The sequence below is a fragment of the Neomonachus schauinslandi genome, chromosome 9, assembly GCF_002201575.2.
Source record: "Neomonachus schauinslandi chromosome 9, ASM220157v2, whole genome shotgun sequence".
NCBI classification, from domain to species: domain Eukaryota; kingdom Metazoa; phylum Chordata; class Mammalia; order Carnivora; family Phocidae; genus Neomonachus; species Neomonachus schauinslandi.
The window spans coordinates 41,413,937-41,486,025 of NC_058411.1; the positions used below are offsets into that span (position 1 = coordinate 41,413,937).

The 72,089-nt window shown below is 38.2% G+C and overlaps 1 protein-coding gene across 1 annotated transcript; it reads right to left on the reverse strand.

The window, feature by feature from the left end:
- Nucleotides 1–7,375: 7,375 nt before the first annotated feature.
- On the reverse strand, nt 7,376–27,338 carry NAA30 (N-alpha-acetyltransferase 30, NatC catalytic subunit). The gene is made up of 5 exons (XM_021701394.2): nt 27,230–27,338; nt 26,188–26,959; nt 21,267–21,390; nt 19,420–19,475; nt 7,376–10,823 (listed from the first exon to the last, which is right to left on the reverse strand). Exons 2-5 carry the CDS (start codon nt 26,956–26,958, stop codon nt 10,686–10,688), a joined length of 1,089 nt encoding a protein of 362 aa, XP_021557069.1. The 5' UTR covers nt 26,959; nt 27,230–27,338; the 3' UTR covers nt 7,376–10,685.
- Nucleotides 27,339–72,089: the final 44,751 nt, after the last annotated feature.

A 72,089-nucleotide genomic window follows, 5' to 3' on the forward strand; every position in this document is an offset into this window, starting at 1 on the left:
CCTTTCAAGGTAGATGTAATGATTTTTGCTGACATTCATTTGGAAAAAAATAATACCCTTACAATATTTTAAAATGTCTTTTTGTACAAAGTAAAATCATTCTGTATTAAGACTCAGAACCCTCTACTTCAGTCCACAAAAATCTCTAATATTCTCTCCCCTTCTTCTGCCTATGTAGATAACCAGACTGTTGGCCCTAGCTGGTTGGATCCCTTTTGCTTCCATCTATTTTTCTATATATAAAAATGACCCTGTTTCTTGGCCTTGATTCTCCTCGCTGTCAGTAGGCTGCTTTGCCCGAAAAGGTATGTTCCTGTTCTTGGCCTTGCCAGCAAGTGGAGTGGATAGCTGATTTGACAAGGTTCTTGGGGTGGGGGAGACAGAAGTAGCAATAACAGGTGGCCAAAGAATGGGAAAATTTAGGTTACAGGTTAGACAAACTTGAACATGTACACTGTCAGTTTTAAAAGCACTGTTAGTTTTTAAAGCACTTGTTATTCCTCATAACTGAAGTTATGTACAGATAACTTTAAAACAAAACACATGTCCAACTGCATCAGGTTTACGAAAAGTTATTTCATTTGGGATAAAATACATGAATCAGATATCTCAATTTCCATAAAACTTCCTTGTTCAAATTCCTAGGTCTAATTTACGATTCAGGGTTAATTGTATTTGGATTTATGTGTCTGAGGATTTGAATGTCTGACATGATAAAAAAAAATCTTTATCTTCACAATACAGTAGGCCTTTCTCTTTTAAAAAGCGCAGGAAAATAATTCAGAAAGAAAAATATCTGGGATCTTACTCAGTCTCCAGAGTTTTTGCCTTGTCAACATCTCTGCAATCCTAATAACGGGGTGATCACCTCTGCAAATCACACAGAGCAGGTTGGCCTGTGAACCTCTCAAGAGCCATTCGACTGGTTCTGTCTTCTTAGTGCCCAGCATGATGCCTGGCCCAGCGCAGGTGCTTGGGAATTGTTTAATAGATAACGGAATAGAGCTATTGCCTCCTGGCAGAATGTCATCTCTCATGACCTTATGCCGCAAAGGTAAAGAACGTCAGCAGAGGATGTATACTTCCCATGAAGAATGTAGGAAGGGGAGAGAAAGGGAGGGAGGGAAATACATAAAGATTAACTGGCTAGCCAGTTAACACCTTGATGCCTCTGATGATTTTAAGTCTGAAAACTTTCTGTTATGCACCTTAAAAAGTAATCTGCATCAATTAATACATTTATGTAATAAACATTTATTTTATGCCTAATATGTTCCAGGCACTGCTCTGGGCAGTGAAAACATACAGCCATGAACAAATTCCCTGCTGTCATGGGAGTCCCATTCCAGTGGAACCGACATCACCCACCTGAAAGGCAAATATTGATAACCCCGTTTTTATGAGTAGGGAGATGACAAAGTTCTTCTTTCATCCTAGGCTCGACATTCGTGACCTGACCAGTGTTATCAAGTAGCACTGGTTTTGCCTATGAGCATCCTACTGTGTTTGAAGGCAGCTTCGTAGGCAAACCCAGTCACTTCACATTTTATAACCACCAGTGGATACTCTAATTCAAGCAAGTTTTTACCACCAGGAAAACGGTCTCTTTAAAAAATATATTCACGGGCGCCTGGGTGGCTCAGTTGGTTAAGCGACTGCCTTCGGCTCAGGTCATGATCCCGGAGTCCCGGGATCGAGTCCCGCATCGGGCTTCCTGCTCAGCAGGGAGTCTGCTTCTCCCTCTAACCCTACCCCCTCTTGGGCTCTCTCTCTCACTCTCTCTCTCAAATACTTTAAAATATATATATATATTCACACGTACATACGTAAACACACACATACATATATACACAAAAATGTCTTAATGTTTGCTCTAACATAGGCTTAGCACTATAAAGAGAATATTAGTATGACTCCGATTTTGCAAGCTGTTTTTAACTATTTTTACATACTTTAATTAGACTTCAAACTTGATTAATAATCAAGGTAGTTTTCCTATGAACTTCATTCTTTCCCTTAAAAAAAAAGTGTTTCCATGGGCTTATTTGAAATTTGACAAGTAAAAGTTTACTGGAAATATGGCAAGAGAGTTACAGGCTAAAGCACAACATTTGGAAAATTTAAAATTAAATATAAGTATTCATTTCAACCTTCACAGAATGGAACAATGCATAAGGAAACTTTGTTTTAAAAAAGAAACCAGGGGCGCCTGGGTGGCTCAGTCGTTAAGCGATTGCCTTCAGCTCAGGTCCTGACCCCAGGGTCCTGGGATCGAGCCTCGCATCGGGCTCCCTGCTTCACGGGAAGCCTGCTTCTCCCTCTCCCACTCGCCCTGCTTGTGTTCCCTCTCTCCCTGTGTCGCTCTCTGTCAAACAAATAAAATCTTTAAAAAAAAAAAAAAGAAACCAGTATCAGTCCTCTTGAAAGATACCATAGACCTAATTATTAGAAGCCAATTAGACATTAAGAATCACTTGGTCCTAAATCCTTCCATGGATTTTACAAATTGGACCTATTAAACAGTTTAAGAGAGCATTGAAAGCTTATGCCGAATCCAACAGCTGAATTTAAATAATTTAGTAGAATTCATTAAAGTTCTAATTTTATCCACCAGAATTAAACATACTGGACTCTGTCCTCTTTGGGTTTCATCAAACACTGAGTGTGGTAGGAAGAAAACGAGATAGAGGAGACTCAGGAGGCCTGGGTTCGGGTCTCATCACTGCTGTGTGACCTCAGACAGAGGTGTCATTTAAGCACTTTGAGTATCGGTTTTATCTTTCCAACTCAAAAGACCTTTTGAAAGATTGAAAGTCGGTGAAACTGCTTTGAAAACTGTAAGAAGGCAGCCTCCTGATATCCAACTTACTACCGCTATCACTCTGCCGCCCTCGAAGCACTGGAGAAAGAACATGAATCATAGGTCTCTCCACCTCAAGCTGAGGGGGTCACACCCCAGCAGCTCCAAGTATCCCGTATCAGGCCAGACCACAATGATCCTCTCCTCAGTAGGTTGTGCAAACACGTCCAGGTGTTCTGTGTCTCCAGTTAGGTGCTCTTTTAAACAAAAAGAAAATTGGACTCACTGGTTTGAGATGAGAGCCACAATTGTGTATGTAATTCACACTCTATATGCATTTAGTGTAAGCTACGGTACAAAGAAAGAGTCTCCTGATTTGATGCATTTCTGGCCATGTAGTTTGACTTCCTTATAAATTCTGATAATGACTGTGATGAATTTATCCTGAATTATTCCTCTACTGATCCCTTCTGACCACAGTATTGGGGTGTTTGATTATAAGGTGATCCTTATGCTTTCCCCACTTCATCTTCTTCCAAAAGAAAAAACAACAAAGACCCTGCATTCACTTGCTGAGCCATCTCCATTAAAATTTTCTGCCCATTTTACCACCCATTTTCTTTCCTGCTCACCCAAGTGTCTTTTCTGCCATGGTTTGTTGATTTTATTTCAAAAGCCTAACCCCTTCTCCTAAGAGTCATTCCTTTGTCACTGTTGGCAATTTCACCAGATTTATCAATTCCATTTTCCCCCCAATAAACATCTGCGTCTTACTATGCCCACAGGAAAACACTAGGTAATGGGGATGCAAGACACAGCCCCTGCTTTCAACTTTACTCTGCTTTCCCACTTTCCCCCCCTTAATCATTTGTCTGTACCTCCAAATTTACCTACTTAAGGGTCTATTTTCCTTGTTAACAGAAATTTTTCATCCTCTTTGCAAAAGTGGCCTCCTCTGTATTCATTATATTTACCCTCCACTTTTTACACATCTCAATACTACTATTAAAAACAATTTCCTAGAAATTGGAGCATTAATACTGGTTATATGATGATTAAGGATTACTGTGTGTGTGTAATGGTATTATGGTTTTATTTAAAATGAGACCTTACCATTTGAGATAAGTACTGAAATATTTGTAGATAAGATGCAATCTCTGGGATTTGTTTCGAAAAAAATGTGAGAAGGGATGGTGGGGAATGGATAGGGCCAGATTGGCCATGGGTGTTGGACCTAGTTAAGTACACAAAAAGATCATTATAGTCTTCTACTATTTTAATATTCTCTACAATAAAAAGGCAAAAAGTTTTTTTTCTTCACTTGCTACAGTTTGGGCTACTAAGATCTAATATAATATTTAGATGACTTTCACTGTTTAAATGGTTCTACAAAACCCAATGCCAAAATACAAAATTACTATATACTAATATGGCATGTATATTAACAATAGATATACCAATATTAAATGCCAATAATAAATTATCATTTATTTTTTACTGTGCAGTAAGCTACTAGGAATTAAGGTAACTTATATAAATCATCTCATTTTTTCTTCAGAATATGCCTTTCAGGTAGTAATCACTAAAGGCTCAGAGAGGTTAAGAAACTTGCCCCATAAGGATGGAAATAAACACTTTAAATAAATGTTCATTATCAGTTCCAAATATGAATAATTATTCCCACAGTAACTCAAACACAGTGTTCACATTCATATTGATGTAATTCATTTCCAAATTATCATAAGCTATTAAGTCGACTTGGCCAAAGACAAGGTTGAAATCAGTTTACATTTACCTAGTTAATACTTGATGGACTTAACAAATTTTATTTGCATTCACAGTAGAATCAAGTATAATGCTAGCTGACTATGCAGTCACTGTTTACAGCCACAGTTGGAGGGAGGGAGATAGCAAAGTTTAAAGGCAGCAGGTTTAGCCCCCTTAAAAATAAGATCAATAGCCGTGTGCAATCATGGGAAATTTGGCCCTAAAGATAACAGCGATCAATCCCCTACATGTTAGGCCATTGAATCCTGAGTTCACATACACACACACAATTTAGCAATTATATCTTATATTGGCTTTAAAAAGGTTCATGCAATTGTGGACTGAATGCAGCACAGTTCCTTAAAACTGTCATTACTTCCTTAATGGAACTAATGCATTCCTAAAAACATGTATTTTCACCAATTATTACCACTAGCTTTAACTAAAAAATTGAAGATATTGTTTTTTCTGGAAAGTATCTAAATCCCAGGAAATAAAACTTAAGAATGCCTGTATAAGGGGCAAAAAAAAAAAAATTTTTTTTTCAGTTCGTGCAACCTGCTGGCTTTTAAAAAAGTGTTTCTTTGGCATGAAAGGAAAACATAGGAGACATACAAATCTTTGCAGCTGTAAATTAACAAATGAGGGTACATGCTTCCTGAACACAGATCTCACTAAATAAGATTATGTTTACTAAAAAAAGAAAGAAAACAAAACAAAAAACAACACCTCAGTCAAGGGGACCAGAAAAGGCTATAAAATGTTTCAAAGAAGTTTCAAATCGATTCACTGTTTAACAAATCCAGTAACAACGGTCTTTATACAATTTCTTTAAAAGCCAGGTCCTTCCCCTAGCATATGGTAAATTTTTATTTACAAAAACGTACATACAGATTCTCAGGAAATTGAGGTATTAGAAAACTGAGATATATTTTATACAGCAAAGAGGTAGTAATGAAAATCCATTAACTAAAAATGAGCTTATTTCTTAGCATTATAAAAACCTTACATTATAACCCCTGCATTGTTCACATTTTTTTTAGTATTAGATTTTGGCACTTTGGTGGTCTTTGTTATCCCTAGGTCTTTTCATATGACGATCAGACACTGATTGCTATCAAACAAACATATGCTTTGAGCTCTTTCCCCAGCAGTGGGAACAAACTGTACCAAGCCTGGCACTCCCCTTGGCCAGGTGTTTTTCAACCTCACTCCTGCCCTTTTGATGAGTTACACCAACTACATGACCAGCTAGAATCAAGAGTGACACACGACATGGCCAGAGAACACAGCAAAATCTTGTTCTCTCAGAAACAAAAACACTCGCCTTTGCTTCAGCATGAATGATCTTCCAGAATTAAAGTACAAACACGATATACTTCTATGTTCCAGTTTGAACACTGGTAAAATGAGAAATGACCAATCTCATTTAGAGATGAAATGACTTCAAATTCATCTACAATGAGATTATTAGGTTTAACTATGTAAAATATTTTAACACTAAAAAGACATGACAGTCTCATCAGAAACTAATTATTGCCACTTGAATCTGTGCATCTCTGCAACCCAGAAAATTTCCAAATAAAAACTTTAAGGGCTGCTTTTCTCAGAAGGGCTACATCACAATGGGGGTGGGAGAGAGGTGGTGTCAAATAACTGTATGGATGCAACAGACAATCAACATAAACAGTGCAGCTGTTCCCTTGCTCAGAGATTTTTAATCCTGATGCTTCCATTTCATACTTCAATAACTTGGTAGTCTTAAAAATCCTACTGAAAAAATACTTTCCTTAGTTACTACTGCTTAAATATTATCTAAAGCTATGCTGTCCAATACAGTAGCCACTAACCACGTGACTACTTAAATTTCAATTAATTAAAATTAAAAATTCAGTTCTTCAATCATACTAGCTGTTGCTTCAAGGGCTCACTAGCTATATGTGACTAGTGGCTACCATACTGGAGAGCACAAAGAACATTTTTATTATTGTAAAAAGGGCCATTGGACAGCACTGATCTGAAAAAAAGTGCAGTGTGCTATATGCTCATGAGATTTTTCACTCTTTTAAAAGTTGTTTAAAAGTTATCACTCACTATATCGCTGGGCTACACATCAATAGTGATCTCTGTTCATAGGTGTCAAAGGATGCTATCAACTTTCCGATCATTATTTAGACAATTTATGAGGTATTCAGGAGTTCCATATAAGATTCAAGTAAAACATGAACTCAGCCATTTTTACTAACTATAAAAGAACAAAGTGAATACTGCATGGATGATGAAAGTAATTTAGTACTCACATTTAAAACATCTCTTTCTTCCACTAACATCCATAAATCTTTAAATATAAAAGCATACATAACTATCATTTAAAGCTTCTTACAAGAATGAGGCAAAAAGCCCAGATACCGCTCTATTTTACTTTGGTGTCTTAACAAGGGGGGAGAAACATTACTTAAGTACAAACAAAAAAGGTAGTAAATTAAAATAAAAACAGTCTTAGGAATAAATTGCTATGGGACAAGGACAAAAAACCAAGTTTTGGTTTTATACATGCAAAAATGCTCTCATTTGTATTGATAGCTGATATCTGAGTTGACTAACTTTGAATACTTTTAGGAAAATCAAATTCATGCTGTTATTTTTAAATTTACTTTGTCAGAACACAAAGTAGATAACAATTATATATCACTTCTCCCAAATAATTCTTGGATGGGAGGCAGGAAGTGGAGAACTGAATGGATTGCTTGGTTTTTTTTCTTAGGTAAAAGCAGAACAACTCAATCATAAAATGCACACAGCTGTATCTAAAAGAAAAATGCAAACACAACTTAACCAACTTTATTTGACTGCATCTTATTTAGACATCTTGCACATTTCAAATCCCATTAAATCTCTCTCTCCAAAAGGATATGGGACAATAGAAGAAAATTATGCAGCAATATCCAGTCATCAAACAGCAGTCCAATATTTTGAGATACACGTGATACTTTATAGATACTCAACTCATATCTGACGTCAATATAATTTATGGTTATGTTTTTACAAACCTGAAAGCCCTGTAACATTATAGCACTCATTTTAGTGATGTCATGGTGCACTGAAAAGTAACTCTGATGCACTACCGATTTGCTTTTATCTATGCTCCCGGAAAGTGATGAACTTCATGATTTTTAGACACCATAATAAATATACACATCCAGTCTTATACATGTCAGCCAATACCATAACACAGGGCAAGGTAAAATTAAAACATGTGACAAACAAAGTCCTTTACATAGATTTGTCAAGCAAGTAGGGAGGGTAATTTGGGGAAGAGGCAGAAAATATCAAAACCAATTTTTTAATAGTAATTTTTTCTTTTTTCTTTTTTTATTTTGTTGGCTTTGACTTCAAAAACTACTGTCTGGTTTCTGATCTGTGGACTTCTCTAGAGTAGTTTCATCCTAAAGTAAGGGAAATTACAATCAGCCCACATATCAAAAATGATAGTATACCCGTTAGCTTCTTCAATACTAACATATATAGCTTCATGGTAGCATGTATAAAAATGTTCAGCAGTACCAACTGCCAAACCAGTGTCAGTGGATAGTACAGTCAGTCTTAAAGAGGCAGCACCCCGTTAAAAGAAAGTTGCACCAATTTTGCTCAGTTTTAGCCAAGTGAACTCACTCTATCAATTTTAACTGGGACTGTTTTAAGATCATATAAGAAAAATGAAAGCCCACTATCAAAAAGTAAATTAATGTACGATGCTACTTCAACTGGAATGGAGACTTAGTTTCGATGCTGGGTTATCAAGCTAGATATTAAAATTTTAGTCTACTTAAGTAAACAATTTTTGCATAACCAATGAAAGACATAAGGGAGACATTTATATTCAACATACACCAATTGAACAATACAGCAACCATCTGACTTTTTAGCCACATGTTATGGTCATGTTTACAAACACCCAGTCAGTTCAGCAAAACCTGGTCAATTCTGGGGCAAAAGGTCAGTTAGAAATGGTTTCATTGACAACGTGCCAAAAACATAATGGTTGAAATGAAAATCCAGCATGTATCTACTTTGGAACTGTCCCCATCAGTGAGTCAAGCAACTGTATGTTCATCAACTATCATTACTCATGAATCAGCAAGTCAAATATAAAGTGGTGAGATAAAATTTGATAACTGTTTTAGCTCAGTTCCCTCCATATTAAAAATAACAGAAGCATCACTATGATTGGCATTCCTCTAAATGCTAGAGCCCAAATGACATTTGAGCAAAGACATACTCAAAATCATCAGCTGGAAAGCTGAGTATTGTGTGATCATCACATTTTTAATGTAATCAGTACTCTGCCGATTAAACTTTCAAGAGCAACATAAAATGGAAAGAAAAAGTTGTCTTTAAAAATAAGGAACTATAAATGATCCCACCAGCAGGAAGATTTTATTTTCACCAAATCTGTGCACCATTATTTTAAAAGTACTTAATACCATGTTCACTTTCAAGACACTACACTGAGCAAGGAGCAGCTTTCCTTTTAAAAAAAAAAAAAAAAAGGCAAAAAACTTTCCTGAAAGGGGGCTTTTACCAACTGTTAATGGAGGTAGGGTTTTAAAAAATACAGTAATTATAGCCATAAAATAAAATTCAAACCAAATCCTAGAGCAGAAGTAAAGCATATCCAAATTAAAGAAAAAACAACATAGAATCCTACAAAACATTTTTCACAGAGCATCAATTTTTTTTTTTTTTATGGGTACCTAGGTTTTCCAGTTAAATTATCCATCACGGGTTTCCTGACTCAATTGAAAGCAATTAACTTTAAAATTTGTTACACTGCACAGATTGGCCAAAATACAATGTAACTGAACATGGTAATAACTATTAAGAAAACCCACAGAACTCCTTCCAAAAATTTTTTACAATTTTCCCTTTTGTTTTTTTGAGGACTAAGCAAAGCTTCCCCAAGAATTTGCTCAAATAAGTGAAAAGAAAATCAGTTTAAAATGGATACAATGCACCTTGAAATTTATTTCCAAGACCAAGAGCCAAAAGTGAAGCATTTTAAGAAACAGAAGCAATGTGAAATCCAAATCAAGTGGGAAAAGTTCCAACTGCTTTGTAAAAGCTGTCCTTCACAGCTTAGCGATAATTTTGATTAAATAAAATCATACCAATTTACATTAATTTTCTATTCTTTTCCAAAAATTCCCTCACTCTCAAAAAAAAAAAAAGTGCATCCAAAAACCCAGCAATTCCCGGCTCCATCAACTTTTCTCATCCCTTTTGAGTCATTTCTCAAAGATTTTCCAAGTAGATTCAACTTCTTACTGTAAGGAAAAAAGGGACTTTACAGTAAACCACTCTGTCACTCACCTGGAAAAAAGTATCCAAATTATAAAAATCTGAAATAATTTATTATCAAATTTAGAATTTAAATAAAAACAAAAGTTTGCTTGCAAAGACCTTAAAGAAAAGGAAAAGATAGCATGCATTCAAAAACTAGAGATGAAGACAAATATATTTATCTACACAGGCACTGGCAGACGCAATTTAATTGTTATCTTTACTCATTGTAAGACACACTCAACCCTACATAACATTTTTTTCATTCACTAATCACTGAGGTACCAATATTCAAGAATGGAAAAATTTAATATTGAAAAAATAAAACCTAAAATTGAAGCTTTTCCCCCACCCCCTTCAGAAAACTATGGCAGGTTTCATGTGAAATGTTAGTATAACTTGGAGATTTTTACAATCTACATTGGCTTTTTTAAGGAACAAAAATCATGTTCCACTTACTGGTTCTGTGACAAAATGATCACTGTGTAAATGACATTGTCAGCAGACTTTGCAAATGAACAAACAAATCTTGGCTATCAACTGGCACATCTTGCTGGTACCAAAAGAACTCTTTTAAGTTTAAAACAATCTCTTTTAATTCGGAACAAATGCGCCATGCCAAAGTGCAACAAATATTGTGCGACACTCAATGAGACACTGACAGATAAGAGCTGCATGGAAATTACTAAATCCACCTGCAAAGCAATTTTGTACAAATTGCATTGCATGCAAAGGTCGATTCTGCGTGGTTGGAAAGTTGTTCCTTGATGTCAGTTTCTCAACGCAGCCACAATTTAAGTCGCAGTGCATCAACTCCATTTAAATAGTATCTGAACAGCCTCTTATCTCGAACAAAACCAAGATTTTCATAAAGTTTCAAAGCAGACTTATTCGTTATTTCTGTTTCCAAAACAACCTTCGAAAAGAGGAGAAAACTAAGTTACAATTTTATATATTTGAAATTAATTTTATAATTTCATAATTTGACAAATCACATATAAACATTTCAAATATTTAAGAAAGACATACCGTATTCTGTTTTAAAATTGATGGTGAAACAATAAATGTTAATGATGTACAGAAAGAACCCAGAAAAATGGTCACTGAAATTGTGATAGTAATTTTCTCTTGGGGCAAGGGGAGGTAGGAATGTGAACATTTTCTGTTCTATTGATTTTTTGTGATGTTTTGAAAGTTTTAGCAATGAGAATACATGTTTTATACTAAAACAAAGATGAATTGTTTCCCTGTGGAGAAAAATAGTGTGACAAAAAGACGAAGAAAAGAAAAAAATCAACAATAAAAACTTTGAAGAAAATTGACCAGTACTTGAAACTATTCAAATTGACCTCCAACTCCTATATTTTCATTAATTTGTCATCATTTATCCTGGCAACAATTACCATATTGTCTACAGCCTACACCAGAATCTGCAAATTATAGCTCTTGGGCCAAATGTGCCTATTGCCTGCTTCTGTAAATAAAGTTTTACTGGAACACAACCATGCCCATTTGTTTACATGCTGTCTAGGACTGCTTTCTCAACACAAGGAGCAGAGTTGAACAGCTGCACCAGAGATCTATAGTCTGCAAAGTCTAAAATATTTACTCATCTGACCCTTTGCTGATTTTAGACCAAAGGTACCCAAACATCAGTTAACTGGAGGGTTTGTTAAAACAGATTGCTGAGACCCCTCCTCCAGAGTTTCTGAGTAGATTTGGGATGGAGCCCAAGAATCTGTATTTTTAAAAAATTGCTAGTTGATGTTGATGCTGCTAGTTGGGAGACTACAGTCTGAGAACAAATGACTACATATTATGGACATCAACACTTAACAGAAGAACACAAAGTACTGACTTCTGAGTCTTTTTTAATATTACTGAACCAATGGCCCTGACAATGAATAAATGATACTTTTTGGTATTGTGTGATTTCTTTTTTTTTTTCTTTTTTTTTAAAGATTTTATTTTATTTATTTGACAGAGAGAGACACAGTGAGAGAGGGAACACAAGCAGGGGGAGTGGGAGAGGGAGAAGCAGGCCTCCCGCGGAGCAGGGAGCCTGATGCGGGGCTCGATCCCAGGACTCCGGGATCATGACCTGAGCCGAAGGCAGACGCTCAATGACTGAGCCACCCAGGCGCCCCAGTGATTTCCTTTTTTTAATTTGTTTCTACCTTCCTCTACCAAAACATCCTCTATCCCATCCTCACACCTTTTAGATACACAGCTCTATTTGCCTTTCTATTGATTCTCAACCTACCTCATTGAGAATTACCGACACAGTGAGCCACAGTTACTGCTGGGATGTCATAACCCTCAGGTGTTTGAAGTGGGACAGAAAAAGCAAAGCATAATTAAAGTCCCAAGTAAAGCCTATGAGTCTCTTTGTTCTTTCTCAAGCTATCAAAATACCTGACAAGAATTCAAACGGATGTAAATAATAGGAAAAAGAATATACCTCAACTCAACCTATCCAAAACTGAACTCATGATCAACTTCTCCTTCACAATTCCGTATCTTAGTAACAAGATCTCCATCCTACCAATCCTTAAACCTGAAACCAAGAGTCATTGTTGAACTTCTTTCCTCTCACGCCCCCCTACAAATACCCAAGCACCGAGTATTTCAATTCTCTCTCTTAAATTTCTCAAATCGACCCTTTTCTTTCTATCCCTAATGATACCATTCTAGTCCAAGCTGCCATCAACTTTCACTGTAATTACAAGATCCTCCTAACTCAAAGGTCTCCATTCTCTTTAAGTAGAATGATGCTCTTGTTAACTCCCTGCTTAAAACCACTGACTCCCTTTTGTCCTCAAGATAAAGTCCACAATCTAAAAATAATCTAAAGAAACCTAAAAGGCCCATCAAAATATGGCCTCTACCTACCTTGCCAACTTCAGTTTAGGTATTCCCCTCCCCTTCCCCCAGCTCTCCATGATCAACACTGAACTTTCAGTTTCTGGAACCCACCATAATCTTTCCCACCTTAGACTTTTCACATAAGTTGTTTTCTCTGTCTGGAAGGATGCTCTTCCTGTCCTCCTTGCTTTTGGCCTTAGCTTGTCCCTTCCAGACTGGGTGAAGTATCCCTTTCTTTTATATTACCCCAAGAGCACTCTGCACTTCTCCTTATTCAACTCCATTCTCATTCAACATTTAATGACGGTGTCATCTCTCCTAGCTGATGCACCCAACAAGGGCAGGGATCATGTGTACCTCCTTCATAGCCATTTCCTACATACCTAACAAACTGCCTAACACATAGAAGGCTCTTAAATATTTGTAAATTATATACATCCTAAGCACCTTTCATTATATTACATAGTTACATAAACATTAAACAAACAAAAGCATTACCAAACTTTTAAATGACCAAAGTACTGAAAGAAAAAGCATCATCTTAAAGCAACTGCCTACACAATTAACTCATTAAAGCAAATCACATGCTAAATTTGAACTTTTTAAAGATCTAAACACAAGTAATGAATAATTCAGGAGCAAGAGAAAATATTACTAAGAAGGGACATTTAAATAAATGTTGTACACAAGCAATGAATAATTCAGGAGCAAGAGAAAATATTACTAAGAAGGGACATTTAAATAAATGTTGTACAACAAATAAACTGGTTTAAGAATAAAAGTCAACAATTTTTCTCTGCTCTTAAAAAAAGGGAATTTATTTTTTAGTAATGTATGTCATCTTCCAGTATGGGACACTACAGTCTGATCAATACAGGTTTCAATTTTGAACAATTCTCTTGCATAACTCCTAGAATTCTGTTTTAGGCCACCACCTAATTAAAGCTAAAATGTGTCAAAACAATTAACATGTGAAGCAATAAAGGTACAACAACTCAAAACTTGGAACTTGATTTCACAGAAAAAGGAGTGAAAGGTTCTTTTTAAGCTAGTATTTATTGAAGGCTTAATAAAATTGTAAAGCATTTTACATGCATTATGTCATTTTACCTGCATTTGTCATGTTATTTTCACAATAACCCTATGAAATAGATATGATTTTCTCCAATTTACAAAAGAATGAAACTCAAGGCCACCAGAACTGCAAAAACAGACCAGACTCCAAATCTGAACTACAGCTTAATAGTATCCACTCTTCTGTGCCTCCCCCTGATTGTTTCCCAGATTAAAACAAAGCAGCAAATGGGAGATCTAACCTACTTAAGACACAATGAAGGGATTCTAAGTCTGTTTGTTAATATTTGGCAACTGGAAATATTCAAGACACATCTGAAGCTAATTATGGCTACAAAAATACACACATAGGGTGTGGTAAAGAGTTGTATTCACGTTTGTTGGCATCCTAACAGATTAGTGAAATACAGCCCAATTATACAGAAATGGAATTACACAAAGGGCTAACCTTAGTTAAAATGAAAATATTCTCTCGGTACACTCACATTCTCTAAACAAAGAGATCATTTGACAAAATAGAAAATGTCAGAAAAAAAGTAACTACTTTTTAATACTTAATCATTCAAATTCTTATAATTAAAAGAGAATCTGGGTTTACAGTGAAAACTCAATATAAAACTATTCTTTTAGACCACATCATGGGAGTATTACATAGGAAGCCAAAGGATAATGAGGCTACTTTGGTCCCAAAGAAATCTGGCAAAGTAGAATTCTACTTAACAGAAAAAGGATTACTGTGAAGTTCCACAGACTCTCTTAGCAACAAACCATTGTCAGGATAAGCCAAATGATTACAGTTTAGAAAGATTTTTTTAATATTGTAGGCTGGAACTGTTGGAGGGAGGCCAACTGTTCACTGCTAGAACCTAAGCACTAGCCTATCAACTGGCACCTCACAGACCTTCCATCAATACTACTGAACACCACTACTGCTCTTCATAACATTCCTTTAAGATCAGAATTACGATCATGCTGCATAGACAAAGAGACTATAAAAAGTTAAATGACTTGCCTACAATCACACAATTCTAAGTGACAGAAGATGGATCTAGAACCCAGGCTTCTCATAACCAGTTCTTTAATTAGGACAAACTACTCAACCAAAAGTCCTTACAGCTTAAATATCTCCATTTTACTCTTCTGTACCCAGCAGCCTCTGTCTCACAGCCAAAATATGTTTCCAGTGAAACTAAAAATGTTCAACATGTAACTGTTAAACATATAAGGCTTTGTACATTATCATAAAATTCACCTTTGTACAATATCAAAAAAACATAAAAATACATGAGATGCATTTGTATATATCAAGATATTATATGCATTTTGTTAATATGTAACAGATTTATCACTGGTTATAATAAATTAGGCCACTGTTGGTAGGAATGTAAATTGGTACAGCCATCATGGAAATAGTTATGGAGGTTCCTCAAAAACTTAAAAATAGAACTACTATATGATCCAGCAATCCCACATTCTAGAAAACTTATTCATGCTATTTGTTTGTATTTCTCTTACTATTCCCCTAATGTAATACACAAACCCAAGATGCTTGTCCTAGTAGCCACTACATGTTTGGCAGCCAGAACATGTGGGGGTGTAACCAAATCCAAGCCAGGTCAGCAGTATGGGTAATGTATTTCTCATTCATGAAACAACAAATCCACTTGTTTCTTTTTTTTCATGCTATAACTTCTATAGACAGCTCCAAATATACAGAAAATTAAAAAAGATCTTTTAGTTATGCTGTTTTAACATGTCTAATTCTGACATAAAACATTAGGAAAGTCATAGTAAGGCAAAATGAAAATAACTATTAGATCAGGAGAGTATTTCATTATTATTTGGACAAAAACATCATCTACCGTTCAACTCTGTGATTACTAATTTTGGTTTAATATGATGTAAATTTATCTTAAAAATGACAATAGCAACCAAGAGCAATATAAACATGACTCAAGGTCACAAATTCTACAAACAGAATAGGAAGTAAAAATTGACTGGATGTGCATGGTAAGGCTTCACAGAGATTTCCAAATGTAACTCCATACAGGTGCATAGAATTAAAAATCTCTTGAAGAATAAAAAAAAAATTAGCGGTACAACCTAAGTGGTGGAAAATGTAATTTAAATCCCTTTTCAAATGTCTTTCCAATAATTTGCCAAAATTCCTTAACACGTTAAGAGAAAAGAAGGTTGGCCTAACTTAAGTAAAATCACATGTTGGGTTACTTTATAATTGGTTACTATATTCTTAGAAATTAAAATTTCAGTTTTCCTCAGAACACAATTATTATATACAAGACTGTTTTTACATATGATTTTGTTTTTACCAAAAGGTATTTTAACAACTGATGAACTCTGTAGATACTTTTTTTTTTTAAATCTTACTATGTACAAAACAAGTAAAATGACTGCCATTCCTAGAAAGCTTACAGAAAGCTCAGAAGGAAAGACAAGTTTAACAATTATACAAGCTGAAATTCACAAGTCCATTAAAAAAAAAAAAAAGAGGTACAGATAAAATGCTGGAAGCACTGAACTAATTGTCAACAAATACTTAAGAACCACTGTACTCTATCACAAATGCCACACTGAGTACTAAGAATACGGCAGTAAACAAGAAAAGGAATCTCTGCTCCCTTACCAGCTAAGGCACAGACTCTGAACAGCGGAGTAAATTTTACAAAAAGAGAAGCCAAGAAAGCCACAGAAGCCACACAAGTGATTCTGTCCAGAAGGATTAAGGAAAACTTTTAAAAAGTTATTGATATTTGTTTTGGACCTTAAAGACTGAGAAGTAGTTTAATAAGTAGAGGAGAACCAAGAAGCTACTAGGTCTAGCAAATACATCAGTGAGAAAGTAGTTACACTGGAGTCGAGGGGTAAGAAACCAAACCAAATGGGATGAAATGGTAATAAAAGGAAGTGGAACCAACAAAGACAAATTAACTATCAAAAATTAGAAGGGAGGGGCGCCTGGGTGGCTCAGTTGGTTGGGCGACTGCCTTCAGCTCAGGTCATGATCCTGGAGTCCCGGGATCGAGTCCCGCATCGGGCTCCCTGCTCGGCAGGGGGTCTGCTTCTCCCTCTGACCCTCTTCCCTCTTGTGCTGTCTCTCATTCTCTCTCTCAAACAAATAAAATCTTTAAAAAAAAAAAAATTAGAAGGGAAAAGGGGATAGAATCGTGGCTTATACAGTTTAAAACATAAGGAAAGGGAGAGGAAAAGCCTTATAAAGAGTAAACAAAGGTTCTATCCCTTTATAGAGCAAAACCTTTATCTGAACAATGTGGGACACAATTTTTTTTAAACATAGAAGAGTTCTCTAATCCAGAGGCAGAACTATTCAAACTGTAAAAAAATCATACAAAAAAAGTAAGTCTTCGGAACTATCCCCATTTCAGGCTAAGAATAGGTAAAACTCTTTGCTTCAAAAGTAAGAAAAGTAAATCAGAATTAGATTTTTAGGCCCACAATGAAAAGAGTATTTCTACCATAAAACGTGTCACTAATTTAGGATCTAACTATGAGACTAAAACAATATAACCCAAATCTCCATATCAATCCCCAGACCTTTTAAAGGAAAACGAATACGATATAAACATATTTGTTCTGTTAAGGTAAAGCACACTACCATGTCTCACGGGTAGTGACTAGGATAACTCACAAAAGGTATAACACCATTAAGGAACATAATACTCCCTGTTCGTAACATCCCTGCTCACTACACTCTACTCAGTAGCAGTAGAGGATCAAAACATGGTCTTATCAACCCAAAGATTTCTCCAAACTGTTTGGCAACTTTTATGAAGCTTGACTTCTCCTCCTGATGAACTAAACCAGTGTGGCTACAAACATAGAGACTTACACCCATCAACATATGCAGTCTAATCCTCTTCTGCAAATTTTAGTTACCAGACATTTAAATGATCAGGGTCACTGCATCTTTTACTTTGTGGTATTATATTAAAAGCTGTTTACCATGTAAGATCCTTCACTACATGTGAATTACCTTATTTGAAGTAACACTGAACATCCTGAAATGCCAGGATGATTTCCTCTGTGCTGCCCAACATACCTGCAGGCCTTCTCAAACAACCACTATTTAGTGTAATCTGCCAGAATACAAACTAATGTGAACAAGAAGGGTGAGAATACTCTATGGTAAATCTCTGTATTCTGACATGGAAACATGTTCATGAGATATTGTTAAATAAAAAAAAGTAATTATTGCAGAATAATAACTATGGCTTCATTTGTGTAAAGAAAAAGTATTACACAGCTTAGATGTGTGCTTAGAAATGGGAGGATACATATTTGAAGATGAACAGTAGCTATAAGCGGAAAGAAGAATGAAGAGCTGCAGAGTGTGAGCATGGTGAATGAAGGGACTCTGTACCCTCGAATCACACATACACATCATGTTTAACGACTGTGTATACATTTTGTACAGAAAAAAAACCGTCTTAAAAAAAAAGTAATCAAAACAGGTTAGAGTCTTTTGAGGAAAAAATTACCTAATTTTAAGTATTTTGAGAACTCTCTAAGGCATAGTTGCCCTCCAATAATAGAGATAATTGTCACTTGTACGGTTTATAAAATTATTAACACAATACAACTTTGTTCCATCTCAGTCACCATTGCTGTATTAAAAACATCTATACTTCTCTAGTTCATACTTATTTCCTTCCACATCATATGACAGTAAATTTTAACATTCCCAATCATCACCATTAGTTACAGAGCACTCACTATGTGTACAGGACAGTGCTATAGGCTACAAAGAAATTATAGCTGTGGTTAGGCTGTACAAACAGGCTAAAGAGAAAAGACACTCCTAGGTTAATACACAGACAGGTCTACATTTAAAAAGTGGTTGTAATTTTTTCTCCTCAGCCTTCTCATTATTTAATGCTGATTTTTCTTCAAACACGAAATGTCTTTCATATGAGCTGACAGTTGGCCCAAAGTTAAAAAAAAAAAAATGTTATTTAGAGAGAAACCAAGGCCAATATGTAAGGAAATTGCAGTAAGATTATAATAAGAGCTACCTTAAGTGACTTTAACTGAACAAATCCTCTGAATACCAATTCCTCTGAATACCAATTATTTACTGAAAATGTCTAAGATTTCACCTTTACATTTTGACAAAGAACAAATTTTAGCTCCCATTATCATCTTAAAATTGTTCTAGGTCAAAATTCATGTGTTTTGTTTTTTTTAAAGATTTTATTTATTTGACAGAGAGAGACAGCGAGAGCAGGAACACAAGCAGGGGGAGTGGGAGAGGGAGAAGCAGGCTTCCTGCCGAGCAGGGAGCCCGATGTGGGACTCGATCCCAGGACCCCAGGATCATGACCTGAGCCGAAGGCAGACGCTTAATGACTGAGCCACACAGGCGCCCAAAATTCATGTGTTTTTAAAAGGAATATAATTTTCACCACAAGCAACAATTATGTAATAGTTTGCAATGAAATTTGCAGTATAATTTATTATGGAATACTTATTTAAAAAAAAAAAACTGGTAGAATACAGACCACAGTAAAAGGTTTTAAACATTTAGAAAGACTTACCTCATCACAGTCTCCTTCAACCATGGCATATATAGCTTTCTTAACCAAGTTTGTACCTAGAACATAGATATGAGTATTAATGAAGGAAAATTTAGTTTCTTAAAGATACCTAAATTATCATATTCATACTAAGCACAGAAATATCAAATGCTGGGTTTACCTTGAATGCAGATACACAGACTATCTTAAGTGAGAAAAAATTTAAACTGAGAGGCCAACAGAACCTACACATGGCAATATAATAAAAAACCTATCTCCCTCCATATGTATCCCTTTTTCTTAGGTGTAATTACTTGCTCCAAGTAGGAGTTTGTGCTGTTCTGTTTGAAGGTAAGAGAAAAGGGGAAAAAGAAAAAGGCAAGATATGGTACGGTCAGAGCAACCCAGGAAACCCTTGAACTAGCTGAAGTTACTACAAGACTCTTGAGCGAATCTTGCCAAAGATTACACCAGAAACTGCTGTGACGCAGAGTGGGCCCAAGATACTGGGTTGGTTCCTACAAACCTTAGAGTGAGCCTGAGCATACTGAAGTCCAGCATTCCCAAATGATGCCAGTAGTGTCTCTGTAAATGTCTAGCAAAATGTATCCTAGTTTAGGGTCAGATACATCTGGTACATAAAAGGGAAAACAACTGCCAACTCTGATTTTAAGAAATCCAAATTCTGTAAGGAATCTCTTAATTTTCCAACCATGCACATGAGGAAGATCACATTACATGGGCCAAACAAAATGTCTGAGGGCTAAGATGCAGCCCTCAAACCACCAGGTTCTGCCCTGTGAACTAGTCAGACAATTGCTAATCATTTGCCATGAGCCCTTATCTGCTCTTTTTAATGTGTCAAAAACTCAAACTTGGCTTATATAACAAGTCCAATCCATTAAAAACCTTAGTAGTAAACTCTTAACTCTAATAAGAAAGGTTGGTTAAACCAAATGTATTAAGTCAACCTATTCATAATGATTTCTCATGACATCTCAGATTGTGTGAAACAGTCTTAAATCGGACAAAAACATTCGTATTAAAAAAAAAACTACAAGTGACAAAAAAACTGCTAGTAATTAAATACTGGTACAGGCATGAAATCTTTCACGAATTCTTACTGAGCTCCACTAGATCCCAGAATTGGACACGCTCAGACAAGTGCTTGATCCCCCATCCTGAACAAAAAGCCAGTAGGTCCTAGACACTAGGACAGTGGCTCTTAACCAGGCTTACACCACAGTCACCTGGGGAAGCTTCAGTCCTACTTTTAACAGGACAAACAAGATTCTCAGGAGGAGGGACCTAAGCATTTGTTTTAAAACCACCCAGTGATTCTAACGACCATTATAAATCATAAGTTTAACTGAAAATGCCAGGAAAAGTAGACCCAAGAAAGAGATGAAACTGGGAATACTAAGAAACAATTCTTTCTCCTGGTTCTCCCTGATTTGTTAATATGTTTGAGGACTAGTACTAAATAATGGTAACAATTTCTCCATAATTTTGCCTTGAGGTCCACTTAAGCCAGGTATAGACAGCTCCTGGAGGGCTGTGATCAAGTGCCCCAGTAACGCTACTGAAAACGGCAGTATGTAGTAGAACACAAATCATTTTGAATGTGATAAAAAAAAATGTCTGGAGGTAAAAACTGATCACCTACTTGTTAGAAAGATAATTTCTCAAAGCATTAATAAACAAGTCATTTTAAGAACATTTTAAAAATATTTTGAAATAAAATAACCTTAATTTTCTTCCCTTCGCTTCTTTCTCATTTCTACATATTTACATTTAAACCTTTTGCTTCAAAAAACAAAAATGAAAACAATTTATGCATTCTTTTAGTGACATAATATTTTCCTTACCAATGCCATTTCTCCTGTATTTGGAATCCACGGCTAACATGGCTATATAACCTCTGCGGAACATCTTTTTGTGCATATCCAACTTGCAAACGATGGCACCTACACACTCCTCCCCTACCATGGCCTTAAAAATAAACAAACAGTTATGAAGAATACATTGCCATCAGGTACTGCACAATTACCCAGGGAAACAGCAACCAACCACTGGTCACATTTTTGAGGAAGAAGAGATAAGAATTCTAGTAAGAGAGCAATCACAGAAGTTTCAGAAATCTAAATCCTAGAACTCCTTCAAATATTTCAGTTTTAAAATCGTTCAACGTTGTTTAGGGCATGAATTGCTTATGTTTATTATCAAAGCCTAGTGGGGAGGGGGGGGAAGCAAGATTCCCACAAAGCAAACATTCAAGTACTTTATAAGAGGTGCTTATAATTATTTGCAATAAAGACCTACATGTTTAAGATTTGGAAAGGGGGAAATATATGAAAGTAATTTTTTTAAGAAAATGTCTATTCATTAGGATATGATAAAATATTGTGAAACTTGCTTATCAAAGTACTGTAAATTTAAACGTAATTCTAATAAAGTTTTGGTGAAAAACAAATATAAGACATGATATTTATACATGAACAGTAGGGTTAGATTTTGATCAGGAAAAAAAATGTAAATGATTTTCAGAAAAAAGATTGCTTTTAAGGTATTCCTTGGATCCTACCCAAGGGGTTTTTTTAGTGAACGACCATGAAGACTAGATATACAATGGTCTCATTTTTAGGACACTCCTGACACTATCATTCTCATAAAGCTCAGAGAGTATCTAGAACTTAAAACCAGAGTTTCATATTATACTAAAAGCTTTAATATAACTTTATAGAATTATTTTAATAAAAATGTATGTCTTTCCAGAATATTAAAGGTTACATGTTGAATAAATGCTAATCATCCCCCATTTTCATTAAGATTTCCAGTGTTACCATTAAAAATGTTTTTCAAAAGTTCTGTCACTCATGAAAAGTTCTAATAATACTGTATTCTGGTAAATATCAATAGGGCAATACTCCAATAATTTAATAACGTGTCAGCTCGCTAGAAATATGTGTTTGCTATAAAGAGCACTCATTAAAAAAATAGGAAAACTTCAAATTATCTCTTAATAAAATTAAATTTTTAGAAGAAACTATTTCAGCAACAAAAACCAGGAATTGGGTTAAAAAATTAAAAAGCCCTCATTCTGTAAAATGATTAAAAAGTCCTTTTTTAATTGTGGAGAAATCTTGTAGGCAAGGTAATTCTAATCTATTTCACACAAACCTGAACTAGGTCAGAAAAATCTTTTTGATGGGATATTAAATTCAACAATTCACACTAATGCATTTCTGCTTTATCACACAATCCAAAACTATTTTGAACCAATAAACCTCTAAAATTGCTATTTCCATTTTCATTCACAATAAATCAATCTGGTTCTATCAAAATTCTTTTGAAAACTAAAATTTCTTTCTGAAATAAGACCTGAAAAATACACAAAAGTTGGCTGGCTGAACAACTCTGACAGCATTTTTCTGATTTGAAAGTAACTCACCTCAAATATATGTATGTGGTTGTGTGTGTGTACATGATTGAACTAATGGTACATTAAAATACTTTTTGACCTGATCTCTTAAGTTAGGGAAAAACAGAAACCTATATAAATCTAGGATACAAAACTGTAGGACAGCTACACTTCACAGTTAGTAAACCATCCAAAAGAAGTTTCTTCAAAATCAGAACCTCTAGACACAATACAATTGGACAAGATTTTCAAATTGGATAGGAATTTCAAACAAATCTTCGTCCTTTGACCAAGGAAGTAATAGGCAAATGAAGTATTATATCAGTTCACACTTGGACTAGATTGACTTCTTCCTAATTAAGAATCTGTAGGAGCAAAAATCAAGTGGTACGAATCAGTAAAAAAATAAAAGCCCAGTTTACAATATACTATTACTAATAAGATGTTGGTAGTGAGGAAGGCCTATGCTGTTATTTTTTTTTTCTGATAAATTGCTGATGGATATACACTTATAAGAATCACTAAACTATTTGTCAATTTTTCCAAATAAAAGCTTTGCACATATATTTGGAACTCATACTATCAAATGTGTTCTTTTTTCAAGGATGGGAACTGAAAAATTCCTGGCAAGATTAAGACTTAACTCTACAAGGCCAAATGCCTGTCAATCTATAAAAGTTGAAAAATTCAAGTTGTGTGAAATAGAAATTCCCAAATTCCAGAATGCTATACATGGGAAAACAGAGGAAGCCAGAAAGTTAAATTTAGAATAAACAGACTAGAATACATCACTGGTAATAAGTTTAAGAAGTTCAAAAAGGCACCAACAGCTGAAAATACCATGAACTCAAAAGAGGTAGAGCTAAATTAGTTAAGAGTAGAGTAATTCACGGTGTCTCCCATTTGTCTGGTACTCTACTTTCACATTTGTTACAATTATTAGGAAGAATCGTAAGAAACTGTCATTTTTGTTAGTCAGATATGGTCAAGTATTGGCAATTTTCTAAGGTTCAACCTCATACATTCCATTTGATCCATTACAGGTTATATGGAAACCAAAAACATTTTGGAGGTTTTCAATCTCTTCAGATTTTTCATGTTTGCAAGGACAACCGTCCCTTGATGAAGCATAACTTGGTAACACAATGATCTTCACCGTCAAGAGTATGTAATTTTTCAGGTTCTTATTTCCATAATAAGAGGTCAGGTAAAGTTATAGTTTTACCTCTCTGCCACTGAATACCTGAAGCTTTTTTTTTTTTTTTATATAAGCTTTTATTTTTATGTAATCTCTACACCCAACTTGGGGCTCGAACTCACAACCTAGATCAAGAATTGCACGTTACACTGACTGAGCCAGCCAGGCACTCCTAAGTATCCGAAGATTTAAACATTTTAAGTCACTTTGGTCCTTAATTTTTTTTGCATTAAAAAAAAAAAAGTAAAGTTGAGCTAGATTATATTTAAGATCCTTTACAGTTCTAAAATGATATGACTTAAAATAAACGAACACACATATTTGTTTTAAATTAGTTCTTACAGGAAATTCAAATTTTTTAAATGCCAACATAAAGGCCCCAATTCTAAATGGCCTCTGATTAACTACTGTTTTATGTTCAATACCTCCAGATATATATTTGCACTAGTAAATCTTAGATGTCAACCACCTGTACATATCTCAATTTCCAGATATTCAGAATTTAATGTTAAACAAACCAGCTATTAAAGAGCTAAAGTACAAATCAGCTGGTGAACTGGAAGGAGTCTATGAAATATCAAAACTAAAATTTACTAAGTTTATCAGAGTCTAAAATGGCAGACAAGTTGAGAGAGGCCGAGGTAATATCAGAACCCAAAGCTGACTAAATATTACATATACAACTATTTTCTGTAATTAACAGAAATACATATACTATTTCAATTTAAGGTTTGACTCAAGTGTATGCTTTTGTGGGTAAACTTACAATTAAATCAATCATAAATTTTTAGCAATTACACTGGCATTTAATATGACATGTATAATAGTGCTATAAAATCACTTTCCCATATTCATTAGCATAGGCATGTCTAAGAACTATTTTGATACAATGGTTAGAATCCTGGAAGTGTAGTTTTGTAAAATATAAGATAGTTCCCACAATTTAAACAGACATACTAAATTGAAGTTTAGCAAACTGAACATAGAAAACAGAACTACCATTATCTACAATATTGAAGTAGTATTTTCAGATTATCAACATATAGAATCAAAAAGATAGATTTCAAAGCACTGTCAAAACGTCTTGCAGGGATTTGCTAAGTGCAACTAAGTCAATGCTAAAACAATAAATATAGCAGTGCTCTCCCTTTACATATCATAAAATATTAAAAGCATGTTGCCTTTCCTCAGTGAAATTCAATGGAAACAAAATGCTTGTGAGGACACAGATATAAAGCATATACCTTCAGTTAATATTTAAGTGAAAGGTTTCATACAGACTAAAGTTGGTCAGTATTATTGGGAAGAAACTACCGGTACTGCCAATACTACATAAATTAAAAAACAAAAAACTATTTAGCTAGTTTCATAGCCAAATCTTTTTTGCTTACATATAAGTAAAAAAATTTTGTCAACTATAACTTTACACAGGCCAGTGTTACTACTAGTATTTAGGTATATCTATGACCAGTTTCTTAAAGAAAAAAATTAGGTGGGTAACAATTTCACACTTAGTTTCTTACATTCCACAAAAAGGTATTTTGTTCAAGTTTCAGGAGTCTTTCAGTCACCAGAAGTGTTAGTAGTGCCTTCTAAAATCTAGCACCAGCGTGTTTTCTGGTGCTACAACTGTTAACTGCCCTGTTGAAGTAAAAAGAAACAATCCCCATAATTACTTGAAAATAAGAAAATGCTTGTTAAGATTTAATTCTCCAATGTGGCCACAGCAAGTTTACTGACAATCATGTTCACCAAAACATGTTTATGCATACACTCTTCCCTGATTACGGCTGTAATTGGGAGATTAATAAAGCCTGTATCCGAACAGAACCATGTTCAAATTAAATGATTGCAAAGTGCTTTGAGGATGAGGGAAGGTAATTAAAGACAGTTAAACATGATTATAAGCTAATATAAACAGGATCCAAGACCCCCAACATGCATCATACAGGCTTGTTGCATTTACATACCAACTTAAGCCAGATCAAGACGTCTTACCTTCAAAAGTTTCATTAAATAACTAGTAGTGCATACACGCACTTTCCATCATGTAACATACTATGAAACGCAGGAGTATACATCCACTGCCACTCTCAGCCCTCACACTCCCTGCCCTGCACGGCCTGGATCTCTCTGCGGGGTTCACCCTCTTTGCATTCCATCCACTTACCAAGAAGCACAGCTGTGGCCAGTTGTGGATAAAATATCTATAGGTATAAATGGAGTAGGGTTCAGACAGATCTTTGGTGATCAGTCTCATGATATCGGGCATTTGTAGCTCGGATTCATATCGGACATAACGTATCGTCCGATCCTCCCCAGGCTCAACCTCCCTGCCTGAGGGGCTTCTTAAACTGCAGCCGGCGGTCAGGGATGAAGACAGCAGCCGCACCTGCTCGTCTTCCTCCTCCTCCTCCTCCTGCTCGGTGCCCTCCGCCAGTCCATTGCGGGTCGCCGCAGGATCGCTCGCCGCCACTGCCTCTGCCGGGCTGGGGAGCGCAGTTCTTCTATTACTGGGGAGGCAGTGAGGGGGACTCTCGCCCGAGTGTACCCCAGCTCCTTTTGTTGCAGTCGCTCTGGGCCCCCCGTCGGGGGTGGCCGTGGTCGTGGCCGCCTCGGCCACGCTCAAAACCTTGCTCTTGAGGGAGGCGGCCGCCCGGAGGTGCCGCAGTTCGGGGCTGATCAATCCGTTGAGCTGCTGCTGCTCCTGCGGCGGCTGAGGGCAGCGGAGGCACGGATGCCCCTTGGCCGCCGCCGTCGCCTCGCCGCCCGCCGGGCTCCTGCCGCCGCCGCCTTCGTGCTCCTCGTCGTCCTCCTCGTCCTCGCTGCAGCAGGCGAGGGCGGCCCCCGCCGGGAAAGGACAGCGGGGCTCGGCCGCCGCCGAGGCCGGAGGTGCTGGTGGTGGGAGGAGGCTGCTAGGCCCAGGCGGTACCTCCGCCATCCTAGAGGCGACACAGACCGAGAGGGGAGGCCATGAGACCCGGCGGACAAGCGCGCAGCAGAGGGGGCGGCGGGCGGGCGGGGGGGAACGGTGCAGGTGGGGGGGAACAAAGGCAGAAACCGTCCCTCACGGAGCAGCACCCCCAGTTCCGCGCCCCCCCCCGCTCTTCAGCGCCGCCCAGCTGTTCAGCCGGCCACCGTCCCCGTCCGCCCGCAACCATCCGCTGGCCCTGTCACCCGCAGCCCCTCCCTGTCCCCTCCGCGCGGCTCACCCCGCACAGGTCCCCGCCGCCACTGCCGCCACTCCTCTTCCTCCTCAGCCGCTGCCGCCGCCTCCTTCGCCGCCGCGGTCGCCTCCACCACCGCCAAGGTTCACACACAGCCGCCGTCGCCGTAAAGCGCCTCGGCTGTTACCCCGGGTAAAGTTTCCTAGGCCTGGCTTTACGACACTTCCCTGCCTGCCGGCTGCCGGGGCCAAGGGAAAGGGGCGTGGAAGGAGGTGACCTGTGGAGGGGCGGGTACGAAGGTGTCTCCTGTGGTCTCTGGGGGAGGCCGCGTGCTAATGGGTGGGGCTGTGGGGCCGGGAAGTTGCTGAGGGCTTTGGAGTCTCCGGCTCCCAGCCCACCGTCCTCGGCTTTGGAACTCCTCAGCCTGCCGAGCTTACAACGCTGGGCCGCGGAGAGCTGGGCGGGACCGGCGCTCCCTGTTCCAAGCCCGCCGCCCCAACGGAGCGGCCGCGAAGCCCGCGGGCTGGTGGTCTGCCGACCCGGCCGCACACGAGTCCTCTAAAAATGCTCTTCCTCAGCTGTGCTATGTTTGCCCTGACCCGGAGAGGGGCGGGGGAGGGAGGCAGAGGGGGGGAGGGCGGTTACCTGAAGCCCTTAAAAAAGTGGAGCAAAACGGGAGAAAAATCGAAAGAGAGAGGGCGTTAAAAAGCTGTTGAAAACTGGTTGCAGTGTGAGTTGTTTGATCAGTCTGCCCCTTTGAGACAAGAGAAGGTGGACAGGTAGTCCTCTTCCTCTCTCCTTACTCCCCTTCACCCCACCCAGGAATTTGGAAGTAAATGTGATTAAAAGGTGCTGGACAGATACAAGCACGTCTGGGGAAGAGTTAGAGATGGTGGAATAGAGTGACAACGGCTAGAAAAGCCCATTCCTAAACTTGTGACACAAACTGTCACCGGGAAAGCGAAGTCCTGAACCTCTTCCTCACTTACTCCACCAAGTGGTCCGCCCAAGCGGATGCAAAAGGAATTGAACAGCCGCACGCACTTGAGCACGTGGCTTCGCTCTTTCCTCTCTAGTCCGCAAGTGATGATTTCCAGCAGATCTCTTCTTGTAACTCTCCATCACACCGAGCACATTAAGTTTTTCGAAAACTGATTTGTAGAGCTAGTCATGTCAGCAGCAGATGGATGTTTTCAGAGACATAATTTTATGACTGATTATGTTTGCAACTTTCTGCCATGATAAACTCTAGAAAGTGGGATACACTGTAGCATAGCTATTAGATACAGTTGTTAGGATCCTTGTCACCAAAGATAGTAAGGACAAACCTTCCATCTAGAAGTTCAATCTATAGTGATAAAGATAGTAATAATAAAATGTGTTACTGTGTGCCAGGGATGGTTCTAAATATCTTACATGTATTTATTAACTCATTTATAGGTTTTATAAAAACTAATTTATAGATTTTTATAGAAATATTGACATTTGTGTACAAATAGAGATGTAGATGCTTATTTATTTTAGCCTTGTCTATAATTGGAAACAAGTCCAAACCGCCTAAGTGGAATGATTAAATAAGGAATGATTAAAATAAGCTTATGATGCCTTAATACTATAGTTAATTATGTTATTGTTGAAATATTGAAATAGATTGAATATAATAGAATATATTGGTACACTTCAGGTTACTATGATTGCATTGCAAAGTACCCCCACAACACAGTGGTATAAAACAACCATTTATTATGCCAACGGATTCTGTGGGTCAGGAATTCAGACTGGACAGCAGGAATGACTTTTCTCTGCTCCCTTTATGCATATGGCCTTAACTGGAAGGCTGAGAATTAGAATCATCTGAAAACTTTTCACTTTCATGTTGGTGGTTGATACTGGCTGGAGGCTGCAGGCTGGAGACCTCAGTTCAACTCCATGTAGATCTCTCCAGGTGGTCTCAATATGGACTACTTTAGGCTTTCACGCAGCATGATGGCTAGGTTCTAAGGGTGAGTATCCCAAGAGAAGGAGAGCCAGGTTTCTACCATATTACCTTTTATCTGCCTTAGAAGTCATGCAGTGTCAATTCTGCTGCCTTCTATTTCTCCACGCCCTCACAAAACCTCACCCAGGTCTGGGGGAGGGGAAATAGACCCTACTTCTTGATGGGGAAAGGCAAGGTTTTTAAAGAGAATGTGGGACCAGAAATATTGCTGTGGCCATTTTTAGAAAGCACAGGTTGTCATAGGTGCTTAAGACCTCCTAAACACCCTAAGGAGGTAAAATAAACATAAGTACAATGGGATCCCATTTATGGTTTTTAAAAAGTAAAACAGGGCACCTGGGTGGCTCAGTTGGTTAAGCGACTGCCTCCGGCTCAGGTCATGATCCTGGAGTCCCTGGATCGAGTCCCGCATCGGGCTCCCTGCTCGGCAGGGAGTCTGCTTCTCCCTCTGACCCTCCCCCCTCTCATGTGCTCTCTCTCTCATTCTCTCTCTGTCAAATAAATAAAATCTTAAAAAAAAAGTAAAACAAATCCATATTTCCAAATGTACATTCATTGTTTAACAATACATATTTTTCAAATGACATAAGTTTGAAGTGTATCCTGGATGGTCAGCCAAAGAAACAACGATCTGTTCAAGTCATGCAGGAAAAAATGGCCAAAATGGCCCCATACAACTCCCCAAAACATATTTAAGGTGACTTTTACTTAGAAAAATGTCTCTTGTTATCTGTGGACTATCACCCTGTCCTAAAAGAGATGTGATTCCATTGTAATGAATGAGTGGCAGCAAGTCTTAGTGTTCTTTCCATACTATAACTTGGCACTGAACTTTCTCACACTGAGGGGTTCACTAAATGTTGTCTCACAGTTATTTTCAGAAAGATGAGAGAAAGACCTCCTTGAGGTCAGTGACTGAGTCTTATTCACTTATTATTCACATATCTAATACATAAAAGGAGACTTGCTAGTTGTTGTTGTTTTTTTCCCCCCTACATTATGCTATTCTCTCAGCAGTCTAGGATGTTTATACTTACAAAGTAAATTCTGGCCTCCTTGCTAGTTAATAAGCTAATAAGATCTCTGATATTTAATGGGCGCCTGGGTGGCTCAGTCGTTAAGCGTCTGCCTTCAGCTCAGGTCATGATCCCGGGGTCCTGGGATCGAGTCCCGCATCGGGCTCCTTGCTCAGCAGGAAGCCTGCTTCTCCCTCTCCCACTCCCCCTGCTTGTGTTCCTGCTCTCACTGTCTCTCTCTCTGTCAAATAAATAAATAAAAATCTTTAAAAAAAAAAAAAGATCTCTGATATTTAAGCTCCAGTGACTCCACTTTATATCCCAGTATTAAAATCCCAATGATGATCTTCTAAGTCAGAAGACTTCTCCAAGAAATCTGTCTTTATATTTGTAAAAGTCTTTTCTTTTTACTCATGTTTGTGAGTAATATGCTGCTATGATGGCAGCATTATTTTAGGTATAGAAATGGGATTAGTTCACTCTAATGCTTTAGGCATATGTGCCTATTATGAGGCTCTGAAGAGACATCTATCTCTGTGAGCGATGACTTCAGAGCAAGGAATGGTCTCGGAGCAAACAAGGGAGGTGGAACCAGTGATAGTCTTCTATCTGGATAAATGGTACTTTCATTGCTTTGTCATATCTTATGATATAATAGTCACTTGTTTACTATTGTCTTTGTTCTCTTTTAAACAATGAAAGGACACACCTTAAGCTTTTTAGAAGAAAAAACTCCTCATTAAATCAACTAAAATAGGGGTGCCTGGGTGGCTCAGTTGTTAAGCATCTGCCTTCAGCTCAGGTCATGATCCCAGGGTCCTGGGATTGAGCCCCACATTGGGCTCCCTGCTAGGCAGGAAGCCCGCTTCTCCCTCTCCCACTCCCCCTGCTTGTGTCCCTCTCTCGCTGTGTCTCACTCTGTTAAATAAATAAATAAAATCTTTAAACAAAATCAATTAAAATAACCAACAGCAATTTTGAAACAATATCCTAAAGCAACTTCCTGAAGGAGAAAAGTTCCTTCCTAACTCCTAACAGGTAAACATTCTTCTCTTTTTGGCCAGGTTTAGGGGTGATTCCTGGCTGTGTACCTACTGGAAAGGTAACTGTGGGAATGAAGTTGCTAATAATGGAGAGATGCTTTAAGTTCTCTTGACTCAGCAGGATGTCATGTTATGTACCATAGGCGTACCTACTGAATAATTTAAATATTTGTGTAGTTTTATTTTACATGCCATGTGGCTCTTAATCCTACTAATCCTATCTATTATACACAAAGCCTTGAATATAAATGTCCTTAACTTTGTTTTATCCTAGATGAAAGAAAGGGGACACATCAAATTTTAGATTTATAGCATTTAATCAAAGGATGAGTATTGTTTTACCACCTGTAATCTTGGAACACAATGAGATTCCCAGGTAAAGTGTTTTAGTTAACAATTTGATTCTTCTCTTTGAATTTTAGGGAGTGACAGTCTGTTCTTTAACCCTCTGACCCTTTGAGAACAGTGGTTGGCAGTCCCAACTGTAGGCATAGGTTTTGTTTGTATGACTGAGGCCTCGGGGGTGTATAAGGAACCAGAAAGGACTATGGTCAAATGGTCACTATTTTCATTACTTTCAAGCTCATACTTTCTAACTTGCTGAGGGCGTGGACAGACTGATTCTTCTATCTCCACCTGGGTAGGTGAGAGGTGCTGGAGATATATATATATATATATATTCCTATATATTAAAGCCATTGAAAATTCTTGGTCTCCAATTTAGCTATGCCCTCAGCTGTCAGTACTCTAGAGTTGTTTTTACCAGTTCTCCAGGCTGGCTTCATCCAACAGCAACTATCTTTGACCACTACTTGCCTTATACTCTCCTCAGCCGATGACCCTGCCTCTGCTTCACTAGGAAAAATGAACTATTCCAAAGGTGAACTCCCTCCACCCCCACCCCCCATGTTAATAAATGCATCTATAGCTGAACTTACTCTTATCTCCTGCCCCTGGAAAAACATTAGAGGGTAGAAGATGGCCCAGTTCTTCAAGACTAATACCTCCCTCTACCTCTGAGCTTGATGCCATCTCTTTCAGTCTCCTTTGGTACCTGTCCCATTATTGTTCTCTCTCCTGAATTTTCAGTGGTACCTTTGCTGGCTATTGCCTCAAAGTTTATAAATGCACTCTCTCTGGAGACTCCTGTTGGCTTTCTCTCCTTTCCATCACAGTGAAACTGCTAATCTGCAATAGATAGCCACCGTCTCCCCTCAGATTCAAGTTTGCTCTTTAGCCAGTCAGCTGGCCTTCCACCTCAACCCTTCCACTAACACCTCCCTGGCAAAAGTCACCCATTATGTCCCAAAGGCTAGACCCATTACACTCTTCAACTCTCGTGTCACTTTATTTTCCCATGGCATTTGATCTTGCTATGCCCTTCCAAAACTCTTCTCTTGGCTTCTGTCATACCATACTTCTTTGCCTTCCTTCTCTGAACATGCCTTCTCAGTTTTTCTTGATATTTGAGTCTATAATCATCACAGCAGTAGCTAGCATTTATTGTCGGCCTACCATATATTAAGTATGTTATAAGCAATAGCCCACTTTAGTTCTCACAATAACCCTATGAAATATGCAGCGTGAATTGGTGGTTAGAAGCCGGACCAGAATTGGGTCACGAGCCTATTCCCAAGTCAATCATTGGAAACCCAGTCACTGGGTTTACTTTTAGATCAATGAGGCCTATTTGTGGCTGAGATGAAGATGAGCTTCTCCTGATACATACTACTGGGGGTGAGAGGGATGTGAAGAAATGTCTATAATAAAATTGGGGTTCAAATCCTGGCTCTGCCACTTACTAGCTCTGTGATCTTGGACAATTTAATGTCTCTGAGCTTCAGATTGTTCTTATTGAATGTAGATAATACTACATACCTCATAGGGGTTGGGAAGGGTTAAATGAATTAATATATGTAAAGTGTTTAGCCTAGTAGAAGCACATGGTGTGCCCTCAGTAAATGTTAGCCAGTCCCCCATCCCACCCATCTATCCTCAACATTTCTGCCACTGCTGTCCTCATAAAATGCAAACTGACTATGTCCGTCTCCTGCTTAAACTTCTTCAGTGACGCCCCATTGCCTAATAATCAAAGCTAGGTTAGGGTGCTTTGGCCACAAGTAACAGAAAAACCAACTCGATCTAGCTTTTAAAAAAGTAAGAGAGTGAACTAGATCATGTAAAAGACTATCAGAGGCAGGGCGAAGTTCGGGGTTAATGGGTTCAATGATATTATTTAAAAACCCAGGTTTCTTTCTCTCTCTTGCCATTCATAGAGTCAGCTCCATCCTAAAGCTGCTTCCTTCATAGTTATGATATAGTTGCCGTAAGTGTTTGGGGCTATGTGTTTCTTGATTCATGCCCAGTGAGAGGAAGGGAGAGGCTTTCAGTAACTCACAAAGAGTTACTTTCCCAGAAGCCTTTAGCAAACGTCTGTTGATGTGTTGTTTATCAGAATTGGTCACGTGCTGGAAAGAGACTAAGTTTACCCCTACTCAGGCTACCCAGAACTAGGAGTGAGTGAGCTTCTTTGGAGGCATATGTGTTGTGGGGAAAGGGTGTATACTAAACAAAATTGAGTTTCTGTTAGAAAAAAGAATGGGGAATGGATGCTAGGAAGGCCACGTTCTATGTTCATTGCATAGACAAGGCCCTCTTGATGATCTTATCTTGAAGCACCAAGTTATTTCTTGCCATTCACAATTTTAACTCAAAGTATTCAATTAATAATTATTTTATATATGAGTGAGTGAACTTTGAACCAAACTACTACCTGTAGTACCCAAAATGTGTGAGATGGTTTTCTGATCTCTATATCTGGGCTCATCCTGCTACTGGTCCTTGAAATCATCACCTTCACCATTCCTAATCTCCCCTTCTCTCTTTCTCTCTCTCTCTCTCTCACACACACACACACACACCTACCTCCTCTCCACTTGCAAAACTGACTTCTTCCTGCTCTGTGAGTGCTTTGGATTTCTGTGACCAAACTTGTTCATGACTTCTTTGCTCTTCTGTGGCTTCTTCTAGAATAGAAAACTTGTAAGGGTGGGAATTATGTCTTATCCTCTTATTACTGGTAGATGCATAATACATGATTCTGAATGCATGCATCAAAGATTGATCTTGCTCTACACCTTTTCAGATTGGAGATATGTCTCTTGGTGTAAATGTCTTTAAACAAGTTTATTTATATAGGACTTCTCATCACTAGAAGTGATAAGAAAAGTGTCTTCAAGGGTCTTAAGAATCTAGTAGTATCGGGGCGCCTGGGTGGCTCAGTCATTAAGCATCTGCCTTCGGCTCAGGTCATGATCCCAGGGTCCTGGGATTGAGCCCCGCATCGGGCTCCCTGCTCAGCGGGAAGCCTGCTTCTCCCTCTCCCACCCCCCCTGCTTGTGTTCCCTCTCTTGCTGTGTCTCTCTCTGTCAAATAAATAAAAATAAAAATCTTTAAAAAAAATCTAGTAGTATCTTCTAGAGTCTTTTGCTTAAGATTCTTCTGCTTAAAATAAGCACTTACAGGATTGGCTAGGGGTGCATACTTGACTTTCTTGCATTGGTCCTAAGTTGGAATCAGGGACAAAAATTGGAGAAGCTATCAGTCATTAATCAAGTCCTGACCATTGTGGTCAATTGTTAAAGAAGTTGGTTTGGATTCCCAGGTTGTTACTAGAGGTAGCAGTCTGACTTCCTATAAGTCCAACTCAGAGCAGTCTGGCTTCCTGGGTTGTTCATGATAGATAAGGGGTTGGTGGGCAGGTTGCTGAGGGTTGTGGGTTAGAGCTCTATTTTTTTATTAAAGTTTTTTTATTATTTATTTTTGAGAGAGACAGAGAGAGCATGAGCAGGGGGGGAGGGGCAGAGGGAGAGGAAGAAGCAGGGAGCCCAAGGCTGGGTGATCCCAGGATCCCAGGACCCTAGGATCATGACCTGAGCTGAAGGCAGACGCTTAACCAGGCGCCCCCAGAGCTCTGTTTTTATATATGTCTGGCCATTGTTGGCTAGTATAATCAGTATCTCAGGGTAGAAGTCAGGAATGTGGAAGAAGGCCCAAGAGAGAGTTTTGAGGTGCTAGAAATATTCTATAATTTATTTTTTTATCTGAGTGCTGGTTATTACATGAGTGTACACTTTTTGTGAAAATTTATTGAGCCGTAAACATGATTTATATGTGATATTTCAATACAAAAATTTTTAATAAAGAATTTCACAAAAAGTAAAAAAAAATCACTTACAGATGCATTTTTTATTATTCAAATGAATGCTACACACACGCATGGCTGACTGAATTGTTTGGACCGTAGGTCACCACAGCCTGCATGAAATGCTTTAGTGAAGAGATAACTTTCATCATTGGGGACCGGAGTCTGGAAACCAGTCCAGGAAAAGCAAGTGATTTTGTAGACTTTATTTGAATATTGCATTAAAACATAAAGTCTGTGAGGCAAAGTGGTTGTTTGATTACTTCCTTTCTGAATGGGAAAATAAAGAAACAACCAAGACATTTAAAAGAGAGTAGTGCTAAGAATAACGTCGTAGTGCTCATTTGGGAATGTGTATCTCTAGTCATAATATATTTTGATTTATTACTCATTTTAATATGTGTACAGAACTGTAAAATCTAAAATGCAACCATAGTAAAGAAATAAAAAGAATAACATAATCAAGATATTTGTTATATTTCTATACTGCAATGGAAGTCTCTACGCCATCTATAAACTCACAGCTGCTTCTCAGAGTTCTCATAGGAGAAACCTTTGAAGTTCAGGGAGTGGTTAATGGTTCCTTTGATCTTCTTAGTCTTTTTGCATTTCAGGGAGCTTTGGAGGAGGGCAGTTTTGCTTATCACTGGACCTATTGTTAAACAAAAACAAAAACAAAAAAGCAACTTCCTAGATCTATTGAGATAGGTGGTGCAGGTGAGGGACTTTCCCAGACTCCCTGTGTGATTGCTGCTTTTGGCCTGTTTCAAGAGGTAATTCTGCCCAAATTAGCCTCTCCCCCTAATCAACTTCCAGTACCTAAATGGTTAGTTAACTGCCTCCAGCCCATCCTTTAGTCTTTTTTTTTTAAATGCCATCTCATTTGTGCTTGGCATAATAATGTGTGCATTAATTGACTTTCCAAACCATTTCATAAAATAGTCTTTGTTTTCCCTTGAGAAATATGGAAAACTTTGAACATGAAGATATCTGAGAAGTCAAATGCAAAATGATTATAGTTCTGTCGTGTCTTCTAGTAGCATCTGCATTAAAGGTCATTGCATTAGTCAATCTATTAAGTATAAAATATTTGCATTATTAAATCTATTCAGTAAAATATTTTTAAGTATATATGTGCTATATGAAAAATATTTATGCCTAGCCTTTAGTCTTAAAACAATTTTTGAAACAACTGCCTACCCACAAAGGAATTTGTCTTATTATAAAGATTTTTGGGTAACTTTTGGTGTTTTAACCAAAGTAATACATGCTTATTCTGAAGAGAAATGCTAAAAAGTATAAGGAAGAAAAGTATTTTACATGTGATCACTCTCAGAAATAATCACAATATACGTTTTGATGCACTTTCTTTCAATCTTCGTATTATGTAAATGTATGATATGTACTTTTTATATGTAGGAGAGATTAGCTTTTTCTGTATATGTAGTTTGTATACTTTTATAAAAATTTGGTATTATTATTTTCTTATGTCTTTAAAGATTGTAATTATTTTATGAATCAATTTACTCCCCTATTGTTGGATGAAAATATCTTTTTTTAAGGACTAGAAACAACTGGTTAATGTATCAGAGTACCCCTTTTTTCCCCCATAAGGGGCTTGAAAAATTAATTTGAAAAATCTCTTGAAGTATATACACACATGCACATATATCTGTTAAGTGAGAATAGGATTCAGAACCGCAGTGCTGAATGAAGAACTCACAGCATCCCCAGGACCACCATCATCACAACGTATCCTCTTTATATTAATATGTACCTTATATTAATATGCACTTTCATCAATTAGAGTACATCTTTAGAGAGAAAGTTTGTGGGAAGTTGAATATAATCAAGCTATCTCACTTAATTTGTCCATTCATTCATTTATTCAGTAAACACCTGTTGCTCCCCTGTTAGGCATTGTAGGTATCAAGGTGAAGGGCAGACTCAGCCCTTGCCTTGCACAGTGCCTATAGTCCAGATAAAGACAATCAAACCAGAGAATTTAATAACACACAGAAAGGGTTATGTTAGGGAAAGCTGGGATTATGATAGGTGCACATAGAGGGGCAGCTGCATTTTCCCAATGAAGGGAACATTTAACCAGAGACTTGAAAAGTAAGCAGGAGTTAACTAAACAAGAGACAGGATGGGCAAAGCCTTGGGAAGATCAGAATGCCTGGAGAAAGCAGAAGAGGAAGCTGGATGTGTTTAGCCAAAGCCAGGTCATAAAGGGCCTTGTCAACCCCCATAAATTTAGAGTTTATCTCCAGAGGTACTGGGAATCTGTGGAAGGTTTGTTCTTTGAAAAGATCACTGTCTCTCTCTGCCACCTGAAAAATGAATGAGAATGGGAGCTAAGGGAATCAAGGATTGTTACCGAACTACAGGTGGGAAGAGCAGTTCCTTAGCTACAGTGCAGCTGAGGGGTCCTAGGTGATGGCTGGACATGAAATTCTTTTTTTTTTTTATTAAGATTTTATTTATTTATTTGAGAGAGAGAGAAGGAGAGACAGGGAGAGAGCACAAGCAGGGAGGAGGAGAAGCAGGCTCCCTGCAGAGCAAGGAGCCTGATGTGGGGCTTGATCCCAGGACCCTGGGATCATGACCTGAGCTGAAGGCAGACACTTAACTGACTGAGCCACCCAGGTGCCCCTGGACATGAAATTCTGTAACCATCCTTTTCATTCAGCCATTCATTGCATTTAGCTTTTGACCCTTTCAGACCAACCTAGCATATATTAAAGCACCAAATAAATGGTTGTTGCTTTGTTTGCTTTTTTATGTATCTGGAGAAGGAATCCACTACATAATTCTACCTTTTTCTTCTTCCAAAGAATAAAGTATTGAGAGAGAATGTCTCCATCCTAAGGAACTACCCCACTCTTTTCCTAATCTAGGGGCTTCTCCACTTTCCTACAATGGCTCAACTATCCTGAGCCAGTTGCTAAGGTCCAAATTTCCTTTACACAAGCTTTCTTAGCTTGCACAGAAAGCCACCAAATTCCTGATCTGTATAAAGAGGACAGTACCTCAATTCTGCTGATATTAGTAACATGCAGGCTTCCCCTATTATAACAGTAATACATGGAAAACACAGGCAAGTGAAAAATAGAGAAATAGCCACCAGAGTGCTACCCCCAAATGACAACCACTATTAATATTTTGAGGCATTTCATTTTAGTCTTTGTTTATAGTTTGGGGAGAATTGCTTTTAGATCATTGTGACATACACCCACACATACACACATGTATATTTATATCCTGAATTTTTTAAACTTAACATTAACATAGAAAAATTTCATGTTATTTTAAATGTTACATTAAAATTTTAATTCTTGCAAAAATTCCACTGCATGTATTTCAATCAAATTCAACACACAGCCAGTGTTTGTACCATAAATAATGTTATGATGAGTAGTTTGGGCATAAAGTTTTGGGGGTTCTTAAGATTGTGCTTTTGAGATAAATTCTTAGAAGCAAACCTAATAAGGCTTTTTTAAGGCTTTTAGCATATACTGTCAATTTGATTTACAAAAAGGAGTGTACCAAATTTACATTTCACCATATGAGAGTACTTGTTCTAATTAGACAACATTAAAAAAGAAGTCTTTGCTAATTTAACAGACAAGGAAATTTTTTTCAAAATAATTTAAAATGTTAGCAATGTTTTTATATAATCATAATAACTAAGTAAGTTAAAGGGGGAAACTGACTGCAAGATTATCAAGCCAGACTCATACTAACAGATGAATTGGCTGCACCTTCCATAACTTGGTAAAGTGAGTAGTAAGTATCAGGGTTTTAGTATTCCTTGACATAATTCTAAATTTTTGCTTATGTATTTACTTCTGATGGACTCTGCTTCCTTGTAATTTAGGCCACGATATTTTACAAATTAACCCAGAGATTTAGAGGAATGAGTGTACCATAAACCATAACATTAACTACTACTGATCAGTATGGTTGTGAACATAAGGCTTTAAAGTTCCTTTGGCAGTGAGTTAATTTTATTTTATTTAATTAATTTTTTTAATGTCTCAACTTTTTATTTAAATTCTAGTTAGTTAACATATAATGTAATATTGGTTTCAGGAGTAGAAGTTAGTGATTCATCACTTATATATAACACCCAGTGCTCCACACAAGTACCTTCCTTAATACCCGTCACTATTTAGTCTAACCCCCTACCTCCCCTCCAGCAACCCTCGGTTTGTTCTCTATAGTTAAGAGTCTGTTTTATGGTTTGCCTCTCTCTTTTTTTCCCCTTCCATGTTCATCTGTTTTGTTTCTTAAATTCCACATATGTGTGAAATCACATGGTATTTGTCTTTCTCTGACTTATTTCACTTAGCATAATACACTCTAGCTCCATCCATGTTGTTGAGTTAATTTTAGAATGAAAAGTTAAAAGCTGAATATTAAATTGATAAAAATAATAATGACTTAACTAGAGAAAACACAAGAGGGCAATCTTGCCCAATAAAATATGTTTGCATAAGATAACAAAATAATTCAATATTTTTAATCAAGCATAATTCTTTCAATAGACATTTACAGTCTTGTCAGTATGTGTTATCTTTTTATTAACAGTGATAGAATAGTGACTTTGCAAGGAAATTTAGTGCCAACATCCATACAATGAATTTTGCGTGTATTTGAGTTATATTTTTTAATCCTGGAAAGAAGTGAATCTACTTTCCATATTGCCTGGTTTCAGTTTATAGAAAAGCAAGGATGTAGATCTGCTATAGAAGAGAGACCAAAGATAAAATATCTTCTTCCTCCTGGATTCATTACATATATATATGTATATACATATACATATATGCACATACATATACATATATACATACACATTTATTTTCAAAATGGAAATAATTTCATTTTTTCTGACTAGGAATATGTGATCCATTAAATCTCAATGGAAGAGACTATTTTTTAAAATAAAAAAATAATGAATTGCTAAAGGAAGAGCATGTTCTAATGATTAGATCAGAAAACATGTATGGTCTTTTACATACTCTAATTTCCTGATACTTAAATAGGACTGTAATTTTGATTAATTGACTAAGCCCTAAAAATTAAGAGCATGAGAAAATGGGAGGTTTAAGGCAATTGCATGCACCTCTGTATGTGCAAATTCTCATGCATCTTGGTTTCATCTGCAAAGCAAGCACAAAGATAGTATCTGTGTGGTGTACTTCCCATATCCCCATGGCCCTCCCCTACCTCAAACTAATTTGGAGTTTAGAGTGCCAAACAGGATTAAAAGAGAAGAGGGGAGGGAGGGAAGGAGGGAGGGAGGAAAGTAGGTGTTTTTCTGAGCATACTGGTGGGAGCAAGCCCTAAGAATTCTGTGATCAAGTACCTGGTACTTAGAAAACCACCTCACACCAGTCAGAATGGCTAAAATTAACAAGTCAGGAAGCGACAGATGTTGGTGAGGATGCAGAGAAAAGAGAACCCTCCTACACTGTTGGTGGGAATGCAAGCTGGTGCAGCCACTCTGGAAAACAGTATAGAGATTCCTCAAAAAGTTAAAAATAGAGCTACCCTACGACCCAACAATTGCACTACTGGGTATTTACCCCAAAGATACAAATGTAGTGATCCAAAGAGGTACATGCACCCCAATGTTTATAGCAGCAATGTCCACAATAGCCAAACTATGGAAAGAACCAAGATGTCCATCAACAGATGAATGGATAAAGAAGATGTGGTATATATATATACAACGGAATATTATGCAGCCATCAAAAAAATGAAATCTTACCATTTGCAATGACGTGGATGGAACTAGAGGGTATGATGCTGAAGGAAGTAAGTCAATCAGAGAAAGACAAGTATCATATGATATCACTGATATGAGGAATTTGAGAAACAAGACAGAGGAGCATAGGGGAAGGGAGAAAAAAATGAAACAAATGAAACCAGAGAGGGAGACAAAACATAAGACACTCTTAATCTCAGGGAACAATCTGAGGGTTGCTGGAGTGGAGGGGGGTGGGAGGGATGGGGTGGCTGGGTGATAGACACTGGGGAGGGTATGTGCTATGGTGAATGCTGTGAATTGTGTAAGACTGATGAATCACAGACCTGTACCCCTGAAACAAATAATACATTATATGTTAAAAAAAAAAAAAGAAGAAGAAGATAGTAGGAAGGGAAAAATGAAGGGGCAGGGAAATTGGCAGGGGAGACGAACCATAAGAGACTGTGGAATCTGAGGAACAAACTGAGGGTTCTAGAGGGGAGGAGGGTGGGGGGATGGGTTAGCCTGGTGATGGGTATTAAAGAGGGCATGTACTGCACGGAGCACTGGGTGTTATATGCAAAAAATGAATCATGGAACACTACATCAAAAACTAATGATGCAATGTATGGTGACTAACATAACATAATAAAATAAAATTAGAAAAACAAAAGAAAAACAATAGAACATAGTAGTTAATCACCTGGAGTTTGAATCCTCAGTTTCTGCCACATACTAGCTGTGTGACTTTGGGTAAGTTCTTAACCTTTCTGTGCCTTATTTTCCTTACATGTATAATGCAGTTATAATCATTCACATCTCATGAGGTTTGTTTTGTATATTAAATGGATATATAAATACTTGGAGCAGTGTCTGGTACAAAGTAAGCTTTACATCAGTAATTGCTATTATGCAAGGGAGCCTAGGGAAATCTCTAGTGGAAATAAGAACCCAGATGTCAGAACATGAAATACAGGCAGGAATAATATTGGACATACTGAATCAAAAAGAAAAAAATTTTGGATTATAACCATTTTTTCAAGCTAAGCTTGGCTAAGGGTTTTCTACAGTTCCTAGGGGAAAGGACTCGGAAATTAGCAATAGTTAACTTACTAAATGCCGTCAGAGTTTTGTTCACATTAACCATGTAGAAAACCATACCTGCTTCTTCCTCCAATATGAGGAATGGCTAGTTATTATTCTAAAGTGTTTAATGCTCATAAAACTCTCTATGAAAGAGCCCCTAAGATCCATTGCCGTTACTCACAGGACCTGAACTAATGAGTATGCTTCGAATGGCGGAGTTAGGATACAGGTTTTCTGAGAGGGCAAATGAGATAAGCAGCACCTTCTAGAAGGAGCTGCTTTAACAAAGCTTATTTCTGCCATATACATACAACATGACTTGCAGTGCAAGGTAGTTCGATCAGGGCACTTTCATACTCAGACGCTAGTCTCTCTTCAGGCAACCCTGGAATTAGAAACCCAAGATATACTTCTACTCTAGCCACAACCACTGCAACATTCTGAGAACAGGTAAAGGATTCTCCGTGGTTCTGTTTGTTCTTTGAGTGAATTTCTCATCCCCATTATAGTGGTTTCTGAGTTGTTTGAAATATCGAGTAAAAAGTTAAATGAATCATTTAAAAATTATTAATAATATTGTACTTTTGCTTTGCATTATTCCATCTATATTTTAGTTTCCACTTTAGACAGAGTGGTTAAAATCTTGCAATATCTTGCTAAGAAGAAAGAATTACAGTAATTTTAAGTACTTGTGCACATTTCTACAGAGATCATTTTGGAATATCAATGAAAATTTCTATCGTATTCCTGCGGTGCTTGAGCAATTCTGAGTGTTATTGGGGTTTAAGAGGTACCCAATGTGCTGGGAAGATTTCACCAGGGAAAGTGGCCTGATTGACTTTATTATAAGGTAAGTTTATCTTGGTGAATTACCTGAAGTTACAGCTTTAAGTTTCCAAGTTCTGACATTTAATTTCCAAGTTCTGGTCTGAGTGGATTAGACCAACCAAGTTTATAAGAGATTGATGATAGATGCAGCGAGCACTGTACCATTGAGATTAAGGGAGAGAAAGAGTAAACTAGTATTTGCACAACTGTCAAATTAAAAACTCTGAGTAAAGAAGTCCTGGGAGCTGTAGAGTGTGTCATGGGGCATGATTGTCAAGTAGATTATGAGAAAATACTTTTTTTTTTAGCTTTTATTTACTTACTTATTAGAGAGAGAGAGATAGAGAGGGAGAGAGAGAGAAAGAGAGAGAGCGCACGGGGATGGGGCAGAGGGAGAGGGAGAGAATCCCAAGAAGATTCCACACTGAGCACAGAACCTGACTCGGGGCTCAATCCTATGACCCCGAGATCATGACCCGAGCTGAAATCAAGTCAGTCACCCAACCGACTGAGCCACCCAGGTGCCCATGAGAAAAGACATTTTTTTAAGGTTTACGATTTGGCATTTTTGTTTATTTAGTTAAATATGTTATCATACTGTAAGAAATTGCTGTGTCTATCTCCACAATAAATGTATCTATTCCACAGACTTCTCATTTACAGTGTGCTGACCACAATTTGAAGTTGGAGAACCAACTTCAAATTGCATCTTCAACTTCTGCTTTTTCTACACTTTCATACAAGCCATTTCCAATTATTGATACATTCTTTCTTTAAATTTGCTACTATCACAGATCAGGTTATATGAAAAGAAGGGATTCTTTTAGCTTTGGAGACTTCTCTTTCACTATGTTTTTTTTTTTTTTTTTTTTAAAGATTTTATTTATTTATTTGAGACAGAGAGAATGAGAGACAGCAGGGTCAGAGGGAGAAGCAGACTCCCCGCCGAGCAGGGAGCCCGATGCGGGACTCGATCCCGGGACTCCAGGATCATGACCCGAGCCGAAGGCAGTCGCTTAACCAACTGAGCCACCCAGGCGCCCTCTTTCACTATGTTTTAATGTTATTAGTCAAAATCTGAATTTGTGGGGTCCTTAGTGCCCCACTACCAACACCCAGGGCAAAAACAAGCTCCTTCAGGCTAGGAACTATGTCTGCCGGATCTTTGTAGCCTCAGAACCTAACACAGTGCTTGGCACAAAATAAGTGCTCATGTTGGCTCAGCTGGGCGGTATTTATTATCTTGAGCTGGTAGAACGTGGTCCCCGGATGAGCACTTGAGGCTACAATACATTGCTAATACAGTGATGTGCTCATATAGTATGTGAACCCGGCCTGTTTGCCATACCACTCCACATCACATGGTGAAAGCCACAGGCTACTACCTGCTTCGAGAATTCAGGAGTCTAAAGATACGAAACATGCACAGATAGGTTTCTTCTCCAAAAGTCCCCCAGATTCAGGGGTAGAGGTGACATTCCGCTCTGTCAGATTTCTGAAATGCCCACCACGAGCTTTGGGGGATCTCAGAATCCTAGACGGTTTTCATCAACAAGAGTTTGGAAGGGCCTTTTAGATTCATGTATGGTAGTCTTAATCTGCTAAATATCTTATAATCTTAATCTGTAAAATATCAAGTAGAGGAGAAGTTGTGTTCCTAGGACACCATATAAATGGGGGCTAAACACAAAGAATAAATAGAAATTTAGGTGCACTTAATTATTTCATACTTTCGCCCAGAACTTCATTTATCCCTTTCATTTCAGTGTTTAAAAGTTAACATTGTGGGGCGCCTGGGTGGCTCAGTTGGTTAAGCGACTGCCTCCGGCTCAGGTCATGATCCTGGAGTCCCTGGATCGAGTCCCGCATCGGGCTCCCTGCTCGGCAGGGAGCCTGCTTCTCCCTCTGACCCTCCCCCCTCTCATGTGCTCTCTCTCTCTCATTCTCGCTCTCTCAAATAAATAAATAAATCTTTAAAAAAAAAAAGTTAACATTGTGAAGTCTATTCTGTAAAAGACGATTTTTAAATTTACAAGGACGTAGTATTTTAGCAAGTTCCTAACCTTGGATCCATTGCTAATTGTGTGATTTTGGTCAAGAAATCACTTGACTCCTTATTATTGGTTTAGATTAGTCAAAAATAATCAGTTTCAGCTTGCATGACTTTAACCCTTAATCTTTTGGTTGTAGCTGTGTGTAGCACTTTGTTGAGGAGGACTTTAAGGCTATGTCTCAACTCTACCAGAGGGTGCCATGATGACTCAGCACCAGGCATCATGGGCATGTGGAAGAGGAGGGCAATGTATGTGTGGTTGTATGTGCAGGTGCTGTTTTCTGTTTATTCTGTTCTAAATGAATTTTAAGGGTTCTTCAGTTCTAAAAGTCTAATTCTGTTTATAAACATGGAAATATGTTAATGATATACTGTCAGTGAAAAATTATAATTACATATAAGTCCTTTCTGTGTATACATATTTTAGCATAGAATAAATTTGGAAAGATGCTCATCAGATTATTACGTGATAATCTCTAGGTGGTAGAAATGAGGATATTTATGTATTTTTGTCTTTATTCTCTTTTTTTTAATTAAAAAAATAAATACAAATTTATTTGAGAATGAGACAGCGAGAGGGAGGGAGAGAGTATGCAAACAGGGGGAGGGGCAGAGGGAGAGGGAGAGAGAGAACCCCAAGCAGACTCAGGTGAGAGCAGAGCTGACACAGGGCTTGATCCCACAACCCCAAGATCATGACCCCAGCCAAAATCAAGAGTCGGACACTCAACTGACTGAGCCACCCAGGTGCCCTTTGTCTTTATTTTCTAATTATTCTTCAGTGATCATATTTTGCTTTTGTAATAAAATTGGGAAACATTTTTTAATGTCTGATTTCCAAAACAGGTACTTAAGTGCATTTGCAAGTTACAAATTTTAACAAGTATAAAATTATAGTTAATCAAATCATGTTAGGTCAATCATTTATTATAATAAGCAAAATGAGTCTAATATATAATCACCAAATAACATTTTATGTACATATTGAATACTAGTATCTATGAAAACTTTTTATTAAATTTTAAATTGAAATAATTATACATGCTTCTAGTAAAATTTCCAGTAGTAAAAAGAAAGTACAGAGTAGGGACCCCTGGGTGGCTCAGTTGGTTAAGCGACTCACTCTTGGTTTTGGTTCAGGTCATGGTCTCAGGGTCCTGGGATAGAGCCCTCCATCAGGCTCCATGCTCAGTGGGGAGTTTGCTTGAGATTCTCCCTCTCCCTCTTCCTCTACCCTTCCCCAGCACTCACACTCTCTCTCTAAAAATAAATAAATAAAATCTTTAGTAAAAAAAGGGAAAGTACAGAGAAAAAAATAATTTCTTCTCATTTGAGACTTCTAGTCTTCCTCCCAATGGCAATAACAATTACTAGTTTCTTGCATATAATTATGAAATCACCATATATATAAGCATATATATATTTATATATTCTTCTCCTGAATAGAAGCATACCAAATATAGCATTGTATATTTTCATTTGCTTTCTCTTTTTTTAAAGATTTTATTTATTTATTTGAGAGAGAGAGAGAGGGAGAGCAAGAGAGCAAGAGAGCACAAGCAGGGGGAGGGGCAGCAGGAGAGGGAAAAGCAGACCCCACTGAGCAGGGAGCCCACCTGCAGGACTCAATCCCAGGACCCTGAGATCATGACCTGAGCCAAAGGCAGACACTTAAGTGACTAAGCCACCCAGGCACCCCTTATTTGCTTTCTCTTGATAATATGTGTTAGAGATCATTTCTTATCAGCCCATGTAGTTCTATTCCATTTTTTTCTATGGACTGCATAATATTACATTTTAGGATGAATCTTAACTTGTTCAGCTAGTCCTCTGTTCATCAACACTTACATTTCCAAATTTTTAAAGCTATTTCAAACAATGCTGCCTTGAATAGAGCTGCTCATTTATCTTTGAGCACTTGTGTGAGTATTCCAGAGGACAAATGGCTAGAAGCAGAAGTGTTAGGTCAAAGGCATGTGCACTGAAAACATTGATAGATATTTTCAAATTACTCTAGAAAGTTTTACTTATTTACATCCTCACTATCTTGTATGAGAATGCTAGTCTTATTAAATCAATGTCAACAATTATTTATAGGTGGAAAGAGTAACTTGTCTTAACTGCTCTTGCTTTAATTATGAGTGATGTGATCTCTTTCTGCATTTTTATACTTGATTCTGAGGATTGCCTGTTAATTTTCCATGCCTCAGTTTTACATTGTATTTTTTTCTAAGAGTTCTTCCAGAAATGATTAATGAGTTAACATCTGATAATAAAACATTACCTCAAAATTAGTTTCTTCTAAGTTGTTTGTCATTGGTGTCTTAAAAAACATAGATTCCATTCCACTTAGTTCAATAAACATTTAAGGGAAGGTTTCCAAATGCAGAGCCGCATATTCTAGGGGGACAAAAAGATTAAACGGATAAAAGGTTTGCTCAGGAAGCCCACAACTTAATACAGAAAATGAAGACAAAAAGCCATGCTCTCATAATAATAGGAGGGTATAGGAGAGTGCAAGAGATTACTTTAGACAGCTTGGAATCAGGGAAGGTTTATTGGAGTAGGTGCCATATGAACTGGGCCTTGAAGGACAAATGTATGAGTTTCCTAGGACTGCTGTAACAAAGTACCACAAACTGGTGGCTTAAAACAGCAGAAATTTACTAGCTCACAGTCCTGGAGGCTAGACCTCCAAAATTAAGGTACTGGTAGGGCCATGCTGCTTCTGAAACCCAGGGTAAAATCCTTCCTTGCTTCTGCCCAGCTTCTGGTGGGGGCCGGTGGTCCTTGGCCTTGCTTGGCTCCTGGCTGCATCCGCCCAGTCTCTGCCCCTGTTGTCACCTGGCCGTCTTCACTCTACACATGTCTGTGTCTGTGTCCAAATTTCCCCTTTTCATAGGGTCACCAGTCATACTGGATAGGACCCACCCCAATGACCTCATCTTAACTGAACTCGATCATCTGCAAAGACCCTGTTTCCAAGTAAGGTTACATTCACAGGATGGGGTTTAGGACTTTCTGGGGGATACATTTTAATCCCTAAGAATGGATAAGATTTCAATACAGAAGGGGAGGGCAGTTGGTGAAGGGAGGGGGGTATCCCAGGAGAAGAGAAACGAGTAAAGACTGGTCAATACAGGGCATGTCCAGAAACATCAAGTACTTTGTCTGGTTTTTGGGGAGCATGTTGCAAGTAAGAAAGCTATGGGAAAGGGCCGTATGCCCGTGCACTCTCCAGGGAACGGGCAACCCTGGAAGCTGTCCATCACTGGTGGCTTAGGGAGATTATGCTGAGCTGCGGGGAGAAGGAATTGGATGGGGGAACTGGCGGATGCAGGAAAACCAGAGAGGAAACTATTCTGGCTGCCTCAGAGAGGTCAGGCAGCAAACACTGAACTTCTAGAGACAGGGGGTTAAGGCACTCACCCTCAGACCCGCTCCCCCTGAGGTACAAAAGTCCTGCTTGCTTGTGATTTGAAAATTCCATAATCCCGAGGATCTCCCCGCCCCATCAGAAAATTGCTTGAAATATACTCCCGTATTTCTTCATCTGACTGGGTTGCTTTATGAGCCGCAGTATTGTGCCTGACAAAGGTTGCACAGGTTGCTTACCCTAAAAGAAGGCCCGGGGTGCTTGTGACTCTTCAGAAAGCCTTTCTTTCTGCTTTTCTCCTTGGCATTTTCAGACTGGCTCACCAAAACATCTCGAACCAGAAAATGAAATTTCAAAAACGTCTTCTCCTTTAAGTTCTTAAGAGCTTTTCTGCACCTTTTGCTCAGAAGTGGTTTATATAAAAGTGGGTTAATGGCTGAATTATGTATGCAGTGCCGGCCGGGCAGATATTGTCCGCATCTGCGGAGGAAGCGGCCACCCACTGTTTACCATTGTGCTGGCCTGCGGTATGCTTACAATTATGTAGGGGATCCAGCAACAAAAGAAAAGAAAAGTCACTAGAAATAGATGAAAAGTACCATTGTATATTCAGGAGCAGAAGTGTCGCACATTTCAAAAATGCCCTGTTTTCTGCTCCGAGGAGAAGAGGAGCTGGGTATGTATAAAGTATCAGCCATCCTCTAAGACTAGGGAGCGTTCCTATCTGGGGCTGTTTCTCTTGAGATCCTCAAATACCTTTAGGATCTTCTTGGCTCTTCTTCACAGAGAAGGCTATACCTCTTTTCATCTTTCTCAGCAATTGCCTTTCGATGTCATGTAGCCAGTTGGCTTGATCCCTAGCTGCTTCTGCTGCTCCAGCATAAAGCAGTGTGCCAACACGCAGGTAGGGAACAAGAAGAAGACTTTGTAAGCCTGAAATGGGTTAGCCTGAGTGCTCAGTGTTGCAAGTAGCTGGCTGATATTCAAAAGACCACCATCTTACAGGGAGGAAGACTTGAAAAAGCAACTTAAATTCAGATTCAAATTCCAGTGCTAATACTCCTTTTAAGGTTGTTTTATGTGCCGTGCCAGATACCATGCTTCTATCTGGACACACTGTAGCCAATGTCTGTGCTCAAGGTATGCAGGAGACCAAAACGCTATTGCCCAGACCCGCAGGACTGAATGCAGTAGGCTGAGTTCTCACTGATAACAGCATTTATAGTCACCAGGTGGTCCTGGTGGTACAGCTGAATGCAAAACAAAAACTGCACTAAAAATATTTGTTATCGAGATTAGGGATTCTTGATTATCGTACATTTTCTTAATGCAGCGTTTTTAAATTCTAGCCCCAAATGTATTCATTGCCCTCTGGAAGAGTTAGATATCAATTTTTCAGAGTAATTTGACTTTAAGATACAAATAGCTTTTGTCGACACAAATCTACAGTTTATTCACTTATTCCACACTTTTTAGCACCTTTCATGGGTGGGAACTAAAGTATCCCCTAATCTATGCAATTATCTTTTAGAATAAACAAATATATGAACACCTTAATAGCAAATATCAGCCTAGGAAAATCTATACAAGAAATACTTTTTTAAAACCATAAAAAATAACCACACTGCATTATCCTTGCATTCAAGAACACTGCGAAATAAAGATCACTTTAAAAGTGATCCTCTAAAAGTGATCTTTAAAAAGTTTAAATAATAACCACACTGCATTATCCTTTAAAAGGATTCTTTTAAAAGTGATCACTTTTAAAAGAAAAGTGATCACTTTAAAAGTGATCACTTTTCTCCTTAAAATATAATAACAGGAGAGAAAAGCATTCAGGATAATTCTTTCTTAGTATGGTGTGTGCTCAGGAAATAAAGACATTTATTTAAAGAAGTATATATACTTTATTTCTTTAGGGAGAGAGAGAGCACGCACGCCTGTGGGGGTAAGGGGGGACAGAGGGGGAGGGAGAGAGAATCTCAAGCAGACTCCATGCCCAGCACAGAGCCCAACACAGGGCTCAATCTCAGGACCCTGACATCATGACCTGAGTCAAGATCAAGAGTCAGATGCTTATCTGACTGAGCCACCCAGGCGCCCCTAAGGAAGTATATATATTTTAAAGTAAGAGCAACAAGTATAGTAAGATTTGTAGAGCATAATCACTTCATGTTTACCCTTTTTCCTTTTTGCCTCTCCATTTTTTTTATCGTCTCTTTTTTTCTTTCATGTTCTTCCTTGATTTCCGTTCTTTTCCCTTTTATTTCCATCTTCCTTTGTTAAATTTTCCATTTTTTCTCCCTTCCTTTCTTTTTCCTCTTTCCTCATCACATTTTATAAATATAGCTGCATATACAATATAATTATTAACTATTTCATCAAATGTTAAACATATATTAAATAGTTGTTAAATATTTTAATAAAAAACTTCCCAAAACCCAACCTGTAACAAATAAATGGATAAAACTCATCAAGAAATTGAAACTTTTCTGTCTCTTTCTCATTTTACATAATGTCTACAAATGACTCCACTTTTCCTATTCAAATACCAGAAGGTAAAAATAAATAGAAAATTTAAAAATTACTATTTAATCAAAATCAATTATAATGAGAATTTAAAAGAAATTATATAGCTTCTGTGATATTGTTTCTCTAATCTTTATATTACCAAAAACAATGCAACTGGAAAAATATTTACCCATATTTGTCACCCTTGGTTGATTAGAAATACGGACATTATAGAATAAAAATACATGGTAACAGAAAATACACTTGCAAGAATGTTTCCTAGGAAAAATGGTGCCTACAGATCAAAGCAGAACACTTGAGATACTGGCAAGGCATGGTAACTTCAAAGGTTGGTCTCTGCACAGCTGTGAATCTGCTTTAGGTATAAAGCTTGCAAGAACTTGAGCATCCCAAGAACGTTCCAGATTAACTTCCCAGTCTGACAGAAAATAATTAAGGACCCTGAAAAGGAGGATACTTTGAAAAGAAAATCCCGGAAATTCATTTCTAAGATATTCCTTTCTTGGGGAATCTTCTCTTAGGTAAAAGCATGACTGGACATTCAATATTTTGTTCAGGAACTGTGGTTAATAAACTACGACCATTCAAAGCAAACAAACAAACAAACATACAAACTATGACTGTTCAAATGGAGGAAGAATGGCAGATGGATTCTAATTTGTAAATGTAGGAAATACCACAGATTACAACAGCAATACCTGATGTAGGTTTTGCTGCTGAAACGACTCACCACCTCCATTGCTTTTGATCAAATTGATTCAAGCCTGCTTCATTATCATCCTCCTCCTAACTGCTCACTTTCTGAGACTTCCTTACCGTGTTCAAGGGCGACACCTTTGTAACGAATAGACTGGGGTGCAGATGAAGTATTGTCCAGATTTGATATTTCGATACAAACACAATATACTTTGTACTGAAGGGAAACGAATGTTAATCCTCCTTTGTGCATTTACATCAACTTCTCTCTTCTCTTCCTTTGTTTTAAATGATGTCATTTTTTCTTCTACAACCCTCAGAAGTTATTGCCCATGCAATGCCCTGCATACACCTACAAATTTTGCATGCTTCTTTTTCTACGTGGATCTCCTCCCTGCCAAATGTAATTTTGGTTTTACCATACATTGGGATTTTCTTCTCCTGTGCTCTCACCTTATAATGTAATTTATCAAGTGTCCAACAGTAATTCATCAATGAGGTAAATTGTCCTCATGATGGCTTATCCATGAGCACCAATGATTTATTCCTGCTGCTTGTTTAGGGCTTGTTGAGACCCTCTTCTGTGTCAAGAAAACTCTAGAATTGCAGAGCCACATTCTGCCCATGTGGGCATTAAGGAAGAAGTAAAGCAAGCCATCCTATAGGCAGGATTCCAGCCTCCTGGGCTCACCCAAGCTGAGAGGATCTGCCACCATGTTTAAAGTTCTCTCCCAATTTTTCAAGTAAATCCAGAGCAGATTACATGTCCTGTTTTTGTGCTAATGTTTAATCCTCACAATACCCAAGGTAGGAAAAGTACAGGTATAATCAATCAGTATCCTCTTCCAAGGGAGAGTGAATCATGGGAGGAAGATGAGCTTTAAGGTGTTTTCCAGCATTACAAATCCCTGTCTAAAGCATCTATAATGGTGGCTATGCTTAAAATGTTTTATCAGGGAAAAAATTACGTATTGGATCTGTAAATGGGGATAATAACAGTACTTATGTCATAGGGTTATAATAAGGATCAAATGCGATAACGCCTGCAAAGCTCTTACCATAGTGCCTGGGCTACTACTCAAAAATGCCAGAAGCTACTAGTATTTGCTATTAATTAGTGTATTGTTCAGTAAGCTACATTTTCTCACTATTTAATATGAAACTCACATAAAGCAAGGCAGTATTGTGTTTAAACTAAACAAGAAGTGATTTTTAAAAAGCATGTATTTTTTCCCCACCCAAATCTGTTATTTAATTAGTTTACCCAAACACAGGTATTTAGTGAAGAAAATAGATCGTCACTTTTAGGAACCTAATTTTTTTATATTACATTATTCTCAATCATACGCCGTCTTGATCTTGAGACAAAGTGTTGGAACAGAAGATGAACCAAATAATAATAATAAGTTTTGACTTTCTCCTTTTATCTCACTCTCTTAATGTGAAACCATGTAAGTACTGTCCTATTTTTCCATTCTGATAATGCAGAATCAATTAAATGTCCAAGAAGGCATTTTGTAATATCTGCTTGCCCTGACAATAGGCAGCTGTAATATTGCTCCCTTTAGACAGATAATGTTTTTCTTTCTGTTAAGTACTGTGGCCTAAGACTATGTGAGTCTAAACTTAAACAATTTTCTCTCATCACTTTTGTGTTTTGTTCCTTAAAACATAAACCAGAAACAAGCAGTTTAATACACTGTAGGTGAGAGTATAAATTGATATGATATTATTTGGGGGTTGATTTAACAACTTTTATTAACTGTTTAAATGTGCATACTCTCTAATCCTATAATTTCACTTCTAGGGATTTCTCCCAAGTGTCCAAGGACATACATACTAGGATGTTCACTGCAGTGCTATTTATAATGGAATAACACTATTCCCAACTCAAAAGTCGATCAGTAAGAGGGCTGGTAAAACAAGATATGATGCATTCAGAGAATTAAAAAAAAATAAAAAGACTAAATATGCATGAAAATATATGGAGGATTGGGCACAAAACCACTAATGAGCAGTTATTTCTCTAGAGGTATTATGGAGGATCTTAATTTCTCCATTATATATTTTACTAACAGTTGAATTTTCAAAATAAGAATAAATTGTTTTGTTAGCAAAAATGCACACACATGGAAGCACATAATAAATACATATAAAAACTCAAAAGACAGTGCCAGGCAAACCAGAGTGGTTGGTTGAGATAAAGCAGGAATAGCATTCTGCCTCTGAACTTCAAGTCTAGTGTGCTTTTTAAAAAATAACACCACTTATATTCTTGTGCAAGCCACATAAGGCACTGGTGTGTCTATCGATGAAAGGGGGACCGTTAGAGTTAGTAAACTCTGTTCTTTAAAAATTTAGCATTCTTTATGACCCTAGGACTCCTCCTTCCTCCCCCCGTACTGACACCTCCTTAGTGAGTCACTCACGCCCTGGCCCCCAGCCCCTGGGCGCCCTTGAGCAGACTATGGTGGATGAGCTTGTTCTCTCAAGGCAGATGCAATGGAAAATTGGTGCTGCCTGTGGGACGGTGCTGTAATGGATCCTGAGAGCAAATGTGGGGCACAGAGACGTGATCTATTAGAGATGCTGGCCATGAGTGAGGCTGATACCACACACGTATCTTGCATTTGCTAACTCAGACCATGCGCACAACGATGAGCACCATCCCGAAAGCTACCACCGCTTCCACAGCTTCTCCCCAGGCTTCATAACTCAGGACATTAAGAAGTTCTTGAAACTTGGCAAAACAGAGGGCAAACCTCCAACACATTGTGTTCTGAGTCGTCATTTGAGTTACTGCCTATTTGGTTTCTCTGAGTGGCTTTGGAAAGTATAGGAGGATTATCAATTGCCCAGAATTGTTCTACTTTCTTTTTCAATGTTCATTTTTTCCTTGGGTGTTAAGAATTTTTATAAGCTTATTTGCTGTATTATCACAACGTCTTGGAATAATAGAATCACAGATTTATTTCATTCTTTTGCCGCTGAGCATAACTATACTCAAACCTGCCCTGTTCTTATTCTTTTATCTCCAGGAGGCTCTATGGCTTTAAGATTTGGCATCCTTTCTTTTTATGCTTATTTCTGTCATATATAGATCTACTAAATTAGTCAGTATTACCTTATTTTAAAGTCTATCACATCTTATTAAAGTTATATTCCAAATTCAACGTTTGCCTATTTTATCTTCTCAGTTGAATAAATAAATGTTAAATGTCAATCAGTCAAAAAGTGTTAACAATCAGTGTTGCACTGAACCTAAAGATAAATATTTGGCCTTTAAAAGATTCCTGAAAATGTGAATCTTATTTGCCCAAGTCCTTAAAACCAACGGGAATGTCTTTGTTAATTATGAATAGATGCAATAAAAGAGTTTTAAAAATAGTTTCAGAGGAAGGGACCAGGCGTGATAGAGCTGACTACTGAATCTGGGTTTTTTCTCTATTGAACATTTTTCTTAGTATATAGCCACTGAGCTTCAAAGAGGACCACAAGTTTATAAAGAACAATTCCATTTCTCTCTTACTTTTTGTTTTGGATATATGAGAAGGAAAGAATGGAGTATCTCCTTTTGGTTCAGAACGACAAATAATTATATTGATAGTTTATTTCAAACCACATGTATCTCCTGGGAGAGCTATACTTTATTTCAAATTTCTTTTTTTTTTTTTTAAATAGTCTCTATGCCCAACATGGGGCTTGAACTCACGATCCTGAGATCAAAAGTCTCATGCTCTACTGACTGAGCCAGCCAAACACCCCTTTACTTCAAATTTCTTAATAGGAGATTCTTACAAGTTTGTTCTTAAAAGTCTGATTCTTAAAAACACTGTTTTGAGTTGAGCTGGATCAATAAATACAAGATTTACCCAGAGATTTCTTTTAAAAAAATTTTTTTTAAAGATTTTATTTATTCACTTGAGACACAGAGATACAGGGAGAGAGAGAGAGAGAGCATAAGCAGGGGGAGAGGCAGAGGGAGAGGGAGAAGCAGGCTCCTCGCTGAGCCAGGAGCCTGATGCGGGGGCTCGATCCCAGGACCCTGGGATCATGACCTGAGCCAAAGGCAGATGCCCAACCATCTGAGCCACCCAGGTGCCCCTACCCATAGATTTCTGAACTTTCACTTGAACTGGTCCAAGTCAGAAGCAGAAAGCTGGAAATGCTTCCAAGGATTCTAGGGCACAAAGGCAAGGATGTCTGTGGTCGCACGAAGTGCTACTAGTTTGAAGACCTGGTAAATTTACTGGATCCTAACCAATTAACTCCTAACCTATTTAATTCCTAATTCATTTACCCATTAATTCTACCCTAGTTCCTCACTCCTGGAGACCAGAAAACTTTTTACAAGTCAAAGATTACTTGATCTCTACTAATGAAGAACTGTGAAAATATCACCCCCTTTAAAATTCACTTCACACAGGCCAGATTCTGCATAATGCCCAATTTACTAAGAATTAAGAACATTCATCTAACGTTTTGCTTAAACCTCACTCTAAGTCCAATGGAAACTTAAGAAATTCTAGTTCTCTCCATTGCACACACACAAATACAAACACATACATACACACTATATATATGTATACATATCTTTAACACTATATATATACATAAGTATATCTGTATATACGTATGTATATCTGTATATGTAAGAATATATATATGTACATATATATATATAAACTGCAAGTTGCAAGGTATTTCTCATCGGACTTGAGTAAAATTATTCTTTTTTTTTTTTAATTTATTTGACAGAGAGAGACACAGCGAAAGAGGGAACACAAGCAGGGGGAGAGGGAGAGGGAGAAGCAGACTCCCAGCTGAGCAGGGGGCCCGATGCGGGGCTTGATCCCAGGACCCTGGGATCATGACCTGAGCCGAAGGCAGACGCTTAACGACTGAGCCACCCAGGCGCCCCAAGTAAAATTATTCTTATCAATATTTTTATAATATCCAAAGGAAATCCGTTTTTAAGAAGCTAATCCTATTTATGTCTATAGGAATTGAAGCAATAAATTTAAAATTCCCTGGGGCGCCTGGGTGGCTCAGTTGGTTAAGTGTCTGACTCTTGATTTTGGCTCAGGTCATGATCGCAGGGTTGTGAGATGGAGCGCCATGTCGGGCTCTGTGCTGGGCGTGGAGCCTGCTTGGGATTCTCTCTTGCCCTCTCCCTCTGCTCTTCTCTCCCTCCCCCATCTCTGATAATATACATATATAAATAAAGTACGTAGACTTGAGATGTCATAAATGATACTAGCTGCTGTTTCCAAGGAATCCAAGTTCAAACCACAAGGTCGGCACACAGTCAAATCCCTGTACATCGCTGCCTTTGTTCAAAACTCTGAACTCCAAACTTCACTGTGAAATAATTTCTAAAGTAAGCTGAGGCGGTACGAAGTTACATGTGCTATCACCCTCCTTAGTACGCTGAGGCCAGTGGTGTTTGATATGTTTTGGGGTCAAAAGGAACAGGAACTGCACTCTTAAGATTTTTATCACACAACTGTCTAGCTCACTTTTAAAATTTTAAAAACTGACATATAGTTGACATACCATAAAATTCACCCTTTTAACGTATAATATTTAATACACAACTTAATAGATTTTTGTGTATTCAGAGCTGTGCAACCACTACCACTATCTAGTTCTAAAACATTTTCATCCCCCCAAAAGGAAATCCTGTACCAACTGGCAGTCACTCTCCCTCTCCGCCGAGTCCCTGGCAACCACTAATCTGCTTTCTGTCTCTATAGACTTGCCTATTCTGGACATTTCATATAAATGGAGTCATATAATATGTGGTCTTTGGTATTCCGCTTCTTCCCTTAGCAAAATGTTTTCAAGGTTCATCCATGTTGCGGGAGGTATTAGTACTTCATTCCTTTCTGTAGTTAAATTTCATTATATGGATATACCATATTTTGTTTATGCATTCATCCATTGATGGACATTTGGATTGTTTCTACCTCTTGGCTATTATGAATGGTGATTGTTATGAATATTCACATACAAGTATTTATTTGAATGCCCGTTTTCAATTCTTTTGAGTATATATCTAGAAGTGGTATGGTAAATTCTATGTTTAACTTTCTGAGGAACTACTTAACTGTTTTCCACAGGCAACACACCATTTTCCATTCATACTAGCAACATATGAAGATTTTAAGCTCTCCACATTCTTGCTAATACTTGTCGGTCTTTTTTGATTACAGCAATCCTAGTGGGTGAGAAGTAGTATGTCTTTGTGGTTTTGATTTTCATTTCCCTGACGACTAATGATGTTCACCATCATTTCATGTGTTTATTGGCCATTTGTATATCTTTTTAGAGAAATATCTCTCCAAATCCTTTGCCATTTTTTACTTGGGTTATTTGTCTTTTTATTGTTCTGATTTCTTTTTATGAGTTAGTTTGTCAAGTGCCAGACATACCAATCATCAATATCTAAGAATTAAGGAAAAATACCAACAGACTTCACTAGGGAAAAAAAATCCAAATCTTCTTTTCTTCCATCATAGAAAAAGATATACTTAACTAGATTTCCTTTTTATTTATTTATTTATTTATTTAAAGATTTTATTTGTTTATTTGAGAGAGAGAGAATGAGAGAGAGCACATGAGAGGGGGGAGGGTCAGAGGGAGAAGCAGACTCCCTGCCGAGCAGGGAGCCCGATGCGGGACTCGATCCAGGGACTCCAGGATCATGACCTGAGCCGAAGGCAGTTGCTTAACCAACTGAGCCACCCAGGCGCCCCTAGATTTCCTTTTTAAACATGTAGTAAAAGGAACCAAAGTTTTAATATTTTTCTGTGGGTTAAAAATACTTGGATAGTACAACTTTATTTGTAATATGTGAATGAATAATATCTACCTTACAGGGTTGTTGTAAGAATTAAATAGATATTTAGTTCACCCCTATATCCTAGGGCTTAGTACAGTGCATGGTATATAATAAATACCCATATGCTAAATGAATTAATAGAGTACCCAATGGAGTCCCACAGGCATATCAATATGTACGTGTTCTCTCCCCATCCTCTTCAGGAGACTTGAAGGAGGGAAGAATAACCATACTAGTAGAACTAGAACCCTCTGAACTATGTGGATTGTGGTACATTATGAGTTGAGTCACTTGCCACCTAAATACTACGAGATTTATGGAGACCAATCGTTTAAAGGATGTGAATGCTGGAACTCCACTTGCCTTCAATGAAAAATGGGAGTTTGAATATGTTGGAGAGTGCTTGGGTTTGGAAAGGTAAAAAGACCCTCATAGGTTATAGCGTTCCTAACTTTGTGATACTAAGTCCCTTGTCAATGTATTTTCTGATTTGATGTTCTTCTTGTCAGTAAATTAGACCCCCAGTGAAGAGGCGCCCATCATCACTGCACCTTAAATGGAGAGTGGAAAAGGTAGCATGCTGAGTAACTCAAGACACTGAGGTGGCTTCAACACAGGGACATTGTTTGACTTTTGGAAATGGTCACAGGGCTATTGTCATAATTGATATTTCAACTGACAATTAAAATTTCAGATAACCGGGATGCTGGGGTGGCTCAGTCAGTTAAGCATCTACCTTTGGCTCAGGTCATGATCCCAGGCTCCTGGGATGGAGCCCCACATCAGGCTCCCCTGCTCAGCAGGGGAGGCTGCTTCTCCCTCTCCCTCTGCCCCTCCCCCTGCTTGTGCTCTCTTACTCTCAAAAAAATAAAATCTTAAAAAAATTTTTCAGATAACCTTTGCTTCACAACCCCCCCTCATATAACTGATTTTATCCTCCAGGTATATTAAGAGAATATTGCATAAATCAGGAAAATTCATTACTCACCTTCTGATATTATTGTCAATGTGCACAATCCAACACAACCAAAAAAAATCCTGCTTACACATCTTTATAAACAGTATTTGATGTTGGACCTGAGGGAAAAAAGCTTCTTATTGCAAATTGAAATTTTCAATCTCTGTGATATAAAATTGCCTGCTAGGGGCAAGACAGTTCGTAATACGTAATATGTGGAAAGTAGAAATGGCTTACTCATAGCTTAAATTAATGCAACATGAATAACTGAAGTCACAAGTTAAAAAGCATTAGTTATTTCATACTTAAAATTAGTTCAAAAAATACTCTGATAATCAACAAACTTAATTTGCACTTTTAAAAAGAAGATCTTATTTTTTAAAAAGACTTAACATTGCTGAACACTTGAATAATAATCTTTGAAACAAAAAATTTACCTCTTAAAACTTTAAGACACAGGGTCACCTGGGTGGCTCAGTCGGTTAAGCATCCAACTCTTGTTTTCGGCTGGGGTCATGATCTCAGGTCCTGCGCGATTGCGCCCCACGGCCGGCTCTATGCTCAGCATGGAGTCTGCTTGAGATTGTCTCCCTTTTCCTCCCCCTCTGTCCCTTCCACTGCTTGCTCTCTTGCTCTCCCTCTCAAATTAATTAATTAATTAATTAATTAAATATTTTTAGAAAACCCTTTAGACACAGGGAAAATATTGTGAATCTACAAATCTCTTTTAGTTCCAAACCTAAACTGTAGTTAATTTCTTTTCTTGAAGATACACCAGGCAGAACTGAAAGACCAAGATACTCTGATAGATTGGATGAGCTTACCAAGGAATACATCTTCTAGCAATGCCCTGAGGCATAACATCTGCTAATTCCATGCTACTGAAAGACAGTTCTTACCTTATTGGATCTGGAGAGCAGAATTTCCTTTCAAACTCTGAGATTTCGTAGCAGTTGCTACCTGTGGTATAATTAGCCGACAGTGCACTTTTAACCAGCTGTGGGTCTTCCCTGGGGTTTGTCTGTCTTAAAGAACAACCGGAGAAAAGCAATGGCTAGTTATATGTCGGTGATCTTTTTTTCTCACTACCCAGAGATGAAGAGTCCCTGACTCTGCTCTGCCCACTGAGCCAGCCAGGTGCCCGCTACTGGCGATCTTGTTAGCTGAGGCTTAAGGCAGACATAGAGCTAACGGAAAAGGATGTGCTTGTGGCAAAGTAGCAGATGTAATAATGTGAAAAACCATTAGAAATAATAACATTGAAGCAAATTTATGAAAACAGGTGAATCATTGTTTGGCTAGTGGTCAAATTCTTGGAAATTAAAGCTGCGAAAGATAATTGTGTGGCGTTGCAAGCGCTCTATTACTCTGACATAGCAGAGGTTTTGTCTAATAGCCTGTAGGTGCAGAGAGATGGTAGATGATAGCCACAGAATGTCGTCCCGGGGACAACTGAACAACGGCTCTGAGGGGCAGCGGGGGTGGGGGGAAAAGGGGGGCTGCACGTGCAGGCAGAAGCATGCTGTTGTTGTTGTCATTTTAAGTTTGTATTTATTTATTTGACAGAGAGCGAGAGCACAAACAGGGGGAGGGGCAGAGGGAGAGGGAAAAGCAGAACCTCAGCTGAGCAAGGAGCCTGATGGGGGACTCGATCCCAGGAGCCTGGGATCATGACCTGAGCTGAAGGCAGACGCTTAACCAACTGACAGGCCATTGTTTTAACATGACCAGTCCCATCCACGGCTTTCAGTGTAGTTCGTTCTAGATTGGATTTTGCTTCTTGATTATATTTTTCACTTGGGAAATTCAAAACAAGATCAGCAAAGGAATCTATGGAATCAGCATGTTTTGAATACTATGTGGAATGAATAAAGAGTCATAACAAATTCACAATTGAGCTGTAATTTATCCTCAATTGCTAGGGTCCTATCTTAATGATTCTTGCTGCTGTTTGTCCAAATAAAAGGATATTGATTTTAAGGCAATCACAACTGATAAGTAGCTCATATTTCTAATAATTTTCTCAGCAATACTGTTTGATTTCTCGCCTGGAAGTAAAAGCACATGTAAATGTGTTAAAATTGTATATTTTAGTAATAGTCTCTACATTTTCATTAATTAAACAAATTGTAAGATGGGGGCTTAGTCAAGAGTCAAAATAAAAAATTTAAGATGTTAATATATAATATCCTTCTTTTTTTTTTTAAAGATTTTATTTATTTATTCATGAGAGATAGAGAGAGAGAGGCAGAGGCAGAGGGAGAAGCAGGCTCCCCGCGGAACAAGGAGCCCGATGCGGGACTCGATCCCAGGACCCTGGGATCACGACCTGAGCCGAAGGCAGACGCTTAACCGACTGAGCCACCCAGGCGTCCCTATATAATATCCTTCTTATACTTTTTATTTCTTGGAGAAATGGTAAGGTGAAGAAATCATTGAGTCTCAAAGAAGAAAAAGATGTTATGATATTGAGACTGAACTCTAAAATAAAACAATACTGTGTCTCTACCAAGTAAACCAAAGCAGTGGGATTTATTTAACTGGCTAACTGAATTTTTAAACTCTGAATTTTCAGATGATCATCTCTAGCAACTGGTTCCTTTGCTTCAGCTAGAGCACTATTTGTAGGCGTACATTATTTATAATGAATAATTACCCCATATTCATTTTCCTAAGGTAAAGAGGGGGTATAATAAATTATGCTCAATAACTTCCCCAGAATAATATAAAAATCACCAAAATTATGGTCATAGACTTCATTTCTATGAAGCCAGTAAAAACAACTTTAAAAAATGACTAATTGAAATTAATACACCTTCTGAAGGAAAAGTGAAACTAAGTGCGTAATTAAGCATATACAAAGAAAGAATATCTTATTTAAGAATTCTAATAGAGGGCGCCTGGGTGGCTCAGTTGGTTAAGCGACTGCCTTCGGCTCAGGTCATGATCCTGGAGTCCCGGGATCGAGTCCCGCATCGGGCTCCCTGCTCGGCAGGGAGTCTGCTTCTCCCTCTGACCTTCCTCCCTCTCATGCTCTGTCTCTCATTCTCTCTCTCTCAAATAAATAAATAAAATCTTAAAAAAAAAAAGAATTCTAATAGAACAGGGCACCTGGGTGGCTCAGATGGTTAAGCGTCTGCCTTCGGCTCAGGTCATGATCCCAGGTCTTGGGATTGAGCCCCATTTCAGGCTCCCAGCTCAGCAGGGAGTCTGCTTTTCCCTTTCCCTCTGCCTCTCGCCTTGCTTGTGCTCTCTCTCTCTTTCTCTCTCTTTCAAATGAATAAACAAATAAAATCTTTTTTAAAAAAGAATTCTAATAGAACAATTAAAGATACTGACTTTATTTTTAAAAAATTTTTAAAATTCAATTTAATTAACATATAGTGTATTATTAGTTTCAGAGGTAGAATTTAGTGATTCATCAGTTGCATATAACACCCAGTGCTCATTCCATCAAGCGCCTCCTTAATGCCCATCACCCAATTACCCCATCCCCCAACCCACCTCCCCTCCAGCAACCCTCAGTTTGTTTCCTATAGTTAAAAGTCTCTTATGGTTTGTCTGTCTCTCTGTTTTTGTCTTATTTTATTTCCATCCCCCCCCCTATGTTCATCTGTTTTGTTTCTTAAATTCCACATATGGGTGAAATCATATGATATTTGTCTTTCTCTGACTTATTTCGCTTAGCATAATAATACACATCATTGCAAATGGCAAGATTTCATTCTTTTTGATGGCTAATATTCCTGTGTGTGTGTGTGCGTGTGTGTGTGTGTGTGTATACCACATCTTCTTTATCCATTCATCTGTCAATGGACATCTGGGCTCTTTCCATAGTTTGGGTATTGTGGACATTGCTGCTATAAACATTGGGGTGCAGGTGCCCCTTCGGATCACTATGTTCGTACTATGTTTGTATCTTTGGATAAATACCTAGTAGTGCAATTTCTGGGTTGTAAGGCAGCTCTATTTTTAACTTTTTAAGGAACCTCCGTACTGTTTTCCAGAGTGGCTGTACCAGCTTGCATTCCCACCAACAGTGTAGGAGGGCTCGCCTTTCTTCACAGCCGCATCAACACCTGTTATTTCCTGAGTTGTTAATTTTAGCCATTCTGACTGGTGTGAGGTGGTATCTCATTGTGGTTTTGATTTGTATTTCCCTGATGCTGACTTTAATAGCAATGGCAAACATATGTTTAAATATGCATTGCTTATTATTGTCAATAACCTACAGCATCACATTAGTACTGACAATTATAAATAACAGCAAGACAAGCATCTTGATGAATGCAAAATACATGGAAATATACTTCGCAGTTGTATAGTTCTTTCTGTTTATCACAGTGTCTCACATTTATTGTATTATTTTATTCCCAATTTTAAAACATGAATTATTTTATACATTACACATATTCACATAATTAAAAGTCTCTTTTCACTGAAGAAAACCAACCAAATATCTACAGACTCTTACACCAGTTTCTTTTAGGTAAGTTGTTTTTTAAATGTTACTCTGTTGTTGTTGTTGTTAAGTCCTAATTCACTGTATCTACTTTCCCTTGTTTTATTCTCTGGACTACTGCTACCTCAGGAAAATCTTTATCTTCATGATCAGGACTCTTTTATGTTTTCTTTCCTTTTCCCATTGAATAGGACCACTTGAAGTCTTCCTTGGTAACTATGGCATATTTGCCTGTGTATTAAAACACCATTCATCTTGTTTTGCCACAGGATGGATTATACTACTCAGGCTATTTTCTTTATTTCCCTAATTTGTACATTTCATTCAGAACATAACAATGGAGCAGAGATAATAAAGATTTAGTGAGGATTCAAGTTTATAATTGTATTTATATAATAAAGGCTAGATTTTAAGACACCAGAAATACCATATTCCATATTTTCATGTTTTTATTACAACTGCTCCTTGGTTGAAACACCTATAAATGCATAACAGTATGTACTTAATAACTATTTGTTAACATAGAAATATCCTTAAGATATTCTCTGCTGAACCGTCTTTAAAATGTATCACCTGTCTACATGAAATTAGAGACTGACCAAGATAACTTATTCTTATGCTTCTTTGTTTAACTTTTTCAAACTCTGCCTAAACAGAGGTCTATTTGTCTTTGTGATGTGTTCCTTGGGACAGTGGTATCTAGTGCCTTCATCCCCCCCTCCCATTATTGGTTTTATAAAATCTGAGAACATCTGTGTTGAGTCTATTGGTTTATCACTGTTCAAGTCATCAGTACAGCAGTACTTGTTGCTCAAGATTTGTACATTTTCTATTTACATGTTCATTGTTAAGTTGTACTCAGAAACCAGATCTACTACTTTGCTCTTGAAGTCATCTTGCGTGGGAATTATCTGCTTGTGCATTTCCATAGAAATGATTTATGGCAAGCGATCCCCTTGGATCTTCCAGAGCCTTCGCTTCCACCACTGTCCATGGTACCACTTGCATGTCTCACGCTGGCTGTCAGGTCAATAATGAGGAATTGTGTGATTGACCATGAAATGAAACAACCCCGGTGTCATTTTTACTTGTTTTATCTTTTGAAATTGGACTCTGAATAAATTACTAAACATATGTGGGTTATTAGCTCTACTGTGAAAAGTTGTATTGCTGACCCCTTTCACATTGTATTTTCTTAACAAGCGGTGGGAATAGGCTAGAGGGGTGGATTTTAAAAGATGGTAATAATTGCAAGGGTAGTCATCACAGTATTATAAATTTCTTTAATGTCTTTATATGCTCCAGTCACAGATGATATTTGAACTTAATCCAGTGCCATTTCCATCTTGTTCAAATGAGAAAATGGCTCCCATGGGAATTCTTTTGACTGTGTCCACCTGCCACAGGGTATTAGCAGATTAGAGCAAATGTTGGGAGGTGTCTCATGTCATCTAAGTGAACAATAGCACATTTGTTTGCCTTTCCACCTTCAAGGATATTTGAAGGTTGACTTTTGAAGAGTGTTTTGTGAACATGAAAATAGCCACCTACTTGTATAGAAGTAGACAGATACTTGATTGAAAGGAGGACCTTCCAACCACATAGCCACAAATAAGAAAAAAGGCCAACGTGGCAGACCAGTTCTCTTTGTGTCGGCTCTTCCTGTGTGCTGAGGGCTTCGCTCCCCCTAGACATCTCCCACTCGGGGAGGCCCTGTCTTAGAGATGCCCAGGATCACACTGGAGCTGTGAACAGTGGTCAGCAATCCTGTCCCACTGTTAGCACAGGAGAAAACCCAAAAGGGGATGTGGTGAGAGAAGTGTTTTTTCTTTCCAGAGTGTTGCATTCCATAAAGGATTGAAATGGGCAGATTTCTTGATGCTGTTCCTGTACTGAAAGAGAACAACATAATAGTGGTTAAACCATCTTACTGGATAATATTCCTGGATTTTTTTCATGTCCCCACTGCATGGTAGGGGTCTGCAGGAATCATGCAATGGGACTTTATTTCCTTTTCTATAAAATGGAAAGAGTAATGGGTGCCTCATTCTTATGTAATAGGATGTTTTATACACACTTAAGAAATGTTCATTAAAGAAATAAACCGTATGGGCAGACAGTTTTTAAGATCCAGTAAATATCTTATTTTTAACATCCACAGTATTAAACAAAAGAAAATGCTTTTTCTTTTTACTCCTTGAAGAAAACAATGATATTTTTAAAAAGTTGATATACCATGGCAAGTGGCAGAAGACACTCAGAACAGTGGTCTGTGAGGATTAGTATTGCAGTAAAGAGTAAATGGATAATTCAAAGAGTGACCAGTTTGGGTTGTCAAGGAGTAACGTGGGAAATAGAAGAACTAACATTAGAGGCATGTGGCTAATTCCATATGCCTCTGGAAACAGGAAACTGCACTGGGCTTCAGTTATTGAAGAAGAAATTATTTTTAACAGTGTGTCATGCCTCATTTTATAGTTCATTAAAAAAAAAAAAAAAAGCCCAAGCTGAAAACTGGTAAAGCCTGGGGAATAAAATCTCCATCTGAATAAGCCTTCAAACAGATACAGAAACAAGGGGCTTCGGTGACCAGAGTCCTGCCTTCTCACTGGGGAGAGTTTTGCAGAGGTCCGGAGGAGGAGATGTGACCATGTTTCAGGTAGACGCGGGTGCAGCCGCCCTTCTGCAGAGAAAGAACCATGTCCGGACTTAGCCGAGCCGGCAGTGGTTTGTCGTACCCCGTGGCGACTGCCAGTCGTTTGCAGGCATTTGTCTATGCGCTGTGTACTACTTGACTCAGCTTGAGGCAAAGGAATCAGCAGCCCAAGCTGGAGTTTACCTTTCCGCAGAGAGTGTAACGTTTGATGTTTCTGAAACATTTTTGCAACACATAACCCCTACCCGGAGCTCCTGCTGCCTTACAGGCTCTTCTCACATGAAAGTACAAGACTCTAAAACGGTACCTTCCACACACTATACCTCTATTTAGGAGGCAAGCAGACCATGCTTTCTGACAGCTGGCTGTCCATCTGCTGTTTGATGTGTGGCAGAAAAGCATGGTGGGGTAATAAGGGAGATGGATGTTTCTCTAGGTGACAACCTGGCGTTCCAGAGAGCACACTCCCCTGGGCTCCCCGCCCTTCTGCCCTGAACGCTGCCTCCCCCACAGGACTGCAGGCTCTGTCTCCTTGGTGTAGTGCCGCTGAGCTCTCTCTATGTACCCACCTGGCTTTTCACTGAGTCACGCTATCCTGTTCACAGCAAACCTTTCTACCACTTTGTTACGCTGCTATCAGCATGAATGCATTGGTAAGGGTTTGCAACAACTTCCATTCTTTTCCCGTTTTGATTCATGCCTGAAATTCTCCATTACTTTTATTTCTTCTCTGTTCTACAAAACTAGGAGGAACATTTAGGTTGGACAAAAAGCCATCACCTTGCAAACCATGTCAGACCAAAGACAAGTTTTTTAAACTTAGAAAAGAAATTTTTTTAAACTTTGATAATCTTCAGTTTGCTATGTTTGAAGTTTATGAATAGTTCAAATATCTGCATACACATTCCTCTATTTATGCATACCCAGCTTAAGAATTATTTGGACAGTTAAATTCTGAAACAATTACATTTTCAAAAATTATATCTGGAATCTACAGAAATGTTTTGCACTTTTGACAGATAAATGCTTTACAAGTAATAAAATGTGAAAGAAGAATGAATTGTTTAAATGTCAGAATTGTCTGAATTTCCTTAGTAATAGATAAAAGGACTGTTTCTAAAACAACATAAACACCACACTTAGAAAAATCAATCATTGTATACACTTTAAAACCTGGAAAATAATTAAAATTTTATTCTGTCTTAGTGTTCTCTCAAGCATTACTTGGAACTGACTAAAGAGAAGTACCCAGAGGCTGTCACTTGAAAAGGAGCAACTCTCCTGAGCTATGATTATCAGAAAATCCACTCCACTAGGAAGGAGAGAAGCATCCCACCAGCATCTTACTGGTTTAGAGCCCCTCTAATTTAATTTAATTTTAAGGGGCCTAATGATGGATCTATATCTGCAAGTAGCCTAAAAGTTAGCGCCATACTGTCTTGAAGGCTAACTAAAAGGTAAATCAAGAAGAGGCAAAAAAGAAAAAGATGTTAACACAATGTAACAACAAAATTTGTTTAAAGAAAGGTATAATCAGTGTTCCCATGTGCACCTGTTATGTAGTTTCAAGCACAATGAAAAGATAGAAAGAAAAAGCAGAAAAAAAGAAACAGTTTAGTGAAAGGGGAAAAACGTTTCAAAATACTTAAGCTTGGTTTTAGATATTATATTTTTTATCTAAAACATAATGGTTTAATATACTTTCAGATTTTAATTTTTTTCTGAGGAAGCTATCCTGCAGAAAATGTTGCTCACTCCCCACTAGACAAAGGGGAGAGAATGAACAGCAGGTAGCAGCAAGATTAAATAAAAGAGAGTGTGACCAGAAGTGACAAGGCACAGGACAGTCTCTGTCTCCCCCTCCCTGAAGCTGAGGTAGGACTCTGGTCCAATTTCCCAGAAGCAGGCATATGCCATAAAGCATCAGGGAGTTTTACAGTTTGTACTGAATTTCATGCAATATGGAGGATGGGAGTGACCTTGTAAGACCACAGAATTAGTCAGTGAATGCCTTGTTTCCATCTTTCTATTTCGCCATCAACTGTCAGGTGTTGAAACTCCTTTCCCCTCACGGCCTTTTTACCTTCTGGTTTTCAGCAGTTTGATTATGTCTGGGCATGGTTTTCTTGAAATTTATCCTGTTTGCATTCATTGAAATCTGTAAATCTAGGTCTTTCACCAACTTTGGGAAGTTTTCAGCCATTATATTTTCAAATACTTTTTCTGCACCAATCACTTTCTCCTTTTCTTCAAGGACTCCAATAACAGGATTGTTAGACAATATGTCTCTCAGGTTCCCGAAGCTCTATTTTGTTTTGTTTTGTTTTTGCTCTTCCAAGTGGATCCTTTATATTGATCCACCTTCAGGTATATTGACTCCCTACTCTGCCATCTCTATTCTGCTACAGAGCTCATCCAGTTAATTTTTTTATTTCAGATATTATAATTTTCAGTTCCAAGATTTCCATTTGGTACTTTTTTTATGCTTTCTATTTCTCTGCTGAAAACATTTCTTTCCATTCATGATTTCAGTAATACTTACCTTTATCTCATAGAGATTCATTATAAAAGTTGCTTTAAAGTCTTTGTATTATAATTCCAACATCTGGATGATTTTGGAGATGCATTAGCTGATTGTCTTTCTCTTGAGAGTTGGTCAGAGTTCAAGGTTCTTTGTAAGTCAAGTAATTTGGGATTGTATCCTAGACATTTAAAATACTACATTGTGATTCTCTGGGTCCTTTTAAAATGTCGAGAGAATGTTGATTTTATTTTTTCAGCAGGTTATCAGCCTGCATAGTTTTAGATCACAAGTTTGATCTCACCTTCTGTGGACAGTGGTTCCAATATCAGTTCGGTTCTCAAAGCCTTCACTATGTTTGGAGGAGAGCCTACGACTTGGGTCAGCTCACTCACAGAATTGGGTTCATCCTTCAGATCTCTCCTCTCTGAGGTTTTCTTCATACTCTTTAGTTCCCGTGGGTCTTTTTCTCAGGCTCCTCTGGGTATAAGGATGGTTTTCTTTAAGAGTTTTAGCCTCCTGTGCTAAAGGAGATCACAGGTGTACACACTGACCCCCCCATCAGGGTGAAGTAGTGAGAAAAAAAAAAAAGGAAGAAAAATAACAGGGCTTCCTCCACACCCTTTACATAACAGGAGCCCCTTTCCTGCAATGACAGTGCAGATCTACGACTGGCCTCAGGTTAGGGCTGGGAGAGGAAATAGAAAATAGAAAAACGAGACTCCTCCTCTGCTCTTCAGCTTACAGGGATTCCTCTTCCCAGTCCTCTGGTCAGAAAGTGAGCATTTCACTGATTTGAAACCCCCTCCAGTAAAAGCTAAGAGATTAAGAGGCAAAAAAAGACAAAAACAAAAACAAACAAACAAAAAACAAAAGGCCAACCCCCCCACAAAAATCCCAGCGGAAAAACTGCCACCAGTTTCTAGTACCAGCTAGATTGCTTTCAGCTTCAAGAAACAGAAATCACCAACTCGGTGACTTAAACAGTAACAAAAATATTTTCTCACATAATATAAAATCCACGGGAAGATGGGAGGGTTAGTTGACTACAGCTCTATCTTTTTTTTAAATTTTATTTTATTATGTTATGTTAGTCACCATTCATTACATCATTAGTTTTTGATGTGGTGTTCCATGATTCATTGTTTGCGTATAACACCCAGTGCTCCATTCAGAACGTACCCTCTTTAATACCCATCACCAGGCTAACCCATCCTCCCCACCCCAGAACTCTCAGTTTGTTTCTCAGAGTCCATAATCTCTCGTGGTTCGTCTCCCCCTCCGATTCCCCCCCCTCTTCATTTTTTCCTTCCTACTATCTTCTTCTTCTTCTTTTTTTTTTTAACATATAATGTATTATTTGTTTCAGGGGTACAGGTCTGTGATTCATCAGTCTTACACAATTCACAGCGCTTACCAGAGCACATACCCTCCCCAATGTCTATCACCTAGTCACCCCATCCCTCCCACCCCCCACCACTCCAGCAACCCTCAGTTTGTTTCCTGAGATTATGAATTCCTCATATCAGTGAGATCATATGATACATGTCTTTCTCTGATTGACTTATTTCGCTCAGCATAATACCCTCCAGTTCCATCCACATTGTTGCAAATGGCAAGATTTCGTTTTTGTTTTTTGTTTTTTTTGATGGCTGCATAATATTCCATTATATATATATATACACCACATCTTCTTTATCCATTCATTCTACAGCTCCATCTTATCACCTGCCATTCGTACGTTTGCCTTTGGCTTCAGGCATAGTTCGTTCAGGGTTGCACAATGGCTGCAGCAGTTCCAGACATCACGTCTAGACACAACAACATCTAGAGGCTGAAAATAGGCCATCCTTTTCTTTGAATTAGTATTTGATTTGACTGTAAATGACAGAAAATCCAGAATAACGGTGGCTCAGGTGTGGCTTCTTTTTTTGTTCTTCCATACATGGTCTCCATTCCCAAGGTCATCCACCGTCCCGAGTGGTTATTTTACCTCCAGCTCTCACATCCACCTCTCACCTAGCAGAATAAAGGAAATAAGAAAGAGCAGGTAAAGGGCACATGTCAGTTGTCTAATAAGAAAGATTCTCAGGAGTTGCCACATCACACTTCTGCCTTTACCTATTGGTCAGAACTTATTAGGCCACAATGGGCTGCAAAAGATGGTCAGGAATGTATTCTTTAATCTGGATGTCCATGTGCCCAGGTAGACTTTCTACCACTATAGACTAACTGAAGCATGTACAGTGAGCAACAAGAAGCAGTCCCTGCCACATTCTGGTACCTTTCAGCCACCTTCATCAGAAGACACCAGCAGACTTCCCCTTGTCTTTTCTTTTTTCCCTTATGTCTCATTAGCCAGAGAAGCATTGCATGCCCATGCCTGGACCAATCCTGGCGAAGGAATGGTACCATCACAATTAGCTTCTATCAATCAAGACTCACCATCTAGATTTGGGGCTGGGGTTATGCTCTCCTGACAGACATGCCTTCCAGAAAGACAGTGGATACCTGAGAGAAGTCAGAACTCATAAGAGGGACAAAGGAGCATAGGAAAAGGAGGGGCTCAGAATGGATGTGGTAGGCAAGGTCACCTGCACACCCTTCTGTATGGAATACAACAATGTCCACATCTCTGATTTTAAGTGCAATTGAAATATCTGTGGTGGTTCTTGTTACAGTTTCATCTCTTCACAGTTCCCAAAATAAATAATGGATTTATCATGAATTTGTGTGGAGGGGGTAAGAGGAGGGGAGAGGAATAAAGTCTAATCAAACCAAGTTACTGCCAGCAGGTCCCCCGTTATGCATTCTCTCCTTCTATTTGAGTCCATTTGAGGGGCGCCTGGGTGGCTCAGTCGGTTAAGCATCTGCCT

What these genes read in the sequence shown, in the direction of transcription:
- NAA30 (XM_021701394.2), bottom strand. Translation starts at nt 26,958, where the DNA reads ATGGCGGAGGTACCGCCTGGGCCTAGCAGCCTCCTCCCACCACCAGCA. An exon ending in GGCCACAGCTGTGCTTCTTG is followed by an intron (nt 21,391 to 26,187) that starts GTAAGTGGATGG and finishes TTTATTTTTAAG; the next exon opens with GCCATGGTAGGGGAGGAGTG. An exon ending in TTGAAGGAGACTGTGATGAG is followed by an intron (nt 10,824 to 19,419) that starts GTAAGTCTTTCT and finishes CTCTTTTCGAAG; the next exon opens with GTTGTTTTGGAAACAGAAAT.